Source organism: Capsicum annuum, chromosome 9, assembly GCF_002878395.1.
Source record: "Capsicum annuum cultivar UCD-10X-F1 chromosome 9, UCD10Xv1.1, whole genome shotgun sequence".
In the NCBI taxonomy this organism is placed as follows: domain Eukaryota; kingdom Viridiplantae; phylum Streptophyta; class Magnoliopsida; order Solanales; family Solanaceae; genus Capsicum; species Capsicum annuum.
This window is the reverse complement of record NC_061119.1, coordinates 56,796,883-56,858,737: the sequence shown is the minus strand read 5'-3', so window position 1 is coordinate 56,858,737 and position 61,855 is coordinate 56,796,883. Positions and strand designations below refer to the sequence as shown.

The 61,855-nt window shown below is 33.5% G+C and overlaps 1 long non-coding RNA gene across 1 annotated transcript; it reads left to right on the top strand.

The window, feature by feature from the left end:
• Positions 1-24,882: 24,882 nt before the first annotated feature.
• Positions 24,883-48,726, top strand: LOC107842807. The gene is made up of 4 exons (XR_001666107.2): positions 24,883-25,104; positions 26,306-27,034; positions 28,184-28,234; positions 48,466-48,726. It is a non-coding gene; the product is annotated as an uncharacterized LOC107842807 (long non-coding RNA).
• The last annotated feature ends 13,129 nt before the right edge of the window (positions 48,727-61,855 follow it).

The window sequence follows — 61,855 nt, the reverse complement described above, 5'->3', positions numbered from 1 at the left end:
TTCCAATCATGGAAGTCATAAATTCCAACGAATGAAGTTTCTTGGACTCCAAGGGTGGAAGAAACCCTTGGATGAAAACTTTACATACCTTAGTTGGCAAATTCTTGAAGAATAATGGTGGAAACCTTGAGTCTTGGATCTTGAATGTGATGAACTAGAGTTTTTTCTTGATAAATTCTAGAGAGAATGAGTATATTTTTCCTCTTGGGGGCTTAATGATATATTTTAGTGGCTGATATAAGGTAGGAAAAGACCCATTTACCCCTCTGGACACGGGTTTAAAAAGGCTAAAAGTTGAACCATCGATACGCAGGCCGACACGCCACGTCATTGGCATCGATACGATAACCAACGCGCCACGTCGAGTCTGCATCAATTCACTTGAATTGATGCGATGGCCGTCGCGCCGCACCGAGATTGCATCAATACACTATTTTGGATTCCTACACATAGGTCAAACGAGGTCTGAAAAATCCAAAACTCATCCGAAAACACCTACTGACATTCCTGATCATGAATTAACCTAAAGATTGATATTTTAAGGTCATAGAGGTCGTGAAATAGCATTGCCAACTTACGAAGGCCAAAATAATAATAAGTCTGAATACTTAGCTAGAATTTTCTAAGTTTGGGACCCCTTAGTAAGATTTTAGGAACTAAGTTAAGCTTAGGATTTTTTGAGGTCTTACACCACCACATAGTTTTAGATCCAGTATTCATATGTCATCCTCAGTATAACTTTTACAGCATTTTCATCCCCACAAGAGAATGGCTTACAGTATTTATGTTTCTACTACCTCCTAGCTTACAAAATTATTTTCAGCTCATGATTTATAAATTCTTTATGATTTATAGTTTTCACGTATAGTCACGTTTCAAAATGTATATTTCAGCAAAAATCTTATATGCTCAATATTATAGCATGTTTGAAATATTTTTATGATTTAGTGCATGTGTCCATATACTCGGTACACTCCAACATACTGACCACATATATGCGTTTGTGGCTATATCCTTCATAATCTAGGTACCATGTGTAGCTTTCACACAAGGGCTAGACAGGTTGCAGCTTTCATCCAACTGGTGATGAGTTCTCCTATATTGGGAACTTCGGTTAGTTGTAGTTCATGTGCTGTGTTTTATTTTAATTATTCACATATATTGATTTATGGTAGTTGGAGGCATGCCCCAACTATCTATAGTCAGTATAGTAGAGGCTTCATAGATAGTCAGCCAGGGTCATGAAATGAAAATTTTAGTTCTCTCTTCAGTTTTATCATATTGTAAAATTTATCAGTTACCTACTTATTCAAAATTTAATATGATTATATTTTCTTCATAGCAAAACAAGCTATTTAATATATTCTAAATCAGTTGCTCAAGTATCATGCCAGTTTATAGATTAGCTTGGGATCATTTGTGGTTCCAAGTATCGTGTTACAACTAAGGGGTAGTCTCGAGTCATGAAAAACTTAGTATCAGAGTACAGAGTTCAAGTGTCCTAGGGTATCTATGAATCCATGTCTAGTAGAGTCTTGCGGAACGGTACGAAGACGTCTATACTTTTCTTCGAGAGGCTACAGGGTATTTAAGAAATATTTCCCTTCTTTCATATCTCAAATTATGATGTAGAAGTGTTCTCTAAGGAACTTATAAAGATACTTACGTTAATCCATTGTGCCAACTCTGCCTTATTTTGAGGCAACAAAATAGTGAAGCTTAAATCCCTACAAATAGAGTTTTCTCAGATAGTCCCCACAAACAGTTATGGGATTGCACGTAGGCTCGAAGATATCCCATCAGTGCTTTTAAGTTACAAAGTTTGAAAGATTTCATTCATGTTCATGAAAATTGTACACTAAGCCATAGTCAGATGTGCCCTCAGATCCCTTCTCAGAATCTTTTGATAACATATGACCTAGAGTTACAAGTATGAACCTAGAAGTTTAGCAGTTGTAAAGTGGGGATATTGTTAACTAAATTTAGTAGATTATGAATCCATGGGGCTAGTTGTATGAAAGGTGAACCAGTAGGCTTTAAATAGTCGATGCAAGAATTTAAGTATGTTGATTCAAAATTATATGTTGTTGATGGAGGGTATGTTCAAGTGTAATGGTAATTCTCTTGGTTTATGAAAAATATATGTTTAGAGATGTGATACTAGTAGGCTATGATGGAAGTAGTATGGTTTATTAAGGATTTGTGAATATCCATGTTATGTGCTAGAATCTAAGTTGAATCTTTGATGATTGGGCAAATAGAAAGAAGAGTTTGAAATTCTAGATGGTGTGAACTCATGGTATGGTAATACTCCTAAAAATTCTAAGTTAGTCAGTGTTTTAGTTATTATATGATGATTTTTAGGGCTATAGAAAGCTAAGAATTGTATATCGGAAGAGAGTACTAGTAGCGGATTTTACACTTTCAGGTGTACTCTTTTAGGGTGAATTTATTATTGATGGGCATTGTTAAATCTTAGACCGTAGAGTAAAATGGTTATAGTTCAGTTTAGAGCATTATCATTTCATGATTAGCGAGATTCGATTCCCCCATAAAATCACTATATGATCGAGTGCTTAAGTCACCTTGATATACGTTGGAGTGTTCGAGTCCTATATGTTCATATATATGAGATTATTCTCTGGTTCGTACGGCTACATACACTCGGGCTCGACTAGGGGGTGAGAGTTGGGGCCCATATAGCCCGTGGTACTATTATATGATGGTTAAGCTACACAATCTAAGCTAAATTTTTCAAAAGAATATTAAGCCTTGTTCCTTATCCCGGCATGTGATCTATATATTTATGTATATGCATTTGATTATATGTGTTGGCTTTTGACTGATTTTAAAACTATGGATCATACCATTATGTTATTCTTATCTCCTAGTTACATGCTAACGTTCACCCTGCTAACCGTCTTCAGACGTTGTATCCCTATGTGATGCAGAAATTGGTCATACTTCTACTCCTCCTGCTCAGTGACTAGGTGATCTGCAGATAACTTTTGAGTTATATTGAAGTGGTGATCTTCCATATTTTGGAGGACTCCATTTCATGCTGTGGATTTCTTTATGACCTTACTATTTCTTTGTTCTTGGATTTGGCTATGGTCGGGGACATGTCCCGGCTGGATATTATTTAGTTTTGATTAGAGGATTTATTGGACTACTGTGGACATGGGCGGTGTCGATATTGGTACTATTATTGGTATTGGTATTGACATTGATACCGGTATTGGTTGGTTTTAGTTATTGACTTATTATGATGTATTTGAATTGACAGTTTCTTATCTTGGGGTGTGGTGTGTTTGGGTTGGTTAGGTACAGGGGGTGATCCCCGGTCCACGAAGGACTTGAAATACCCGTCACGGACAGGCCCTGGTGCGGGTCATAAAAATTGCAAATCAAATAAGTTTTACGCTTACAAAGATGTATCCTTTCATATTACTTGATAAATGTTTCTACGTCAGTATGCTTAAATAAACGTAATATTTAGATCCTCATAATCTTTTATAATATTGTGCCAATATTGCATTAAAGATATCATTGATGATATATCATTTTGTATCGATTCACAATGTGGCATAACATTTAGAGATCTCAGCACTTCATTATTTTTAGGTATTAAACCTCTCAGAAAGTTTCATGAAGCGTTATCTCATAGACTCTTCAAGAGCATGTTGCCTTCTTATTATGCTCATTCTCTTCTTATCTTTATCAAGGATTATTTCATTTGGAACTGATTGGTCTATCACGCTTTACGTATGCATAGACTTTTTCCTTTGGGGACATATAATAGGAGAACTTGTAGCTTAAATATGAGATTAAATTTGAGTCAACAAATGCTTCCGGCATTTGACTTGAATTATCTTTTAAATAAGGATCTGATTATAATTTATAACATACTTCATAACTACTTATAATCTCCCCCTCATGTTAGGAAAAATAACATACATCCTCCATCTTCTCTGAGGAATTCATCTTTGTGTATCCTGGTATATTCATTAATCGTATACCGCATATCAAAACTATTAGTTGGACAATGTGTGGTTCCTAACTCAGAACCAACTTTGAGGGGGAATTAATCATAATTTATTGGTTTGATGCATATGAGTACTTTTTGTATAATATATCATATTTCACACCAAAATATGAAGGTTTTCTCTCATTTGTAATGGTTCAACTATTTATCGAAGGCATTCAATGCCAAACCAACATTATTAAGATAAATTGTCTTGATTACACAACATAAAAATAATGTTTTTAACTCAATTTTATCGAGAAAGAAACTTTATGAATGTCAAACTGAAGGTTGACGATAAATATACATGTGATTATCTTATTAATGCATCTTTTCAACATATCATATTATAGGTGAACAAACCTTTATTCGCCTTTAATACTTTCCAAAATTTAGGAAATTCAATCCCAACATTAGTTGGTCCAACCAACTTATCATGAGAACTTAGAAAATTATTGAAGAATCTTCTAATTCTTCGATATTTACTCAATATGCACATCTTTGAGATGTCACAATTGTTCATGTCAACTTATGAACTTTTATACTAGTAAACTTCGTGTTTACCATGACATGTGCTTTCTGATTCAGTAAATTTCTGATTTATTATTACATGTGTAAATTTCAGATCAACTACTTCAGAAGTAGATTTTAAAATAACTCCTCATTTATTCTTCCTCTTTCGGAGGTGATTGTGATACCATCACACAAGTGCACCTTTGTATTAATAGGCGTTACTAAATGTTATCAAACTCACCTTAGGGAATGGATTTGTACTTATAACAATCAAAATTTTCATTCCCCAAAAATAAAATATAATCACGCCTTAAGCATATCAAATTATGATAGCTTATAACCTCTTTTAAAATATTATTACTTCAGGCGAAAATTGAGGTATACATATAATGTAGAGAATTTTCTTTAACATATCTTTCAGAGTTACCTTACTTCAAATTAATTACTACTTCATGAGCTTTGAAGTACTATTAAATTGAACTTTTTGTCTTCTTTCAGACATATAATGCACTGTTATCACATTCACTCAAGGGAATGGAGCATATTTCATGTCTTTTCATCCAAAATACATTACTTTGTCTTAGCCATTATTATATCATCAATATGATATATTAAGATTCAAACTCAACGTCTTATCCATATAAAGGCGTCTTAGGCATAAATGATGGGACTTGAACCCAACATATTATCATCGATACATCAAGACTTTAACATGATGTTTTACCTTTTAAAAAGATTATTGCATTACTTAGAGATTTCTTCTTTCTCTAAGTATATTTATTTGTAATCGCAGTAATTTGATGAAATAGATCCACTTCCGGTGGTCAACTTTCCTTTACTATCTAAGTGAATAGACCCACTTTACTGAATAACAAGCAAAATTATTGCTTCAGCATACTAGCACTAAATCTTTCAAGTACTAATTAAAATACTAAATAAAGAATAAACAAAAGATTTACATTACTTAACTGTGATAGCCACCTCATTCACTTTTTCTCATAACTTATTTTACTTATTCAATATACATATATCATAAAGAATTGTAAGAACATATATTTAATTGCATTCACTTGATTTCTAGTAATGCATGAATCTCACCGTCGCCCTCCAGGGCATTTATATTTATGTGGACTTAATTTCGATAAAATATTAGAGGCTCGTACTGATAACATGTTATTGAATATAAATTAAAGAAGAAGAAGAGAGAGAAGAGAGAGTAAGTCTTTATTTCTCAATGAGGGATGAGAGAGATGATTTACAATGAAGAGAACTCCTCTATTTATAGGAAAAATTCCTCTCCAAAAGATAGGCATTCCATCTCTTGATAGATACTCACTAAATCTTGATAGATACTCAATATATCTAGATAGATATTCATCATCTCTTGATAGATACTCAATATGTCTTGATAGATATCCACGATATCTTGATAGACATTTACTAAGATGTAAATACATTTATAAAAAAAAATATAATTATCTGTGAAATTGATTTGGAGTTTGAAAGCCTCCAAAGGGATCAAAATGATAAAAAAAAATTACTAATATTTTGTGTTTACATCAAACTAATGCAACCAAATTCACAAGCCTATCCTAGCTATGTATTAATCTAAGCAACTTAAGGCACTAGCTAGTTTAGGCTGCATACCCCTCTGATATGGATCTCCTGGATGATGTGGCGTATAAGGACACCAATTGATCCTGATGTATGTTGAAGACATATGTGAATATAGTTGATAACTGTATAAATATGTCGATGAATCATTCACTTTCCTTGAAGATAATGTGGAACTCCAATCTCAGTAAAAGCTACAAAGAGCATAATATATATACGCATATTTTATTACTACAAAAATATAACTAAAACATCTTTTAATGATATTTATCTAAGGTCCTCCATTATCAAAGTTAGGTAAATCCGTTTCTTTTATTTATTTCCTTGAGTCATCTTCATTATTTTGTTTATGTATATAGGTAGGTAAACGATACAAGAGATATTACAATCAAACAAAGATAATTGTATCTATATTTGAAGCAGTGGCAGGACATGAGGCTACAAATATACATATTTTCCAGCCATAGCTTCAAAGTTATTCAAGGCCTTTCATATCATTCGATACTCACTAATTGTTCATCAATTTAAGATTGTATTTTTTTCTTTTGATTTAATTACTCATCACACACATTTGTTAATATTATATATGTCGGTTTAAGAAGTTTATCCTAATTGACATGGACACACGTGCAACACACGTATCCGATAATTAAGTAATAAAAAGGTTCACCCATTTTTCCAAAATATAAAAAGAAATTGAGAGCAACCCTCTCTTGTCAATTAGTCTATAAATCTTTGTTGCTTTCTATTCTCTATTTTTGATACTAAACAAAATGAGTATACTATTTTTTTTTATGTATTTTAATATTAGTTATAATGTTTAATTTTCCTTTAAGATGTGCAACACCTTAATACCTTTACTCTGATATGTTATGCATGTATGCTATTACATTTGGTGTTGGTAAGTGGCATATAACGCCTTATCTTCATATGAGTCACTCTCTTTTAAGGAAGGAATTAATGAGGCAATGACTGGTGCATTCACTTTATTTTTTGGTTAGTGGTGGCTAAACAAGGCCACCATTTTCCTTGAAATTCTTGTAACCTCCAATTCTTTATTCATTTACTTTCAACCTTTATGGCTTGTAACTCATATAATCTAAAGACAATTGATATTCTATATTTAATACTCCTCATTCATTCTTATTAATTGTATGGAAGACTTCCTCTCCTACAAATAGAGGTGGTTTTGTATATTTTTCTAAGTACAAGAATACATAGAGTTCACAAAAGTTTGTAAAAAGGGAGTTTATTAGTTGAAAGGAGGGAGTTTATTAGTTGTCCAAATTTATTTTTTTTGAGAAGGTTGTTGTATCTTGGAAGGAATAAATCAAGAAGATTATTTTTAGACCGGTGAAAACATTTGCTGCAGTGGACTTGAATATCCTTTAAGAGAGTGAGATATTTATGCCTCAACCAAGAAGAAGATTCTTGTATTTTTTTCATTTGCATTTTTTCAGTTGTAATTTTATTATAATTTAACCAATGTAATCGATGGAGTATATTAATATTAGCATGAGTTCAATTTAGATACTTCCAGTGATCCATTCATTTTTGTCTTTCACATCCCCTTAAAAGAAAATATTAATGTAAAAGATAGTTTGACAAATTAAATTATCCTTAGTATTCTCTGATCTCAATTTATTACCATTTCTCATTTCACCATATTACTTTATCTACATTTTATTACAGTAAAGTTGTAGATGGAAAACAACATTAATTCTATAATTTTCTAAATAACAAGTAAAATGGATTATAGGGAGTACCATTCTTACTGGTAGTCGTGCCTGAGATAAGAAAGTATCAAATTAAGCACTAAAAAGTTAAGATTGTGAACTTCACTATCCTTAACAGCCATACCGTAACACTTAAGTGTTTAATGTGAAGTAGATCTTTGAAAGGATTAAATACCTCTGCTTCGATGATCCATCCCTGAAGATGAGTATATTATATCATAGTAACTAAATTTCAGGGGGGTTTATTACTTTTTAAAACATAGGATCGATTTCGATGCCAGGCAGACTTGATATATCGTTAAACTTGAAAAACCTAAAAATTTGTCTTGATGATTTCTATTAGAGGCACTTTTCGTATGTTCTGTCTACTTTGAATTTATCCAAAGCTTTATGAAATTCATAGTTATCAAGGTAAGAAATATTGTGATTAATAAATGTGGTGGCGAAGCAACCTAGGCTCAAGCACCGTCTGTTAATTAAGCTAGTGACAACACTTGGTAATTCTGTGAAGTCATCTTGAAATTATTCATACAACACAACCGAGCGATGCCATGTAGAAGCCTTTCTAGATTTTGATTTTCAAGCTTTTTAACAATATTCTCTAGTGTTTTGATGTACTTCACTTCTTTTTCATCAATTGAGGACTCGTCAGCCTGCATATATATACAAAAAAAAAAGAGAAATGAATTCAATTTCTATATAATAACAGCTTAAAAGAAATTTTGTGTTTCATTGATATACTTGTTTCGGGAACGTGCATCGCACGTGTTTCATGCAATACTTTGAAACTTGAGTATTACAACCTAATAACTTTACAACTTTTGTCTATTGGTGCATAACTAATTTCGATAAAGGACATTAGAAATTTAAGAATTTTTAATAGAACATAATTTTCATAATTTGTAATCCATCAAAGGATGATGCAATCGATGGAGTTTCTCCTCTCTTAAGGTAAGAAATATTGTGATTAATAAATGCGGTGATGAAGAAACCAAGGCCCAAGCACCGTCTGTTAATTAATCTAGTGCCAACACTTGGTAATTCTGTGAAGTCATATTGGAATTATTCGTAGTAGACAACCTAGATATGCCATGTTGAATCCTTTATAGCTTTTGATTTTCAAGTTTTCTAACAATATTTTCTAGTATTTTGATGTAATTCACTGCTTTTTCAATAATTGAGGATCCTCAGCCAACATATATACAAAAAATAAGAAGAAATGAATTCAATTTCTATATGATAAAATTTTAAAAGAAATTACGTATTTTATTAATATACTTGTTCTGGGCACGTGCGTTGCACGTGTTTCGTGCAATACTTTGCAACTTGAGTATTACAACCTAATAACTTTGTAGCTTTTTGTTTATTGGTGCATAACTAATTCTGATACAGGACATTAGAAATTGAAGCATATTTAATTGAACATAATTTTCATAATTTGTAATACACCAAAGGATGATGCAGTAGATGGAGTTGCTCCTCCCTTAAGGTAAAAAAATATTGTGATTAATAAATATGGTGGTGAGGTAACCTAGGATCAAGCACCATTTGTTAATTAAGCTAGTGCCAACACTTGGTAATTCTGTGAAGTCATCTTGGAATTATTCCTAGTAGATAACCTAGTTGTTCTATATTTAAGCCTTTCTAGATTTTAATTTTCAAGCCTTTTAACAATATTTTCTAGTGTTTTGATGCTTTTATGTACTTTACTGCTTTTTCAACAATTGAGGTTCTCGTCATGTAACGATCCGAGACTACACCATAGTCGTTACACTGTGCTTACGATCCTGGTACCTGCTGTGAGCACTGAATAATATAATCATGAGTGCAGAAGAATAACTAAATTTCCATAAGGTTTTAAACCATGAAACGACTACTAAATTATGAATTTGGTAAAATACTGAAATCTGAATAGCTAACTGTAGTGTCTGAAAAGCCTCTAAACTGAATACTGTGAGTTAATGGGACAAGCCCCACCTAACTCTACTAACTACTGAGATAAAGACATGAAGTAATATAATCTATCCTCGAATAATGAGGACTCACCACTGCTACTGAACTGCTGATACTCGGAGGGACTAAGTACTATCCAGGAACTGAGCGTCAACACCTATGATATGATATATCATAGCGCGAAAGAAAGGTATGCGATCTGTACTTTGAATGTACTGGTATGCTAAATGAGGTAGGCTAATATGCATGGTCTCATGAATATGAATAATAATAATTAACTGGTTATACATGTAAAGCATGGAGTATTGAATAAAGAGCATGGAATTTGTAGATACCAAAAATGCATTAAGATATGTAAATACTGAGGATGCATGACCAAGCATATAACATAAACTGAGTAAAATCTGTAAACTGAAATACTAAAAAATACTGATATCTGTATGCTTTGGTCAAATAACACTAAGACTGAATAACTGATTTGGGACTGTAACTGAGACTATATCTGAGACTGTGGGAGACATCATCTAACTGACATTCCCCAATTTGAGCTAATCAGGGCCCAACTTGTAACCCCAGTTGGAAGGGTGTTAATACTATGCCACGGGTACTAACAATGACTGTGTGGATCCACTAAATTGATATAATGTCTAAAGGACTAAGGGTGTCAAGCCTGAACTGACGAGTGACCCCTGCGAGATAGTCAGCCCTAATTTGACGGGTGACTACTCATATCCTACACTGGCTATGTAGTTTTGGAGTATAGGGACTACTACTAGTGACTCTGCCTATCTGACGGGGAAGCCTCCATCCCTACACTCGCTTGTTGCTAAATCCTACTTCCAACTGAAAGACACTGAAATACTTGATTGTTCTGTGTTTAACTGACTGATATGTGACTATTCTGAAAATGCTCATAGGATAATCTAAAGTTATTTTGTAATGTACTGAGACTAGACTTAAATAAACAGTTATGGATTTCAGGTATTCAATACCCCTAGGACTCAAAACAATAATACTGAAATGACTCTAAAGCTTAGGGGACAAAGCATGAAGTTTTTTTCTTAAATCAATCACCCTTGTAGGCACTTTATCAAACACTTGTAGTTCATAGTTCAAAACAATCATAGTAATGTCCTAAAACAAATAAAAATAGCATTAATCTGACATAATAGAGTTAAATCGTGGTCTTGTTCATTAACTAACAACACTAAAACATGGAGGATTAAATATTAACAATAATTTCATGGTAACATAGTATAGAGTCATAGTTCATTGAGATTCATGGGTGAAATCACAATTTAAAACATAATAACTTGAAAAGATCACAATTTTATAATTTAAAAGGGTTGCTTGGACTCCATGAATGAAAGAGATCCATGGATGAACATATAACATTCCTGGGATGAAGAATTTAGAAGGATTGAAGGAGAGTTCTTGAGGTTTGACCTTGATTCTTGAAAGTTAGAGTTTTGCTACTTGAGATAATGTTCTTGATTTAGGGGAAAAAATTGATTTGAATAATGCCCAATTAGGTTATTAGGGACTTAATTTCGTATTTGGGGCTGACTGGGACAAGGAAAAAGTACTTAAAAGCCCTTGAAATTAAAACTCGGGATTGACTGAAAATCTTAATTTTCTGGGCTGGCGCGACGTGGCACTATCGCGCCGTGTCACTGGAATTGGTCAACTGAGAAACTGGTCTGTGGAGCGACGCGAGAAAATTGCGGTCCTTTACTGATTGGGACTTGAAAGTTCACCGCAACGCGGTGTATCGCGCTTTGACACTAGAAATGGACAAATGCCAAGTTGGCCTATGGCGCGATGCGCCAGGATTGCGGACCCTGGCTAAAATTTGCCAAATGGGAGATTGGCCTACTTCGTGACGCGCTAAAGGTTAAAATAATGGTGTTTAATGACTGAAACTTAAAATCACCATAACTTCTTTCTCAGTTATCATATTTAGGCAAATTTTATATCATTGGAAAGCTAACTGAATTTCCTACTCAATATAAGGCTCTAAACTGAAAAATAATGAGTGTTTTAAAAAACTTTATACATGAATACTCATGTATTGGGACTTAGATTATGCTAGGGAAATATGAGGTGTTACAATTTCTCTCCTTGGGATCATTCATCCTCAAATGAAACTAGTTAAGCTGAGTAAACTGATGGACTAAGCTTATGCATTGAACATGCATATCTGATGCATGGAATGCATGACTGAACTGATTCATGAATACACGACTAACAAGAACATGATATGCCACTGAAACTGAGCATGATAGAAAGAAATCTTAAGAAGATTAGTACCATATACTGAATCTAGATTCGTGGAAAAAAGATGAGGGTACTTAGTTCCCATATTTGCCTCTGTTTCCCAAGTGGCTCCCTCAACGGACTGATTCCGCCAAAGAACTTTCACTAGTGGAACTTCTTTGTTCCTTAATCTGCGAACTTGATGATCAAGAATATTGACTGGAACTTCCTCAAAGTTAGGATTATTCTTAATATCTACACATTCTAAGGGAACAACTACAGCTGGATCACCAACACATTTTTTCAACAATGAGACATGGAACACTGGGTGTACTGAGGCTAAATTTGAAGGCAACTCGAGCTTGTAAGCTATCTTTCCAAAATGACTGAGAATTCTGAAGGGATCGACATAACGGGGACTGAGTTTCCCTTTCTTGCCAAATCTCCTTACTCATTTCATGGGAGAGATTTTCAAGTACACAAAATCACCAAACTCAAACTCGAGATCCTTTCTCCTCACATCTACATACGATTTCTATCGGCACTGGACAACCCTAAATTTTTCTCTAATCAACTAAGCCTTCTCTAATGCATCGAACACTAAGTCAGGCCCTACTACATCGGCCTCACCTACTTCAAACCAACCAATTGGAGATCTATATCTCCTACCATAGAGAGCCTCAAACAAAGCCATACAGATACTAGAATGATAGTTGTTATTGTATGGGAATTCAATCAAAGGGAAACGGTCATCCCAGCTACACTTGAAATCAACAATACACGCTCTCAGCATACCCTCAAGAGTCTGAATGGTCCTTTCTACTTGACCAGCTATTTGAGGGTAAAAATTTGTATTAAGGTGGACTTGGATACCAAGATCCTTTTGGAATGCTTTTCAGAAATGAGAGGTAAACTGGGTACCTCTATCTAAGATGATAGATAATGGAACACCGTGCAACCTCACCAACTTTTTGAGATAGAGTTTGGCATGGTTCTCGGCTGGATAAGAGGTATGGACTGACTAGAAATGAGCTGATTTGGTAATCCTTCCTATGATAACCCAAATAGAATCATGCTGATGGCGGGTATGAGGAAAACCTATCAGAAAGTTCATGTTCACTTTGTTCCCTTTCTACATAGGAATACTGAACTCCTCCATGGACCCACTAGGTTTTTGGTGCTCAACCTTAACTTGCTGACATGTAGAGCACTTAGCTACAAACTCTACAATATCTCTCTTTATCCCACTCCACCAATAGACCTCCCGCGAATTGCGGTACATCTTAGTGGCCCCTGGATAAATAGAGTAACGCACACCATGCGCTTCTGTAAGAATTCATTGCCTCAAATTATCTACACCAGGCACACACAATCTACCCTGATAGCACAACATACCACCTCCCCCATGAGAGAAGACCTCCACTTTATGATCTCTGACTGATTCTTTCAGCTTAACTAGACTGGGATCTCTATCCTACTTTTTCTTTACCTTAAAAAATAGAGATGATTCGGTGCTACTCTGTACCCACATACTACCCTCTGCTGAATCAATTAAGCAAACACCTAGTCGGGCAAGCTGATGAACTTCTTGAGCTAACTTCTTCGTACCATCCTCAACATGAGCTACACTACCCATGGACAATCTACTGAGAGCATCTGCCACTACATTGGCCTTGCCCGAATGATATAGAATACTCATGTCATAATCTTTTAATAACTCTAATCACCTTCTCTGACATAAATTTAAAACTTTCTGAGAGAACATATACTGAAGGTTTTTGTGATTTGTGAAAACATCTACGTGCACCACATACAAGTAATGGCTCCACATATTTAAGGCAAACACTATAGCTTCTAGCTTAAGATTATGAGTCGGATAATTCTTCTCATGGGGTTTAAGCTGTCTGGAGGCATAGGCTACGACCTTACCTCTCTGCATGAGGACATAACCCAAACCTACTCTGGATGCATCACAGTACACAACAAAATTATCTGAACCATCTGGTAGAGTAAGAACTAGGGACGAGGTGAGTCGAGCCTTCAACTCCTGAAAACTCTTCTCGTAGAAATCTGACTACTGAAGATTAACTTTCTTTTGAGTTAATCTGGACATGGGGGATGCAATAAAAGAAAACCCTTCAATAAATTGATGGTAATAGCTAGCCAAACCCAAGAAACTTCTGATATCTGATGGAGAGATGGGTCTAGGCCAGTTTCTCACTGTCTCGATCTTTTGAAGATCAACTCTAATGCCATCACTAGAAATAATATGGCCAAGAAAAGCTACTAATCTTAGCCAGAATTCACACTTACTGAATTTAGTGAACAACTGTTGGGCTCTAAGAGTCTAAAGCACTACTCTGAGAAGGTCTGCATGCTCATTTTCATTACGGGAGTAAACAAAAATGTCATCAATGAAGACTATGACAAACATGTCAAAGTAATACTTGAAAACCCGGTTCATCAAGTCTATAAAGGCTGCTGGGGTATTTGTAAGACCAAAGGACATGACTAGAAATTCAAAGTGACCATACCGAGTTCGGAAAGCTATTTTTGGAATGTCACATTCCCTGACCCTAAGCTGATGATAGCCTAATCTGAGGTCTATCTTGGAAAAGTAGCTAGCACCCTAAAGTTGGTCAAACAAGTCATCGATTCTAGAAAGTGGATATTTATTCTTGACTGTGACCTTGTTCAGCTGACGATAGTCAATACACATTTGAGAGAACCATCTTTCTTACGCACGAATAGGACAGGTGCACCCGACGGGAAGATGTAGGGTCTGATGAATCCCTTATCTAAGAGATCCTTCAACTATTTTTTTAATTTTTTGAGTTCAGCTGGAGCCATTCTGTATGGCAGAATAGATATAGGCTGAGTGTCTGGGAGAAGGTCTATTCCGAAGTCGATTTCCTTTTCGGGAGGAACTCCGAGGAGATCTTCAGGGAATACATCTGAAAAGTCATTTACTACTGGAACTAACTCAAGAGTTAAAGTTTTTGAGTTAGAGTCTTTGACTCGAACAAGATGGTAAATACACCCCTTTGATATCATCTTTCTAGCTCTAAGGTACGAGATCAACTACCCCTACGAGCTGTAGTACTACCTCTCTATTCAAAGATTGGTTCATTCAGGAACTGAAAATGAACTATTCTGTTTCTACAATCAACCGAGGCATAGCATGAGTGGAGCCAATCCATGCCAAGAATAACGTCAAAATCTGTCATCTCTAACTCCATGAGATCAACTAAGGTAACTTTTTAAAATATTATGACCAGACAGTTCCTGTATACCTGTCTGGCTATAATAGAAACACCTACTAGGGTAGACACTGAAAAGAACTCTGATAGAGTTTCAGGACTGACTCCAAAGTTGACTGCTATAGATGGATTTACAAAAGAAAGAGAAGCTCCAAGGTTTAGTAAAGCATAAATATGTAAGTGAAAGACCTGCAACGTACCAGTAAAGACGTCAGGAGAAATTTTTTGATCTTGGAGGAATTAAAGGGCATATAATATGTTCGAACGCTGACCACTAATAGCACTGGAAGTGGCACCTTGCTGATTCGGGCGGCTAGATGGAACTGACGACTGATAGGACTGGCCCTATTGGCGCACATCCATTCCTTTCTGAGCATCTACCCGACACTTCTAAATTTGATGGCTTGGCTTTCCACACTCAAATAACACATCACTACCTACTCTACACTCACCCTGATTGTGTCTAACATATTTCTAACATAAAGGATCCGTACGAGCACTGCTAACACTGACCTGGGACTTAGAGCCTTGTGCCCTATCCCTATTTTCATTTCTAAATTTGGGTACTGGGGCACTAGCTGAAGAGGGTGCTGGGGCTGAAGACCTCTGATAAAACTGAGGACGGATACCACCTTCTGACTTTAGCTGACTAAAATTAAAACTACCCGTCCTAGCCCTCTTTTTTCTTAATCTTCTACTCCTCTATCTGTTAAGCATGAACCATCAGCCTAGACAAGTCCATCTCACTAATCGACATTGTGGTCTTGCACTCCTTGACCACACTATCAGATATGACAGACATAAACTTACTCATCTTGGACCTGTTACTAGCTACCACATAAGGAGCAACCTAGCTAACTGAGTAAACTTACGAGAATACTCCCTTACATTCATGTTGTCTTACCTCAAATTAATGAACTCTAATTCCTTGGCCTCTTTCAACGCCAATGGAAAGAATATGTCTAAGAAAGTTATGGCAAACTCTTCCCATTCTATAGGCCCTGCATCTACACCCCTATCAACCTTCCACTTAGGGATGGCAATGGTGCGGTGCCGGTATGGTGCAGGTTTTTACTAAACTCACAAGTTTTAAAACCGCACCACACCGCACTGTATGACATTTAAACCTGCATAAACCCGCCCCACATTCATACCCACAGATAACCGCACCGCACCGCCCCATGGTTTTATTTTTTCTTTTTTTTTTGAAAAATTTGTAACTTTATTGAAAATAATAATATTTTCAAATCTACAACTAGAAAATAATAACTAATTTCTATTATATCACTTTTCGCTAACAAATTGTCAAAAAGTATAACGTGTACAAGTAATGATCAAATATCATATTTTTATTCAAATGAATAGAGATGTTAAAAAAGCTACTGTAAAATTATTTATTTGTAGTGTTATGCATGTAGTTTTAAGTATCATAAATTTAAGTAAAGAACACATATAATTTTAGGTATATTCACGAGAACAATATGAATTTTTAGCTTTTTTGTTATTTTAAACCCGTATATACCCGCAACGCGCACCGCACCATTTTAAAAAAATTACTTTAACCCGCACCCACACCGCATCGCATAACTTAAAACCCGTACCGCATAGCTTAAAACCCGCACCGCACCACACTCGCACCGCCTTATTGCCATTCCTACTTCCATTGCTTAAACCAAGTATGGGCTACATCCTGCAATAATATGCAGCCAACTTGTCACTCTGAATAAATATCACCCCCATAGCATCCTTTACGTTCTGAACTATATCTAAGAATTCCTGGGGATCCTCTTCAGACTTGGATCCCATAAAGAAGAAGGATTCATCCTAGTGAAATCCCAAATTCTGGATGCAGCAGTATTGGCCACAAGGTTGGCTGGAACCGTAGCTGGCCATTCATTTTATGCTACTACGGAGTTTGATAAGTAGTGAACGCAACCCTGAATTCTGCATGAGAGACGTGCTCGTCTAGAGGATCTGCCTGGATGGGCCGAGGGGTTGGCTGAGTTCCTATTTTTCTTCTGTTCTTCTTGGGAGGCATGTTCTATAAATGGAAGAAACAAATGGATTAGACTGAGAGTTTAACTTGAGCTCATGCCCAATCGTACGATATTAATACTGAAAGAAGGGAAACTTTTCCTAAATGCCTTGTAGCCTCTCGTCCATAAGTGTGGCATGCTGTATACCCATGCACAAGACTCTACTTAACGCGGCTTTCAGATTTCCCAGGACACTTTAAAATCTTAGGCTCTGATACCAAGTTTGTAACGACCTGAGACTACCTCTTAGTCATTATATAGTGCTTACGATTTTGAGGGACAACAAGCTAACCCATAAGCTGGTACCTGCTGTGAGCACTGAGTAATATAATCATTAATACGGAAGAATAACTAAATTGCCATAAGGTTTTAAATCATGAAACGACTGCTAAATTATGAATCTGGCAAAATGCTAAATCTGAATAATTTGAATATCTAACTGTAGTGTCTAAACAGCCTCTAAACTGAATACTGTGACTTGATGGGACAGGCCCCAACTAACTCTGCTAACTACTGAGATAAAAACATGAAGTAATATAATTCGTCCTCAGATGGTGAGAACTTACCACTGCTACTGAATTATTGATGATCGGAGGGACTAAGTACGATCTGAGAACTGAGCGTCAGCACCTATGATATGATACATCATAGCACAAAAGAAAGGTATGCGATTAGTACTTTGAATGTACTGGTATGCTAAATGAGGTAGGCTAATATATATGGTCTCATGAATAAAAATAATAATAATTAACTAGGTATGCATATAAAGCATGGAGTACCGAATAAAGAGCATGGAATCTATAAATACTGAAAATGTATAAAGATCTGTAAATACTGAGGATGCATGACCAAGCATATAACATAAACTGAGTAAAATCTGTAAACTGAAATGATAAAAAATACTGATATCAGTATGTTTTTGTCAAACAACACTAAGACTGAATAACTGAGCTGGGACTGTAACTGAGACTATATCTGAGACTGTGGGAGGTATCATTTAACCGATATTCCCTAATTTGATCTAATTGGGGTCCAACTTGTAACCCCAATAGGAAGGGTGTTAATACCGTGCCACGGGTACTAACAATGGATGTGTGGATCCACTAAACTGATATAATGTCCAAAGGACTAAGGGTGTCAAACATGAACTGACGAGTGACCCCTGTGAGATAGTCAAGCCTAATCTAATGGGTGATTACTCATATCCTACACTGGCTACGTAGTTCTGGAGTATAGGGGCTGCTACTAACGACTCTGCCTATTTGACGGTGAAGCCGCCATCCCTATACTCGCTCGGTGCTAAATGCTACTCCCAACTGAAAGACACTGAAATACTAAACTGTTTTGAGTTTAACTGACTGATATGTGACTATTCTGAAAATGCTCATAGTATAATCCGAAGTTATTTTGTAATGTACTGAGACTAGACTTAAATAAACAGTTATGGATTTCAGGTACTCAATACCCCAAGGACTCAAAACAACAATACTGAAATGACACTAAAGCTTAGAGGACAAAGCATGAAGGTTTTTTTTTAAATCAATCACTCTTGTAGGCATTTTATCAAACACTTATAGTTCATGGTTCAAAACAATCATAGGAATGTCCTAAAACAAATAAAAATAGTATGAATCCGACATAATAGAGTTAAGTTGTGGTCTTGTTCATTAAATAACAACATCAAAATACGGAGGATTAAATATTAACAATAATTTCATGTTAACATAGTATAGAATCATAGTTCATGGAGGTTCATGGGTGAAATCACAATTTAAAACATAATAACTTGAAAAGATCATAATTTTATAATTTAATAGGGTTGCTTGGACTACATGGATGAAAGGGATCTATAAATGAACATCTAACATACCTGGGATGAAGAATTTAGAAGGATTGATGGAGAGTTCTTAAGGTTTGACCTTGATTCTTGAAGGTTTAAGGTTTTGATACTTGAGAGAATGTTCTTGATTTTGGAGAAAAATTGATTAGAATAATGCTCAATTAGGTTATATGAACTTAATTTCATGTTTGGAGCTGACTGGGACAAGGGAAAAGTACTTAAAAGACCTTGAAATTAAAACTCTGAACTGACTGAAAATCTCAATTTTTTAGGCTGGCGCGATGCGGCGCTATCGCATCATGTCACTGGAATCGAACAACTGGGAAACTGGTATGTGGCGCGATGTGGGAAAATCGTGTTCCTTTACTGATTGGTACCTGGAAGTTCACCGCAATGCGGTGGTATCGCACTTTGGCATTGGAAATGGATAAATGTCAAGTTGGTCTATGGCGTGACGCGCCAGGATCACGGACCCTCACTGGAATTTACCAAATGGGAGATTGGCCTGCTCCTCAACGCGCTAAAGGTTAAAATAACGGTGTTTAACGATTAAAACTTAAAATCGCCATAACTTCTTACCCGGTTATCGAATTTAGGCGAATTTTATATCGTTGGAAAGCTAACTAGATTTTCTACTCAATGGAAGGCTCTAAACTGAAAAATAATAAGTCTTTCAAAATTTTACACATGAATACTCATGTATTGGGACATAAATTATTCTAGGAAAATACAAGGTGTTACACGTCAGCCTTGATATATATACAAATAAAAGAAGAAATGAATTCAATTTCTATATAATAACGGGTTAAAATAAATTTTTGTATTTTATTAATATACTTGTTCTGGGCACGTACATTGCACGTGTTTGGTGCAATACCTTGCAACTTGAGTATTACAACCTAATAACTTTGCAACTTTTGTCTATTGGTGCATAACTAATTCCGATAAAGGACATTAGAAATTGACGCATATTTAATTGAACATAATTTTCATAATTTATAATCCATAAAAAATGATGTAGTGGATGGATTTGCTTCTCTCTTAAATTGAGGTATCAAGTTCAAGCTCTGCATATGAAAAAAATTCTTAGTTGTTCCATTGAATAAGCTCTATGGGGCGCAAATTTGAATTAATGAGGCTCCGTACGGATATCAAATACTGAATAAGAAACAACAAAAATATGTGATCTCTTTCTCAAAATCCCCAGAATTGCTGGAAGAATAAAAGGACATACATTTACTCTATCATGGCACAAATTAAATTGGATGATGAAATTAAAAGTGAAAGAATGTTGGAACCTTCTTTTCTCCTACTTATATAATACAAGAATTTTCTTTCTTTATTAATTAGGAACAACAAATATATACGTATGCATATATATATATATATATATATATATATATATATATATATATAATATTTTTTTTTATATATATAATATATTAAAAGTGTGAAGACACTTAGAAAAGTGATTTGAACTTTTTGCCTTTCATTAAAAATTTATATAATAGATAAAATTGTCTTTTCACTTATTTCCTACAATTATTATATTTATAATATTATCTAGACTCCTAATATATAAGATTAATTAATTTTTTCATGTTGATTGTTTCTCTCAAAACGGTTGTTTTCTCATATTTGCAAGATTCCTTGTTTTTTGGCAAATTCAAAGTTATGGTAATACTATAATACAATTAGTACAAAAAATATATCTATACAATACAATCTATTTTCGATGAAATTTAGTAGTATCCTGATATATATAATGATTGTTTCTCTCAAAACGGTTGTTTTATCTTATTTGTAAGAGTTCCATATTTTTGGCAAATTCAAAAATATGGTAATACTATAATATAATTAGTACAAATAATATATATGCAATACAATTTATTTTTGGCAAATTTTTTTTCTCATTTTTGGTGAAATTTAGTAGTATCCTAATATAATACAAATAATATATAAGTACTACAAATATATAGGAGTCTTAAATCAATTTTTTTGATCTATGAATACACTTTTATAAATAAATAAAAAAATTGTTTCTGAAAGGCGAAAATTCAGAAACTTCCCCAACAATCTTGATTGTAAATTATTTAATATTATGAGGTTTTAACGTTTTCTTCTTATTTTGATTTTGATTTTAGTAGGCTTCGAAAACGAAAACCAATAAACTCTCTACCAAAAACTTCAACAACAATCTCGATGTTATTGAGATACTTTCTTTTCATTTGTTGTTTATTATTGATTTAGTTTGAGTTTTGATGATTAATTACTTCTTTGTTGTGAATTTATAGGAAACTCTAAATCTTCTAAGTGAAAATCTAGTAATATGTATCTCTGCGGAAGCTATGTTAGTTTTTTTTCTAATATATATAAGTAAAGGATACTAATTTATCTTCTTATGTGGATATTATTCTCTCTCTCTCTTTTTTTTTTTTTACTATTACTATTACTATATATTCTATTCTACTTATAAGTAAGTGAAGGTTGGGGTACTACGAAGGGCATTACCATAATTTCATAACTAACACAATGACAATTTAAGAATAAGGCTTTGTATTTCCACGTGTTATACTCTTAGCTATAAATTGTATCTCCCTTGGTATTTACGTGAATAAGACAAAGGGTATTTACGTAAATAAGATTTTGTACTTCCACGTGTTATATTATTAGTCATAAATTATATTCCTTCCGTCTCATTTTCTATTATATAGAAGAGATGATTTCGACCACCTCTTATCCAATTACCAAAATATTTCTTTACTCCAACTTAATTACATACCATATCTCAATATATAATAATTTTATTATTTCATCATAATGGTTTAAATATTTAATATATTCTATTAATTTATATTAATTAACTATAACTATATATTGAAAGTAATTATTTTTTTATTTAATTGGCTATCATGTTCAAAACTAATTTGTTACCACAAATCACAATAATTAATAACTTAAAATATTTAAAATATATATATAAATTTTATTGACTCTCATTATTTTAGAAATGTCACATAAATTGAGATAAAAGAAAAAGTACTGCAAATCATAGTAATTAACAACTTAAAATATTTAAAAGATATATAAAATTTTAGTTGACTCTCAAAATTGTATCGAAGCCACATAAATTGGGACACAAGGAGTAAATATATTATTTGATAATTACGTAAAAATTATTATAAATTACAATAATTAATAAGTTAAAATACTTTTTTTAAAAATAGATAAAAGTTCTATTCAACTCTCAAAATTTTATCAGTGCAGTATAAATCATGACAAAATAAAAAATTATTTTCGACCACCTCTTATGCAATTACCAAAAAAAAAACCCTCTACTCCCACTTAATTACATACCATACCCCAATATATATTAATTCCATTGTTTCATCATAATGGTTTAAATATTTAATATATTCTATTAATTTATATTAATTAACTATAACTACATATTGGAAGTAAATTTTTTTTATTTATTTAATTGGCTATTACGTTCAAAACTAATTTGTTACCACAAATCACAATAATTAATAACTTAAAATATTTAAAAGACATATATAAATTTTATTGACTCTCATTATTTTAGCAATATAATGCAACATAAATTGAGATAAAAGACAAAAGTATTGCAAATCATAATAATTAACAACTTAAAATATTTAAAAGATATATAAATTTTTAGTTGACTCTCAAAATTGTATCGAAGCCACATAAATTGGGACACAAGGAGTAAATATATTATTTGATAATTACGTAAAAATTATTATAAATCACAATAATTAACAAGTTAAAATACTTTTTTAAAAATAGATAAAAGTTCTATTTAACTCTCAAAATTTTATCGGTGCAACATAAATCATGACAAATAAAAAATTATCTTAATTAATTTTAAATAAATATTTAAAATAAATCAATTTTATTATTTTAATTGACTTTTATATAGAAAATTAATATTTTTATTTATTCATTTATTTTAGTAAATTTAAATTTTAAAATTATTTTTTCCTTATATAGAAATACTAATATTTAAACTTAACTTTAAATTTTTAAAGTACAAAATTAATAAAATAAATTTCTAACGAATATTTTCTTAGAATTTCTGTTGGGTCAATATGTATCAAGTTAAAAAGAAATAAAGAAAAATATATAGTAAAATTTTATTATTGTGAAAGATAAATATAATGCACTATCCAATAATGTTTAATAATATTATATTTGGCATATGCAAATATAGCATCCCGTATTTAATTAATATACTATTTCGGTGAATTATCAATGATTACTATTGGATATCATAAAATTATATTAATTTTTATAGTAATAACATAATCAATCGCTCTTAATTAATTATTATGTGTCATCTAAGTATTAAGAAAATAAATAATATTTAATGAAAAAAATAGACATAAAATGCGAAATTAACTCTGAACATTTTAAATTAAATTTTCGTCTTTCGAATGATAATTTTACTATATCACTCCTTATTCTAAGTCATTTATGTATCAAAAAAATAAGAATAACAAAATGATATGTCAACATAAAATATTTGATTAACTATTAAAATTATATTAGTGCCACATAAATTGGGACGGTACAGAAGAAGATATAAAGCAACATATATTATTTGAAAATGAAATAAAAAGTACTGTAAATAAAAATAATAGATAAAAAAAATTGATTGATTTCTTCTTCAGCTGCTTCAATCGTGATTTTAATGTACAGTGATGTTTAAAGAGGGTAAAATGGCATAATGAGATTTAAAGAGGATAAAATATATATAGTAAAGTGTGAGAAGAATAAAACATAAATAAATTTTATTACTATATTTTAAGGAAATTAAAGAAAAGAAGTATAAATGTTATTTGCAATAGATTTTTACCAACTAATTTAAATATAAATAAAACAAATTTAAGTACAAAAAACATGTATTTATCACAATTTGTTACCAAACACTTCGCACTTTCTTAACATTAGCAAATTTTCTATTAAATATGTGTAGCTATCTTTCTCAACTTTTTATAACTCCTCAATATTAATTAACATTTCTCTGTTTTAAAAATAAAATAAAGAAAAGAAAATCTCAACTCTTCCTTCTCTATTAAAAAACAACACTCTTTTCTTGCGTTAAAATTAATAATTAAACAAACAATGCGAATCTAAGATATGTATTCTCTTTATCGGATAAGTTAACATGATTCTTAATCTTTGTGATATTGAAAATCAATAATCTACTGGATATTTGATTTAAGCTATTTCATCAAATTTATGCCTCTTTTTTCTTTATATTTCTGATCATAAAATTCAACAAGAAGGTTAGAAAAAAGTTTCAATTGTGATTTTTTCAGCTCAATCATACTAATGAAAATATTCTACTACTCAAACTTTATACTCCAAGATAAATCGTAAAACTTAAAACTTGCGATCCACATGTTTTACTGTTGGGCCCGTGCGGCAAGGCCTTGCACTTCTAGTTTTATGTATGTTCAAGAAATAAGAAAAAATTTGGTTATGTTTATCAAATTATTTTTTTATCAAAAAATGTGCTACTATTTTTTTTAATTAAGTAGAATTAATAAAAGTAAAAGTAAAATTATTTTTAAATAGTTATGAAAGGAAAGATATATTCATTTTAGACGGATTAAAAAGGAAATCATATGCATAAGATAAAATGGGACTGAGGAGTATCTCCCTTTTTCCTTAGCTGTTCACTTTTCCCATTTCAGTAGTTACGCTTCCACAGCTTCTCTGCAAATATCTTCACACCCAAAAACTCCAAAATCAAAATCTCTTCTCACCTCCATCTCACTAGAAATTTTACCTGGATTTTGAAAAAACAGAAAAACGAGTGTGATGTTAATCTTTCAGCCGCCTGGTACACTGTTCTTCATTTTTTATTTTATAAATAAATATGTTCCGGCTGATTTTTTTTTTTGAAGTGTAAATATACATGTATCTCCGTTCTAAGCTGAGTTCAGTGGTTATATTTTTGAAATATGCATGTATCTCGGTGTTTCTCTTCATTCAATTAATTTGTAATAGAACTTCAGTTATCTTTCACTGTTTGTTGCATATTTTTTCATGTTCATCTGCTCATGGATTTGAATCTACGTCAGTATTACCACTGAATACTTAGTAAAATGCTAAATTACTAAGTTTAAAAAATAAAATTTTGATTATTCTGGAACTGCTAAGCTTGGCCCCTTATTCACTATTTTAGTATTACATGTTTTCTTTGGTTCAATTTGTTATGCTTTTCTTGAGCCGAAGGTCTGTCAAAAATAGTTTCTATATCCTCATAGCGTAGAAATAGCGTCTGTGTACACGCGACCCTCCCATGTATATCCCATTTCTAGGATTACACCGAGTATATTGTAGCTAATGAGAGGCAAGAAGTTCTGTTGGATTGAAGGACCTGTGTTTGTTGCCATTAAAATTGAATTAACCAGCCAGAAATTTCTTAATTCAGTCAGTTATAGAATAGGTCAATTCTTTCCAGAATTTTCCGCACTGTATTAAAATTTGTGCAGCTTATGACCTTTGTTATTCCTCGTTATTTACAGTGTTTGAGTTGGTTATTTGAGTTGGTTATTGTTATTACTCCTCTTTTGAATGCTATGCTTTATTTTCCTTCTTACTTTCGATGTTTTCTTACTTATGTATCATTAGTCGAGGGTCTTCAAAAACAACTTCCCTACTTCCTCGTGGTAGGGGTAATATCTGCATATTGTGCCTTGATATAGACTGTTGCTCCTGATTAAAGTAGCGAAGAGAAAACATAGAGTGATGAGGAGTTCTTTGGGGTTACTCCTTAGTGTTGTTGGACTTGACTTTTAAATAATTTTTAGATATTTTTGAACTTAGCTTTTAATTAGTCAAAAATCTTTAAGAGTATTTACGCATTTTGAATGTTTTTGGATTCATTGTTAAGTGTTTTGGATGTTGCTGTCTTGATTGTTTAAGTATTGTTGATTTGAATTGCTTAAATGATTTGTTGATGTAGTGTGTTATATGATTATTGTAATAATATGTGTTGCATGAGGATGTATATACTGAATTGTATTTTTATTTGGCAGGTGGGATGTAGAAAATGCAGATTTCTGCATCAAAAAAAATGCAAAAAAGCAATGGATAGGGTCCCTTTTGTCCGTCGCTTTTTTGAAATACATTTTCAGAAATGGGTCGCTTTGCAGCGCTTTTTAAATCAAGAACTTTTTTTTAAAAGAAAAACGATGATGATCGTCGCTTTTTTATTCATTATGAAGAACAAAAAGTGACGATCAATGTTGCTTTTTCAATCATTATGAAGAACAAAAGGCGACAACCAACGTCGCTTTTTCTAAAAAAATATTTTATTTTTCTTAAATTACGACGGACAGTGTCAATTTTTCTGAAAAAAAATTATTTTTCCTTCAATAAAATGACGATGTCCGTCACTTTTTGTTCATCATTTGTTCTTCACACGAAGAATAAAAAATGAAGCACGTTGCTTTTTTAAAAAAAACAAAAAAAAAATTCTTAAAAGCGACGTGGTCCGTCGTAATAAAAACGATACAAGCCATTGTTTTCAAAAAAACGACCCTTTTTGCGACGCAAAATAAAGCGACACTTTTCCATCGCTTCTGGCCAAAAAAGGGATATTGGCCATCGCTTTTGACAGTCACTTTTTAGCATTTTTTTTAGTAGTGATGTGTGTGTCCATACAGCGGACCGTCAAGATACTTCCTTGAGCTGTGTGGTTCTCTCACAAGACAGCTGCTTAGCTTAGTGGGTGGCGCCTGACATTTCTAACACTTTGTTTGCAGGTTCGAACCTCTATGATGGCACAACGTTTTTTGATTCTCTATTTGCAGTTTTTTCTTTTTTTCTTTCCCTTTAGTAATAATTGTGAATAAGTTGCTGACTTACTGTGGGACCCACAACACCAAACAATTTAAATGCACACTACTTTTTGCTTTTTATCCCTTATTTTTAAGTAATTCTTTCTTTCTATTGAAAAATCCAAAAAAAAAAACCACTTTATGATTATTTTTAAAGTTGGAGTTAAAGGGTAAATTTGTTTTTTAAAACTAGTGTTGTGTACGTGCTTTGCATATGTATATAATGTTAATTAACAATAAATATATATCAAAAGAACAAATTGTTGAACGTTACATTATTAAGTAAAAAATTTAAAAGATCAAAATTAAATTTAAAAATGTACATGAAGAAGAACATGATAGTTCACCATACATTTTCTATATCTCTTTTAATTATTATAGACGTAAGTTATGGACTTGTGAAATATATTGAAATATACTTTAATCTTAAGTTTTAAATATGCTATATGAAAATTTGTAAATAGAGTATTTAAAAAAGGAAAAAGATATTATTTTTCAAAATAAATTTAAAATAAAAAATAAAACAAACAGCTGAGATTCGTGTATCTCTCTCATATGCTAAAAAAAAGTAAGATATTTGTTGCTAGGGTATGTATGTATATCAGAAGATATTTTTTTTCAGGCCACTGATTGAGCCAACAAGTACTCTTTCTTTTAAGAGCTTTTTAGGTTCCATGCCTTCAGAGGCGGATTCAGATTCAAATTGCTGGTGCTCCGTTACCCCTTAAACTCAATGCAGAATAGGTATAATTATGTTTAAAAAATATATAAAAAATGATATAAGATGAAAAAAATCTTTGAAATCAAAAATATAATTGGGTGCTTAGGTTTTAATGCGGAATCTTAAAACTTTAGGTGTCCAAATATATGTTCCAACCTCCCGAGCATCCACAATGCCTAAATTTTAGGTCCTTCATTGCATACATTACAGAGTTTTAAAATAGTACTCCTCTTTTTAATTGAGACTAACTAAATCAATGTGTATGTTTTTTTAATTGAGACTAACTAAATGAATGTGTATGTTTTTTTAATTGAGACTAACTAAATGAATGTTTGTGTTTTGTTTGTTTATAGGATGGGAAGGGTAAGGCCAAACATGAAGTGGCTGGAGAGCTATAATACCCGGTAAGTCACTTATTCAAATAGCGTGTTTATAAAAGTATGCTTCAAATGCCATATAATTTACAAATATTAAACAAAATAATGCAAGCACTTTGCAAAAAAATTTCAAGAATATAATTAAAGACTTGCAATGGGCCAGTACATTCACTATTACATCTATTTCTATTTTTTCACATATTATGTCTTTGATATTTTTATCAAGTTCATTTAACAAAGAAACAGCTCTTGATCATAATATAAGTTACTATCACTTTATTTTATTACACTTCAATTTCTTGGCAACCTTAGAATTGAGCAATTAAGTCTCAAGTCGCTCTTGGTAGAGAGGGCTTAACCTCTAATATGAGACTTTAATGTGAACTCGAATTCAGTGAAGCTCCAATGCAGATAATGAACACTTCAAACTGTAATGCAAATAAATAAATAATAAAAAAAGAAGGTATACATACAGATTTATATTAAAATAAAAAAAGATAACCATTCATGTCCACAAAAAAATCATCTTTTCGGCAAGTCATAAGAAGGCATTATGCATCATAGAGATAACAGCAAGAACAATTTAGACTTGAGATACCTAACTAATAGGGAATTGTTTAGTTCCCCATTAAAGAATATATTGAAGATGAAACTCATGCTTGTAACCAGTCACCTGCAAATTGAAACATAATGTTACTCGATGACAAAGCCAATTATGTTCATACTAATACAAGATAATGCCAACAATACGTACCGTAGAAGGATTACTATCAGAAAATGCTTCAAGACATATGTTGTAAGCATCATCACAATAGGTCCTGTGGAAAGGGTAGAATATACCATTAACTCGTAGAGATAGTGACACTATTTTTGAAAGACCCTCGGCTTAAGTAGCAAATCAAAGTATAAAGAAGAAGAAAACATAATAAAACAACTATTAAGGAAACCAGTGTGAAGCCTTAAAAAAAGAATAAAAAATAATAACAAAATAGTATAGTAATCGAAACACAACAAACAACATATGATTATAAATATAAAAGGCAAGAATTAAAAAAATACGGCTAATATAATGACAAATATCAATACGCCTAAACCCTCGAAAGAAAAGTAAACATAGGGTTAGTTCAATGTCTCATAGAAAGCGAACTTATTTGTTTCCATTAGACAAACAAAGTTAGATGATATAGCTGCTGGAATAAACGTAATTTACCACTTGAAAGTAATTTTATGTATATTTATTATATCCATGATTTAGTGAAGCGAGAAAGCACAACCATGGCTTACCCGCCAGTACACTCATGTTTAACTCCAAATTTTAATTAAGGTAATTATTTATGTTGTCAAATAAAAAATAGTTTGAGTTAGTTTATACTATTTCAATGTCGTTATTTGACACAGAGAATCTCGGACAAAGACTACTTATATACAACTCTAATTGTGGACTTAATAAATATGCACCATAAATTTAACATTAAACCTAGACAAATTCCAAAACAAAAGTGACTTCTTACTTATATTTTAGGACTCCTAATTTTAGAAAAAGTACCAAATCTTTTAAAATTCTGAACCCATATATTTTAGGAGTCAAACTATTATAAATATAATCAATAATAATTGGAGAAAAATACTAAAAAGACGATATTGTCTATTACAGAGAGTTTTAATGAAGAGCAAAAAGTTTAAATCACTTTTTTAAGGGATTCACACTTTTAATATATTATAGATATAAATATGATTCATAACCTCATCTTCAGAAAATTTTTGGCAAAATTATTCAATTTGACTAATTTATCCAAAATATATAATTAAATATTACTTCAAAAAAGTAATATTTTAAAATAATATAACTACATAATATGATATATTGGATCTCATATACGAGTTATTACATACTATTACAAATATATTTTGACTTTATTTGAAAATTTTGAAGTTGAAGTTAAATTTTGTTATAATTTTTACAATAATAAAATTAGTTCTTTGAATGTACTTTACCTAAAGAACATGAATGTAATTTAAGAATCATCGTTATAACTATCAAAAAATACCGTAAATTTTGAAAAAGAAAAATAGACAAAAAGTGAAAGAAATGAGAATAAGATTTTAAACATTTTTAAAATTTCAAATTCAAATAATATTCAAAAAGAAATTAATATTATACTTTTGAAAAAATATTTTTGCTGTCTGATTTTATATTGGCACGGGCATTTTGCAACTAGTATATATATATATATTGTTACTAAAAAAATATAATTAAAAAACATCATTTAATAATCCTAATATTTATTTTCTATGGTTCTCCATTATCACAGGTAGTTATATCCCTTTCTTTTATTTTATTTTTTTGTGTCATCTTAATTTTTTTTATGCATATAGGTGGATAAATGATACAAGAATTATTACGTGTAAACAAAGATAATTATATCTATATTTGAAGTATATCTAGTACAACATAAGAATAGAATAAAAAACCCAACAACAATACTGCAACAAATAATCAAAATTGGTAGAAACAAGTTGCTTTGCATGATTTTTCAATTAAAGATATCATCTAACTTATGCAGTCAATCTAACTAATCAACAACAGACAAACATTTCCTTTAACAGTGTAACGAGCCTCAATTTTTTTCTAGTTTTGTCTATTTTCAGTTCTCCAGCTATTATCGAAATTAATTTTTCGTAAGTTACATGTTCACTGATCACGGTTCCATCACTCTTATAGCCCACATAGTTGATTTCATTAACCCAAATGATTAAAACGATACTCATTTAGGAAGTCACTCCTTAATCTTCTTGAGGAGAAATTAAGTTAGGAAAAATTTGAGGTATTACAATATCTTCCCCTTGGAAACATTCATCCACGAATGTCGCTAGTTAAGCTAAGAGCACGGAGGAAATTGAGTACGTAATGCTGGAAGAACTCGCTAAACTAACTCTATGTCTTTCTAAACTCTTGCATACTTTAGAGAATGTATGAACTTAATAAGGGTAGATGCATACCTGAAACTTTAGACTAGAAGAGCTGAATTAAGAAAGAATATTACCTTCGAGTTGATCTGAACTTACGGAAAAGAGGTGCACGTACTTGGCTCGCATGTCTGCTTCTGACTCCCAAGTAGCGCCCTCAACTGACTAGTTCTGCCACAAAACTTTGACCAAGGGAACTTATTTGTTCCTCAGTCCACGGATCTGAAAATCTAGAATCTCAACAAGAATCTCTTCAAATGAAGGACTGTTCTGAATATCAGCACTCTCTGAAGGATATACTACAACGGAATCACCGATATGTTTTTTAAGCATGGAGATATGAAAAATAGGATGAACGACTGGCAACTCTGCGGGCAACTCAACTTTATAGACTACTTTACCAACATGGCTCAAGACTCTATATGGGCCAACATAACGGGGGCTAAGCTTCCCCCTTTCTACCAAACCTCTTTACCCCTTTCATGGGTGAAATCTTCAAGTACATCAAATCACCCACCTCAAAATCAAGATCCCTTCTCTTCACATCAGCGTACGACTTTTGACGACTCTGAGCTGTTTTCAACCTTTCTCTAATCAACTTCACCTTATCCATAGCCTCAAATACTTCATCAGGTCCAACCAAAGTAGCTTTACCTACTTCAAACCAACCTATAGGTGATCTACATCTCCTACTATACAAGTCCTCAAATGGTGCCATCTCGATGCTAGCATGTAACTATTATTTATGCAAACTCGATCAGTGGTGAATGCTCATCCCAGCTACCTTTGAAATCTAGAGTACACGCCCTCAACATATCTTTCAAAGTTTGGATGGTCCTCTCAGCCTGACCATCAGTCTGCGGATGAAATGCGAAACTCAAATGATCAGTAAACACATACTGCAGGCTCTTATGATCAGTAAACACATCAACATGAACACCATAAAGATAGTGTCTCTAGATTTTCAAAGCGAAGACCACAACAGCTAACTCAAGATCATGGGTTGGGTAGTTTTTCTCATGCGACTTTAACTGTCTAGAGGCATAGGCTATAACCTTACCTCTTTGCATTAACCCAAACCAACTCTAAAGGCATCACAATACACCACAAAATCATCTGTACCATTAGGCAAAGTCAGCATAGGGGCTGAAGTATGTCGAGTCTTCAACTCCTGAAAACTCTTCTCATAGGAATCTAACCATTGGAACTTAACTTTCTTTTGGGTCAACCGAGTCATGGGAGACATAATAGAGGAGAAACCTTCAACAAAGAGGCGGTAGTAGCCCGCTAGACCCAAGAAAATTCTAATATCAGACGGACAGATAGGTCTAGGCTAATTTTTTACAACTTCTATATTTTAGGGATCAAATCAAATACCTTCGACTGAAACAACATGACCCAGAAAGGCTACAGACCTTCGCCAAAATTCACACTTACTGAATTTAGCAAACAACTGGTGACCTCTAAGAGTTTGCAAGATAATTCTAAGGTGATCTGCATGATCATGCTCACTACAGGAGTAGACAAGGATGTCATCTATGAACACTCTAACAAATATATCAAGATATTGCTTGAACACTCAATTTGTTAGGTCCATAAAAGCTGCTGGGGCATTGATTAGCCCGAAAGACATGACTAGAAACTTAAAGTGGCCATAGTGGGTTAAGAAAGCTGTCTTTGAAATATCATATTCCCTCACTTTACGTTGATGATAGCCGGATCTAAGGTCTATCTTGGAGAAATAACTTGCACCTTGCAACTGATCAAACAAGTTATCAATTCTCGAAAGAGAATACTTATTTTTGACTATGATCTTGTTAAGCTGGCGATAGTCAACGCACATACGCAAAGAACTATCTTTCTTCCGCATGAATAGAACAGGTGCGTCCCAAGGAGAAATACTAGGCCTTATGAAACTTTTGTCTAAAAGATCTTTGAGTTGCTCTTTTAACTCCTTAAGCTCAGCAGGTGCCATATGGTATGGCGAATAGAAATGGGACGAGTGTCGAGAAGAAGGTCAATCTCAAAGTCCATCTCTCTATCCGAAGGTACCCTTGGGAGATCTTCCAAAAAAATATCTAGAAGTTCATTAACAATATCGACTGACTGAATAGTTGGAGCCTCAAACTTAGTGTCTTTGACACTAACTAAGTGATAGATGCAACTCTTAGTTATTAGCTTTTTGGCTTTGAGATAGGAGATAAAATGACTCTTGGGAGATACCGAACTCCCAGACCACTCAAAAACTGGCTCATCAGGGAACTAAAACTTGACCACATAGGTACGACAGTCTATAGATGCATAACAAGAATGAAACCAATCCATACCCAGAATAAGGTCAAAATCCACCATGTCTAACTCTATCAAATCAGCAAGTATGACTCTATGAAGAACAGTAACAGGACAATCTCTATATATTTGTTTAGCAACAATTGACTCCCTTAATGGTGTGGAGACTAGGAAAGGCTCAGGAATCTTTTCGGGACTCATTTTGAAATTCACAGCCACAAGTGGGGTCACAAAGGAGAGACTTGGCCTGGGGTCCAACAACATATAAACATCAAAACAAAAGACGCGGAGCATACCAGTAACAACATCGGGAGAGTCCTCCTTTTTTTATGGGATGGTAAGGCATAAAATCTATTTTGGCGCTGACCGCCAGCAGTGTTAGATGAAGCGCCCTGCACAGGGGCAGGACGAGGGATAAGAGCTGGTGTACTAGTAGTCTGTGCTTGAGGTTGGGCATCTCTGGTCCCTTGCGTAGCATGCAGACAATATGTAAGTCTGTGGCCCTACTTGCCATAACCAAAATAACCTCTTAAATCTACGAAACACTCATTGGGATGATCGCTACCACACTTAGCATAAGAAGAATAACGAGGGCTGGTACAAATACTGTTCTGTGACTTAGACATAAAAGACCTTCTCCCTTGCTCCTGCCTGCCTTTAGGTGTGGGAGCACTAACTGATGAAGCTACTAGAATAGATAAACATCTCTGAAACTGAGGGCGTTTCCCTTCATGGAACCTGGGATAACTATACTCATACTGCTCAGATCTAGCCCTCTTATTACCCCTCACTCTATCTCTCTCCCTTATCTTATCCACCTCTATCTGCTGTGCATGCGTCATCAACCTAGATAGATCCATATCCTTATGTAGCATCACAGTCCTACATTCTTTCAGTACCAAACTAGAAACACCTATCACGAACTTGCTCATACTAGCTCGGGTGTCAGAAATCAAATCAGGAGCATACTTGGCCAACTGGTTGAACTTCAAGAAGTACTCCTTAACAGTCATGGAGCCTTGCCTCAAGTTCATAAACTCCTCAATCTTTACTTCTCTCATCTCAAGCAGAAAGAACTTGTCTAAGAATGCATCTTAGAACACATGCCAAGTCATAGGAGCAACATACTCACCTCTACCCTTCCTTCATAATACAACCCAGTCATAAGCTATGTCCTTCAACTTGTAAGATGTCAACTCAACACGTTCTTCCTCAGAAACATGCATCACCTGCATAATATTTCTCACTTCCCTAAGGTACAACTGTGGGTCCTCACTTGCCTTGGACCCATAAAATACTGGTGGATTCATCCACATGAAATCATGGATCCTAGAAGTAGCTACATCACCTCCCTATGATTTGCAACTACGACCTGGTTATTGGCCCAAACATTAGCGGTGACTACTTGGGCTAACACCTGAAAGACCGCCCGAAACTCAGCATGAGACATAGTCTTATTCAAAGGATCAACAGGTGGGGGTTGCTCATCATCGTTTCTGCGAGCATTCACTCTTCGGAGAGGCATTTTCTAAAATAAGAGAGCATAAATTATTAGATGAGAGGGACAACTGCAAGCACGATGAAATCTGAAAGAAAGAAACAACTTTTTCCTAAAATGTCTTGTAGCCTCTTGCTTATAGATATGGCGCGCTACATACTGATGATCAAGACTCTACTCAATGCGTCTTGACAAACTCCCTAGGACTCCATTAAAAGCTTAGGCTATGATACCATGTTTGTAACGACCCAAAATCACCCTTCGGGACGTCACACAGTGCTTAGGGCTACAAGTAGCCCCAATCTAACCCTTTAAACCTATCACTTCTCATAATAACTCATTCAAGAAGGAATATACAAAACACTGGCACTATCATATAAAAATGAAAGGAAACACAAATATAATACTTGGTCCAAACAACTATAATACTAGAAATCTCAACATAACCACAATTTGATAACTAGTCTGACAAAGCCTTTACTACTCCATGAACTAGAGAGCTATTCGGACAAATCCCTAACTGACTCAAATTGCACTAAAAGTAATAACATAACCAATCAAATACTGAAGTATTTGAAGATAGTCCCTCGAACCATGAGGACTCACCACTAGAGAAATGTAGACAAAGGTACTCGGGAATTACTAATGAGACTGGGACTGAGCACCTGAACCTATATTATAAGACAATGTAGCATATAGACGTATATGTGGATCATTACTTGGGAATGTACTGAGTATATGGGGTGTATACATTTACATAAAACAATATCAATACGCTTTAATCAAATCATGCATGCAAATAGGAATGACTCACATGGCTTGAATAAGTCTAAAATGTAAAGCTTATAAATCATGTAAAATGAAGCATGTAACACAAATCTCGCGAGTCATTATACTTTGGCTTTAAAATCTATACTCTTCTCTTATTGTCATTACTCATAGGCTGAAGGAAACTTTAAACAATACTTTCAACTCATGCATATATCTCATGGGGAGTAAAACTTATTTAATGCTCAAGTACTTATAACTCTTTTGAACTCAAACACTTGGAACTCGAAATCATATGACTTTGGTTTAAAAACTGATGATCAACTCTTATTAGTAGAGAAGACTACTTCCTTGTTTGGAAAATACTCAAAAGCAATTCGTTCACTTTAGAAAATATCTCATCTCCAAGCTTTAGGAAAAGTATTCTATCTCAATGGAAAATACTTTAGTTTAGGGATGTCCTCCTAAGGAAGAAACCTCATATTTGGGAGAGGCGCCATACTCTTGCCAAGGAGTATAACCTCAACTCAGTGAGCCCTTATCTCGGCCTCGGGCCCAATCATCTCGGCCTTAGGCCCAAAATCTCAAACCTACGGTGGCATATAGTTCTGGGGTAAGAAACCATAGTAACTTAACCAACTCGATGCTAAATACTACTTCCTTTAATTTATCTCGCTCATCTCATGAAAATCCACTTTCAAAATAATCTCATGGTTCATAAGAACCCAACAATCAAATCTGTAATCTCATGTAGTGAAGTCTCAGAATACTCAAATCATGGGTGCTTATAGCACAGGAGTTTATAAAATTGCAAGTCTCAAATAGGGCTTAATGACCCATAATTCAATCTCAAGTTAAAACTTATCAAAATGCATATTAGATAGCATATAGGTTCATAAATCATATAGAAATCTGGAATTTACAGTAATTTAGCTCATAATCTCAACATACTCATATACTTCAATATCTCAAATATTTCAACTATTAACTTCTCAAGGATTAAATTACGGGGTATAGACCCAGCTGCAATTTCTCAAGAAAACATGTAAAAATTATGTCATTAGACTGTCAATTCATAGGAAATATCAAAAGCTTGCAACCAATAACAATGGATGAAAAGCCCCCAATTCAATTTCATATAAATCTCATAAATTGCATAAAATTGTAGTTTAAATAAGCCTTTGGGCACAAGGGTGAAAGGATTAGCCTTGTTCAAAACCCCACATACCTTGAATTAGAAGCTTTGGATTAACTCTCGCTTTTAGGACTCTATTTGTACTCTTGAATGAGGGTTATTGAAGCCCTTGACTTGGGAACCTTGAATCTTGACTCAATTTAGAAAATCTATGATTGATTCTTGAGATTCTTGGAAGTGGTTTTAGATACTTAAAGTTTTTATTGAGAGAAAACTTGAGAAAAACTTCATAGAATGCTTGTAAATGAATTTAATGTGATGTTTGTACAGTTTAAGAGGCTTGGAAAAAGTCCAAAGTGCCTTTTTTAACTTTTGTATGAATCCAGAAAAATTAAACTGGGAACCTGATTTTATGGGCCACCACGATGCGCCACTATCGCGGTGGCTCACTGGAAATTGACAAATAGGAATCTACGAGTCATTGTGACTTAGAGCCACCGTATTGTCCCACTGGTTGGGACCTGGAACTTCAGCGCGATGTGTCACAATCATGCTAGGCCACTGGAAATTGACTATTGGGAAATTGGGGTCCTTTGCGATGCGTCGCTATTGCAGAGTTTCACTTGAAATTGAAAATTGTCAAATAGACCCTCTTCGCGATGCGCCAAGCACTAAAATGATGCTGTTTTACGACTAGGACTTAAATTATCCATCATTTCTTGTCCGGGTATCAGATTTGGGCAAATCCTATATCGACGAAAAACTTATCAAATTTCCCATGTAATAAAAATTCAAAATTAGGGAAATTATATATGGTTAAAATGATACTCACTTAGGAAGTCACTCCTTAATCTTCTCTAGGAGAAATTAAGCTTAGAAAAAATTTAGGGTATTATAGGTACAGACTCGGGCCATTACAAACTTAGTATCAGAGCCTAAGGTTTAACAGAGTCTTAGGGAGTGTGAAAGCTGCATCAAGTTGAGTCTTGTACATGGGTATGTAGCGTGCCACACTTATGGATAGGAGGCTATGAGATGTTTTAGGAAAAGTTTCCCTTCTTTCTGTTTCATGTCATGCGAGTGAGCATGAGCTCAAGTTACACTCTCAGTCTAATCCATTTCTTTCTTTCATTTATAGAACATGCCTCCCAAATGGATAAACAAAATAAGGAATGGGAATTAGTCTGTTCCTCAGCCCGTTCAGGCAGATCCCCTGAATGAGCATGTCTCTCATGCAGAATTTAGATCTGCATTCACTACTCTAGCCAATCCAGTCATAGCTTAGAATGAATAGCTAGCTCCTATTATGGCCAAACCAGTGGACAATACTACTACCACCATAATTCAAGACTTCACCTGAATGAATCCTCCTTCCTTTATGGTATCTAATTCAGAAGTGAACCCACAAGTGTTCCTCGATCAGGTTCAGAAAGTCACAGATATCATGGGAGTGACCTCTAGTGAGAGTTTTGAGTTGGCTGCATATCAGTTGCAGGATGTAGCCCATACTTGGTTTTAGCAGTGAAAGGTAGATAAGGGCACAGATGCAAGGCCCGTAGAGTGGGAAGAGTTTGCTACTGCTTTTCTGGATAGATTCTTTCCCTTAAAGTTGAGAAAGGCCAAAGTGTTAGAATTTATAAATCTCAGGTAGTCCCAGGTAGGGAAACATGAGCGTGAAAGAGTATTCCCTTAAGTTTACTCAAATATCCAGATATGCTCCTCATGTGGTAGCGGACAATACGTCCAGGATGAGTAAGTTTGTATCTGGGGTGTCAGAGAGTACGGTTAATGAGTGCAGAACCACAATGTTAATTAAGGAGATGGACATATCTAGACTAATAATCCATGCTTAATAGATTAAAGAGCAGAAGGCTAAAGTAAAAGAGAGGGAAAATAAAAAAGCTAGAACAGGTAGTTTTAATTTCAATCATCCTAAGTTAGATGGTGGTAACCATTCCCATTTTCTCCCAAAGTTCTCAGTCCTAGCTCTATCCTTATCCAGTGTACCGATGACCCAGGATAGCATAAGAAATGGTCGTACTAATCCATTTTATGGAGAGTGTGGTAAAAACTATCAGGAAGAATGTAGGGCTGGCAGTAATGATTGTTATAGATGTGGGAAACTGGGTCATCGGCTCAGGGAGTGTCGAGTAGATACTCAGAGAGGTAGGGATATGCGCCATTAGGGTCAGTCTCATCAATTACCAATTTAGTCCAGTCGCCCAAATTAGTAGGGCTCCCCTTCCAGTGCCACCCGTGGACAATGTCTAAATAGATTTTATGCACTTCAGTCCTGATAGGATCAGGAAAGTCCTTCTGATGTGGTCACTGGTAAGTTAAAATTCTCCCACTTATATGTTCATTCCTTATTAGATCCATGAGCTTCTCTATCTTTTGCAATTTCTTACATAACAGTCCATTCTAAAGTCAAACCCTGAAATAGTAGTAGGGTTATTTAATGACCCACGGACTTAGAATAATAACTTTAAGCTAAGGAGAAGATGGTAGTATAGTACATGGTATAAAACCATGCATGCTTATAGTTCCTAGTATAAGGAGTTCCAGTTCACTCTGTAGTACGAATCAGGTTCCATATGTTCAAAAATTCTAAACTCAGGTCATGCAGTTCATGATGTACGTATTCATGTTTCTCAGTATGCTCAGTTCCCATGACTCATGTTACACTCTTAATGGTCCGTGAAGTTCAGTTTGTGTTATGTGTTTCTCAGGCCTCAGCATTATGTCGAAGTCATTCAGTTATGCTTCAGTTAGATGGTGGCTCAAACATTATCATAGTCTTCCTTAAACCTACTCAGTCCCATATTCAGTACCATTACAAACTTATTATCAGTTACCATCTCATATCATTCTCATGTCATTCATGTGTTTCATGAATCAGTTTTAGCCATGTAATCGTAAATAAAATATGCATGTTCAGTATGTAAGTTAAGTCTATCAGACCAGTCACGTAATCATGCTTCAGTTGTATATGTCTAGTTCAGTATGTAAACCCAGTATGACAGTATTCTTTCAACTTAACTAGCCATATTCGAGGACGAATGTTCCCAAGGGGGGATATTGCAATACCCTGCAATTTCCCAACTCAGTTTAGTCTTCAACACATGAGAATCCTTAAATAGAATTTTTGTTCTAGGAAGAATTTCCCATATTTAGACCCACCACCTTGTAGGAAATTTAGTTAGCTTTCCTACGGTATAAATTTACCTAAATTCGATAACTGGGTAAGAATTTATGGCTATTTGAAGTTTCAGTTGTAAAATATCATCATTTCAGTTAGTAGCGCATCACGCCATAGGTCAAAATGACAATTGTCAATTTCTAGTATGGCTTCGTAATCTCACCACATCACGAAAGGCCTCCAATTCCCAATTGTCCAAATCCAGTAAGGGTCCGTGATTATGTCGTGTCACGCCGTCAGCCCTGTTCGCAACTATCAGTTTCCAGAGACACAGCGCAATAGCATCGTGTCATGCCAGGGCCCCAAATTGGAAATTTTGATGAAAAATTAATGTTTCGTCCAAGGTTAAATTAGTGTTTTCCCATGAATTTTATCCACCCAGATGTGAGATTTAATCCCTAAATATGCATTTAGGTCATTATTAACTCATTTTTCCCTAATTTATGACAATCTCTCTCAAAGATAGAAAACCCTAGCCTCTAAGTTTCAAGAGCAATCTCAAAAATCCCTTCGAGAGTCTTCAAGAATATCAAGAATTAAGATTCCCAGGTATGTTAAATGTTCATCCATGGATCCTTACCTTCCATGGAGCCCAAGAATCCTTTTTCCCAATACAAGATTTATAATTTATGATTTTCATGTTTGAATTAAATTGAATTCATGTTCATGGTGTTGTTTGAGTTTTAATTCATGATTTAGATTACAAGTTCCAAGGATTGATTCTAGTATGTGTGGAATTATATGATAAGTATGATAAACCCTTCAATTTGCAAGTTGATTGTTGTAACCATGTTAACTGTAAGTGTTTATGATTTAATGAACCAAGTATGCTTCTCATGTGTTTGATAAATTGTCTATGAGAATGAAATAATGCCATTATAGCATGCTAACATGTATTCCCCATCCATGTACAAGTTAAGGAATTACAAATGTTTGTTGAAATGTCTCTATGAATGAATTATAAGCAAGTGAACATTTTTATGTTATTTAAGATGATGCTTTGCTTTACCTTTCATGCTATCGAGTCTTGGGGGTATTTAATACCCGACAATCTAGCTATTTATATAGAGCCTTAGTAATTTCAGAATAAATTCTTTAGTATCACAAATAGCAGAACTCAGTCAGTTACTGAACCCAGCTAACTCAGTCTAGTCTAGTCCAGTCTAATCAATCAGTGTCATTCAGTTAGAAGCAAGAACTAGCACCGAGCGAGTGTAGAGGTGAAGACTTCTCCCATCTGAAAGGTAGAGTCGTTAGTAGCAGTCTCATACTACAGAACTACATAGCGAGCATTGGATGTGAGGAGTTACCCATTAGATTAAGGCTTGGCTACCTCCCAGGGTTCTCCCGTCAGATTAGGCTTGAATCCCTGTTTAGGGCCACCCATTAGATAGGCTTGACCACAATAGTGTCTTTACCTATGGCACGGTACTGGCACCCTTACAACTGGGGTTACAGGTTGGACCCACTCAGTTTACTTAGGAGGCATGTCGGTTAATTGAGAATTCCCACGATTTCAGTTTCAGTCTTAGTCTTCAGAATAGAACTCAGTTTAATTGTACAGAATTAGGACTATCAGATACAGTCACTCAGTCATCAGTAATTGAGATTATTAGTAAACTCAAGTTATCAGTATATTCAGTTATCAGATTTAGTTCCAATATACTCAATTACAGTATGCACAGTATGTTCAATAGTTACATATCCTCCATGTATGCTAATCCAACAATTGCATATCATTCAGTCAGTTAGTGTTCATTCATATAAACCTATGCATTCAACTTTACCTCAGTGAGCATACCAGTACATTCCCATGTACTAATGGCATACTCGTTTCTTGTGCTATGATGTCTTATATCATAAGTTTGGATGCTCAGGTTCCTGACCACACATAGCTAGTTCCAATTATCAGTAACAGTTATAGTAGTGAGTTCTCTTACTCTGAGGATGCTAGATTACTTCAGTATATTCAGTAGTTTATTATTTCAGTAGTCGGAGTTAGTTGGGGTTTTATCTGATCAACTCCATATTCAGACAGTTAGAGGCTTTTCAGACTAGAATGTTTTAGACAATTGTTCAGTATTTTAGTATTTTATTCAGTTTTGATAGTAGTATTTTAAACCTTATGGCATTTCAATCCATCTTTCGCATTATTACAACACTTTTATTTCGTGTTCACAGTAGGTAACAATCATGGGTTAGCTTATGGTCCTTTGGGGCCATAAGCACCGTGTAGCGTTCAGGGTACAGACTCGGGGCATTACAATATGTCAACAAGAAACTTTACCACGTTAACTTCAATGGAGCATATATAAGTTGGGCATACATTAGTTGAATAGGCATAGACATATGCGCACTAACTTATTCTCAGTAACAAGATGAAAGCAAAGAAACAATAGCAAGGATTAAGGATAAAGAAAAAAGAGGAAAAAAAAAATGCAGCCTTCAAGATTTAAAATTGTCAAGAAACTGAACTTTGCATCATAGTGAAGACAAACACAAGCTAATTAAAAGGGGATGGACAATATAAATTTATTTTTTAAAAGCCTCTTTTATCCAGTTGCTACTTTGAGAAAACTTAACACACACCCCATGTGCCAATATAGGTAATATTGGATTACTATAAATTTCATTAATTTATTACTCTTCATGTTCGTCAAAACATCCAAGAAAAAATGTATGATTATGCAAATCATTGAGAGAGTTATCTTTATAACTAATTCATCTGTCACTAATTAATTTATCTGTAAATTGTGATATTTAGACTATATATGCATTGTCCCATATCTATGAACCAAAAGAACATATGCAACCTTCAAAAATTAAATTTTAATGCACCTTGCTTAGCGTTTCGAAAGCAAGAGAATTTTGAGAATGAATTCTAATTTGAAAACACACAAGAACGGAAGAAAAAATAAGAATAATAGAAAATAAGAAATAGCTTACTCATCTTCAAAATCTATAAATTAACAACCACCTAATACAATAACAACTCAAAAGATATGCATATTCAACACCATTAGTCATAGTATTTGTTTAAACTATACACGAACGATTTTGAAAAATAAGTTATAACTCTCAATCCCTAAACACCACTATTTCAGAGAAAGTCACAAAAGATTAACCTGTTCCACAACTAATAGTTTGAAACTTCACTGTGATGTCAAAATATGGGATGAAAATTCCAAAAAAAAAAAGATAAAACTCTCACCTATTTTGGAGAAGGAACTAGGATGAACGAGACTCAAGCGATCGGAATTCCACCAAAATTTATGTTGTTTCTATCAGAGTTTTAATTTCAACCCGCCAAAATTCAGCTTCCCGTCGGAATTGAATTTTCGATGGAATTTCTTCTTGAATTCTTTGGTCACATGGGATTGGAGGAATGATCCTCCCGAATCCCTAATTTTTCCCCAAGAATCCTTTCTTTCACTCTTGTTCTTCAATGGATATTTATAAGAGATTTTGGTCTGATTGGAGAGGGAAAAAATAGAAGGGTGAAATCTGGTTGTGAGGTAGATTTTTGTACGAAATTTGGAATCCAAACATTGGAGGGTTTGGTGAGCTGGCGTTAGTCATTGTATATGTTGCTGTGAATGTTGTTGTTGATTTTTGTTTTTGATATTTGTCTGTAGGTGTTTTATATTGTATTGGAGAAGAAGGTATTATAGGGGGTGGGTCAGGTTTTTGTGGAGTTAGGCTAATTGTTGTTTGTTGAAAGGTTACTGATGTTGTTTTGTTGAAGCTGAAGGGAGAAAAAGAGGGGTGGGCTCAGGTCGGTTGAAGTGTTGTTGGGCTGGGGCGAAATAGGCCAGCTGGTCTGGTGTCATTTATTAAAGAGGGGAGTTTGGTTGGGTAGCAGTAGTATCATCAATTTCTTATTTTCAATCAATCTTCAGAAAAGTAAAGTATTTGTACTTTAATCAAATTTTCACTCTGAATAAATTCTAAATCATTTTCTTTAACTGATAATTATATAATCATGTGTAATTAAATACTAAATATATTAATTTCACCTAAATTCAAAAGGCAGGGTCAATGTTTATTCCAAAATAGCTTAAAATAAATATTTTAAAACTATTTAAAATTGAGAAATTCAAAAACTAATTTGGAATATGGAGGGAAAAAAATCAAGTGTCAACATTAGCAATGATTGTTTGCTTTTTAGACTTCCAACAAATAACACTACCACCCAAAGTAAAAACATAACCAGTAGTGGATAAAGAATCACCTGATAAAGTTTTTCAATCCGCATCACAAAAGCCTTCAAGTACAGCAGGATATTTTTTATAGAACAAACAACAATTTTTCATTCCAATTAAATATGTCATTACTTTCATTATAGCATGTCAATGTTCATCACCTGGCTTGCTAGTAAACCTGCCAAGTACTCCTACTGCGTATGCAATATCAGGCCTAGTGCAACAGTCACATATCTCAAACTTCCAGTTATGTTTGCATATTCCTTTTAATTTATAACATTATTTCCACTTTCAACAGGAAATAAGTGAACACTAGAATCAAATGGAGTTACAACATGCTTGTAATCAAGGAAATTATAATTTTTCAATATTTTCTCAACATAATGTGATTGGTCAAGGAAAATTCCATCACATGTTCTAGTTATCTTTATTCCTAGAATAAAATTTGCCTCTCCAAGATCTTTCATATCAAAATGGCTTCTAAGAATATTTTTAGTTTCACCAATAACATTCATGTTAGAGCCAAAGATCAATAAATCATCAACATATAGGCAAATAATAATATGCAAATTATTCCAACACTTATGTATATGCACTTATCACACTCGTTTGTTTTAAATCCATTATCAATCATGCAGGAATCAAACTTTTCATGCCATTGCTTTGGTGCCTGTTTCAAGCCATATAGGGATTTATTAAGTTTACACGTTTTGCTTTCTTGGCCAGCCTCAACAAAACACTTGGTTTGTTCCATATAAATTTCCTCATTTAGGTCTCCATTTTAAAAAATAGTTTTTACATCTATTTGATGAATTTGTAAATAAAAAATTTCAACAATAGCAACTAAAACTCTAATGGATGTTATTCTAGTTACCGGAGAAAAAGTATAAAAAAATTCTAGGCCTTCTAGTTGTTTAAAACTTTTAGCCAGTAGCTTAGCTTTGTATTTATCAACAGATCCATCCGGTTTTAACTTTTTACATAAGACCCATTTATATCCAATTATTTTACAACCCAATGGTAAATCAACTAGCTTCCAAGTCTTATTGGAAATTAGTGATTCCATTTCATCATTTATAGTCTCTTTTCAAAAATAGCATCATGTGAAGACAAAGCTTCTTTTAAAGTTATAGGGTTATCTCCAATGTTAAAATATAATAATCAGGACCAAAATCTTTTTCAATTCTTGCTCATTTACTTCTTCTTAACTCAAAATCACCATTTTCTTTATTTTTTAAAGTAGAACTAGAAGAACTAAGTAGTGACAAAATATTTTCTTTAGTCCTATGACCCCCACTATTTTTAGAATCAAAAGGGAATTTATTTTTATGAAAAATAGCATCACCTGATTCTATTATCACACTATCTTCAAGATTAAAAAATCTATAGGCTGTACTATTAGAAGCATAACCAAGAAAAGAACAAGTAGTAACTTTTGTACCCAACTTAGAGATTTTAGGATCCATTAACCTTACATAGGCTAAGCAACCCCAAACTCTTAGATATCCCAAATTTGGCTTATGTCCTTTCCACAACTCAAAAGGTGTTAGTTTAGTCTTTTTATGAGGCACACGATTCAACACATAATAAGCAGTCAAAAGAGCTTCACCCCAAAAACTTAAAGGTGCACAAGACTCAATTAACATGACATTAGTTAACTCAACCAAAGTTCTATTCTTCCTTCCCGCTACACCATTAGATGTAGGAGAATAAGGAGGAGAAGTTTCATGAATTATACCCAATGATCTAACAAAAGAATTGAACTCATGTGTCTCGTGTTCACGGCCTCTATCACTTTTTATTCTTTTATTTTTCTATTAAACTAATTTTCAACTTCATGGAGAAAAGTTTTAAAATTCTCAAATGCATCACTTTTATTTTTCATTAAGTAAACATATGTAATCTTAGAAAAATCAATAGTGAAAGTGATAAAATATCTATTTCCTCCCCGAGTTAAAATTCCACCAAGTTCACAAATATCAGTATGAACTAATTCAGTTTTTCTTTCAACTTGAAAATTAGGCCTTTTTGTGATTTTTTGCTCTACGACAAGCCTCACATTTTTCAAAGTTCTTTTTGGTCACTGAAATTAATCCTAAACTACTCATGATTCCCATATAACAATCATTTATATGACTGTGATATCCCGTACTTTTCCTAGCTTAATTTTGTTCCTAGAATATCAAGAAATATTTTTTGAAAATGAATACCTTTTATTTCATGCAAAATTTTTCAGATTTAGACCCCTTATTGTGTGGGAAATTGAACAATCTTTCCATCGATACCAAATTCACCTAAATTCGATACTCGGTTGAGAAGTTATGGCAATTTTTGTAAAGCAGTGTGCCACCTGGGCACTCACCGCATCACGAAGATGGTTAAAATCCCAATCGTCAAAATCCAGCAGACCTCCGCGATTGTCACGTGTAGTGGAGAAGTCCAATTTCCAAGATGTCACATTCCAGTAGACCAACACGATCTTACCGCATCGCGTTGGTGGCCAAAATGACATTCCAATAGAGTACCACGATGGTGGTACGTCGCGGAGAACTTCCAGTTCCCATTCATCATTTTCTAGTGAGCCACCGCGATAGTGGCGCATCGCAGTGGCCTATAAAATGGGAATTTAATTTCAAGTCTGATTTAAAGTTCAAAAGGGGTATATTGGTCAATTCCCAAGCCCCCAATCCATAAGATTAAACCCATTCTAAGCCTATTTACTCATTATTCATCAATTCTCTCTCAAACAAAAATCCTAGAGTTCAAAGCTTCTTCTCCAAGAAATAAAAATCCATCATTATTTCTCCAAGAAAGCTCTAAATTGAGGATTCCCAAGATAAGATAATCAAGAATCCATCTCCAAGAACTCAAATAGGAATAAAAAATTCAAGTTTCTTCATCTAATCATCAATCAAGGTATATTGGGTTTATGAACAAAGATCCTCTTTCATCCTTGTACCCAAAATTAGTTTTCAATTATAAATTTACATGATTTTATATAAAATTACATGAGTTTTGAATTAGGGTTTATACCCATTATTGCTAGTTACAAGATTATGAGATTTCAAGTGTTCATAAAGTTAAATTGCATGTCTATTTCCATATTTTCATGCCTATTGTAGTAAATTCCAAATTTTGAGTTTAAATATCATTGATTTCATTATATAGCATGATTATTATGATGTTTTGGCATGAATTTGAAGCATGAGTTATTAAGCCCAAGCTGTGTTGATATTTCAAGAAAGATGATGCTTTCAGCATCTTCTGAACATATAATTTACAGATTTTCAATATAATTTTGATCTTTTGATCCTAAGATAAGTTTTGGAATCCACATTATAGATTTATTATAGATTACAGAATTCAAATCAGCTTTAATTACAGAATAACTCAGATAAATGCATAATTTGTTTTGGAATAACCCTTATGCTAATTTTAAAGTGGATTTCCAATAAGAATAAACGTAGCAGATCAAAGGGAGTAGTATTTAGCATCGAGTAGGAAGTGTGGGATTAGAGTACCCAATATTCTATAGAACTACGTAGTCAACGTAGGTACAACTTATGAGATTATTCCCATTCCAATATGGGTTATAGTTATAGATGTGATTACTTAGCTCAGGTTATATTCCTTGGCAAGCGTATGACACCTCTCCCCATTATGAGATTTTTCCCATAGTGGAACATGATGTTGGACTCCATGTTAGCTCACATGGTTTATGTCAGTTAGAAGAACCTCTATGCTAGTAAAAATGAATAAACAGTTTTTGAGTATTTCCCTAATAGAAAGGAATAACAAAAAAACTTTTAGAAAACTAAGTGTAAAGGCTCACAACTTTATTCAGATATGCTTTATAGAAATATATTAGCTACAGATTTTAGCTTTCAGATTTCAAAAATAAACGTTTGACCTTTCTACACTTAGACAGTATGATTTAAAGAAAGAATACAAGTAAAACTTTTAGAACTAAATGCTATGACTCACTAGATTTATAAAGTGTGATTCGCTATTCATGATTACAGATTTTAGTATTTTAGATATTCCAGCTTATATGAGTTATTTACATTTAGCATGCATTGTTTACGAATTATGATGATGATGTAATGTTTTACTTATGTATTTTACCCCCATATGCTCAGTACATCCTCAAAGTACTGATCCACACATACGTCTATGTGCTACATTATCTCATAAATGTAGGTACAGGTGCTCAGTATCAGCAACGTAAGTAGTTTGAGAATCTCCATCTACATCCGACAGTTGGTGAGTCTTCATAGTTCAAGGACTTAATCATTCAAGATTTTGCAGCTTATCAGTTTATATGATTCAGTATTCTTTTCAGACAGTTCGAGTTAGCTGGGGGTCTGTCCCAGTGACTCTCTAGTTGTTAGTAGTAGAGGCTTGTCAGACTGCTAGATTTGATTTAGACTTATAATATGTGATTTTTAGAGATTATATTCAGATTATTCTCAGTTATCTCAGCTAATTTTAGCATTTAATATGAATTTTATGTCTATATTTCCATTATTATGAGATTTAGGCTTAGTCGAAGGCAGACGGGTTAGCTTAAGGCTACTCATAGGCTTGAGCATCATGTGATGTCTTGAGATCAGATTTTGGGGTGTCATTAACTTGGTATCAGAGTCTAAGGTTTATAAGAGTCCTAGGGAGTCAGACAAGTCGCGTTACATAGAGTCTTGATCATGGGTGTGAAGCGCACCACATTTATGAGCAAGAGACTATGGGATGTTCTTAGGAAATCATCGCTTTCTTTCATGATCTATCATACTTATAGTGTCTGTATCTTCTTTTAACTCGTGCTCTTACGTGACAGTTGAATATGCCTCCTCATTAAGCTAACGCCCACAGATATGATAGCCAGCCACCTCAGTCCGTCAGTTCTTTGAATGAGAACGTATCCCATGCTGAGTTTTAGGCTTCCTTTAAGGCATTGGCCCAGGCAGTGAATGCCAATATTTAGGGCAACCGTTAGGCTGCAGTCCCACTTCAGCAGAATATTGATTTAGCAACAGCCAAAATTAGGGATTTCATAAGAATGAATCCGCCAGAGTTCTTTGGGTCGAAGGCAGGTGAGGACCTACAACTTTATTTAGATAACATGAAAAATATCACCCAGATTATGTATGTTTCTGAGGAGTAGAGTGTAGAGTTGGAATCCTATAGGTTGAAGGATGTAGCTTATGATTGGATAGTTATGTGGAGAAATGGTAGAGGTAAGAATGTTGTTCCTATGAGTTGGTAGGTATTTTAGGATACTTTTCTAGATAGGTTCTTCCCATATGAGATGAGGAAAGCTAAGATATAAGAGTTTGTGAACCTGAGGCAGGACTCGTTGACAGTGAATGAGTAGTGCCTTAAGTTTAATTAGTTGTCTAAGTATGCCCCCGACATGATGATTGATCCTAGAGAAAGAATGAGTAAGTTTGTTACTGGAGTATCTAGTTTTGTAGTCAAGGAGTGTAAGACTACCAAGCTTAGTGGAGATATGAATCTTGCAAGATTGGTGATTTATGCTAAGCAGATTGAGGCAGAAAAGTTGAAGGGAAGAGAGAAGGAAAGTAAGAAGGCTAGAATAGGACAGTTTGAGTATGGTCAGACTGGGTCTCAAGAAGGAAATTATTCACAGTTTGAGAATTATTCATCTATGCCAGCACCATCTTCAGCTAGTGCTCCCGCTCCTAGAGCTAGACAAAAGTAGTAGGGTAAGTTTTCTATGTCCATATCTTAGAATAGTGTAAGTGGAAGACCTCGTTATCCTCCATGTGCTAAGTGTGGTAGGAATTACCATGGTGAGTGCTTGGATAGATAGAAGGGTTGTTTTGGTTACAGTAAGTTGGTTCATAGAATTAGAGAGTGCCTGCATGATAAGCAGGGAAACAGATATGTTCATCCCCAAACTCAGGCTACTAGAAGCATGGTGATTCAGAGCCCAAAAAAAGTCCCATCTTTTTCTAATAGGAAAAAGTGTCACGTAAATATCAACTCTTCAACTCCTTGTATGCATCTACTTTTCTTTGACCAGACATTACGTTCCTACAAATTATTAAAAAGTGTGCGCATCAGCTAGCCAGCGCAAGTTCCTGTTAAGTGTATGAACTTCACTCTTTGTACAAATTTTGTATTTATGTCAAGATGGTAAAAACAGACCATAAAGTTATCTTCTATCTTTACCTACTTGACTTGACATGTTCTTAACTATGCTAAAAATACCTTAAAAACGCACACATTTGCTCAAGTCTTCTCTCAACAAAACATAGCCAAAATCTGTATTCAAGATAAATTCACAAGGAAGTAGCATATCTTTAAATAAACAAGTTCTTTTTTCTTTTGAGAAGTAAAATGATATGTGGGGGCGAAGGATAAGTTATCTTTGAACTTCTGTTTATATTAACCAGAATAGGTCAGTAAAAAGAGAAGGAAAATAAATTACTTGTCTCAGTCACTTGTTTTTCTCTTTGGCTACACTTAACAGGAAGCTTCCTTAAGATTATCACAGTTTTTTCTCCTTGTACTACTAAAGATCATGTACTTCAGTATGCACAGTTTATTTTACTAATCTCTGCAATTGATGCTATCTAAATTTTTACACTTACACATCGTAGATTCTAAACCTAATAAAATGATAATGAACTTTAGCTTAAATAAATTAAAGATGAAGATAGTGTACATGATCCAAACCCACTGCGTCATCAGCCTTACCTTTAACATTAATAATTCAAGCATCTCTTTTCAGATAAAAGCATGTCATATCACATTTTTCTCCTTCCTTCTAGTTTACTACTCTAGACTTGAGATTTTTCAAATCACTAAATCAAAGCTACAGAATAATTTTTAAGCAAACTGTATCCCATATGAACATTCACATAAAATTAAGAGATTTTTTGTATTGATTATGTGCCGAATGATCACACATAATACCTCATTAAGGGATATACTAACACTTAAAAAATATCTTTATTTTTATGTGAATAATTCGTTGTTGGAAATAATGTATTTTGTGAATCTTCACGATCTGATAGATAATATTATCAAAATAGAGCATTATAAGATATTTTATTATTCATGAAAAGACCTCAGAAAACTACTTGCAGACACACTCATAGAATCAAGTATCGTTATATAATTCAAAGTAAGAGATTTCAACATGCAACATACAAAATATGGTTAGAGTAAATAGTTAAAATGGACATCTGATGGAAAACTAAAAATCACTTGACACAGGATAAAACACATATCAACAATGTATTAAAGAACCTTTTTTTGTTCCATAAAATAATTTTTTCAAACGACAGCACTAGGAAATATTGTATGCTAAGCATCTAGCTTAATCAATCAGAAATTGCTTTTAGAAATATGAAAATCATGTCACACTTTAGGAACTGTAAAATGAACTAACTCGACATGAGATCATGAAATAGGTGACCACTATCTATTCTTTAATCATCCTCTATGAATTATCCCAAAAGTTAAAGGTTAAAAACTCTCCATCTATATTCATTTAATCAAATTACATTAAGACGACATATTCAATTTGCAAACATTACTAAAGTTATTTTTTTACCAATTCAATTTAAGGAGTTCAACAATGCAAGCAAAAGCTAGAATACTATAACATAAATCCTCAATTTTCACCAATATATTTTTGAATTTATACTTTGCCACAACAGAACAAACAAACTACAACCAAAATTACTCAGTCTCAGAAAAATTGAGGGCAGATATATGAATCCCCAATCCTATATCAAAGGTCATTCCATATTATTATTGTACTAAACAATGTATAACAAATCAAAAAAGTGAAAATACAAAAGAATTGGATAAAAGACAAACTAATTTTCTTTTATTATTGTATTCACATTACTATGTAAAGCAACAAACATATGACAGGGAGAGGTTCAAAGGTCATTTTACATCTACATGTATCTGACTACAAGTTATGCTTTTTGACTTAAAATTTAAAGCTCACAAAAGGAAAAAAACATTAAGATTCAAAATTTCAAAATCCAACTTTGTCTTAAAGTATCAACTTTTAAAACAGAATTTCACCAGATAAGAGATCTCATCAATAAATGGTAAAAATAGGAAAAAAACCCAATTCATAAAACTCATGAAACATGCATATTAATTAAACAATCAGAATCTCATAACTAATTGCAAAATTAGGAAACCTCCAATTCATAAAACTCAAACACATGGATGAAATCAACATGTACGTGAATCTAAAAAAGAAAAATCTCACAACTAAAACCCCAAAATCTTTCAAAAGGGTAATAGAAAAATTAAGCTTTGTCTTTAAAATTCAATCTTTTGACATAGAATTTTACCAAATGATGGACCTCCCGCCCAACCCATAACAAAGAGATTTTGACAATTAATAACAAAAATTAGAAAAACCCAATCATAAAACTCCTAAAACAACATATACATGAATAAACCAACAGAATCCCATAGGCCATAGTAGTGACATTACCTGGGAATGAACAACTACAATTGTTGCTTTTGAAATAGCTAGGGATTAAAGATCATTAAAGAGGGAAGAAGAAAGAAAAAGTTCAGAAGAGAACTGAAAGTTGGATTTTGATCCAATTTATTTTCTCTGTGAAGTGCGTACATGTGGTTTTCTAGGGGAGTATGTACAAGTGTTGGTAATAAAAAAGAAAAAAACAAGTACCAATGCCAAATGTAATGTACAAATCAGATAATTTTTTGTGCAATCTATTAATGCTCTGTTAGTCGTTTTTCTTGTTGCCTTATATAATAGAGAATACGCGTGCTCACATTGACATTGTACAAGATAAAAAATTGGCCTCAATCATTACTAACAAAGCCTGCACAACATGACAAGGCATTAGAGAACTAGTGAATCTAATGTAGCATTTAGACCATGGATAGATCATCTTTACTATGGACAGTTTCACAATGTAAAAATAGTATTCCTTTCATTCGCTTTTACTTGTAACACTTTAACTTGACACATTCATTAAGTAAAACAATTAATAACATGACTATTTTACCATAGTAACACTATTAAATGATGTTTACATTATGTCTTGAAATTAATTTGGAGAAAAAATAATTACTGGTAAGGGTAAGATAGGAAAAAAGTTGTCTTTTCTTGATGTATTAAAAATGATAAGTAAAAGTAGAAATTCACTTAGGAAATTAGTGACAAGTAAAAGCAAATGGAGGGAGTATTTATTTAGTTTGGACCTCTTAATGCACACATAAATTAAATAAAATTGGCCTTTATCATCTCCAATTGGTCTAAATCAATGAAACACTAACTATTAGTAAGACTAGGCTAAATTCGTAAAAGTAGAAGATTAATAGACAAATAATAAGTGGCAACAATGAGTCTTTTCTTGAAAAAATTAGTCGACGAAAATTAGTTATACGCATATTGAGGGTGTTTGGACATTTTGATGTTTCTAATCATTGCCAACAACTACTTTCACATAGTGGTCATTGATAAATGAATACTTTAGAATATATAAAAAATTATGGTTAGGATTAAAACATTTTAATAGAGACATGAGATACTATTGAAATTTAAGAAAGGGTGGGGGTGAATTAAAAACTTTTTCTGAGTCGACTGATCAGTCTTGATAGTCAACTCACCTATAGATTAGTGTACTAAATAAAATAGAATAAGACTGAAAGTGTAAATAAATAAGTAAAAAAATAGAGATTTATCCTAGTTCAGATCACCGGTGTGGTGCCTACTCCAGTCCTTTTGGGTTACAAGGCCTTCTTTAGATCTTTCAATGAGAGAATGGGATTACAAAAGGGTTGTACAATTTCTGAATCTTATTTTGTTATTCAGATCTTGTGACATATCCTAAACTGGTATAACTAAGTAGACTCGATCTTTCTCTTTTTGTAACTATTGTAAATTGAAAATTACAAAGTTTTATGAAGACTGAAGAATGAGACATACTAAGAGTTTTATGTGAAATTGCATGTTTGTCTTCGGTCTTCAATATTCTTTTTATATCCTTTATCTGATCTAGCTTCTTTTATTCAAAAGAAAAACCTAAGGTAATTCTTCTCAATTAAGGATTTGAATTGATTTCATGATTGAGTATTCACATCATATGTTCATACGTATGATATGATCTTTTTTATCGGATATAGACTCATAGCCATATGGGTGCATATCAATATGTCCATGTAGAGGGTGTGATCTTTCCATCCTTGATTTCTTATGAAATCTGCTTTCTATGTTTGTTCTAAGATTTTCTTTAGTACTGTTAACCTCCTTATAGTTAGGGATAGAATGAGATATTCTTGTGATGCTATTTCAAATTAGCTCTGACTTTCTTGTAGTTAAGGATCTTATGAGATGGTCTTCCAAGTTTAGCTCCGAAGATGATCCTTCTTGCCTTGATTACATCTTTGATGTATCCTTCATATTTTTCTTTATTAGTTTGTCATTATTAAAATATATTATGCCAATATAGAAGGCTAACAATCTTTTCTTTTTTGATAATGACAAATAATAAACATCACTTGACTTTCCTGTGTTTGTAGTTGACTGGCTCTCCCTTTCTTGCTGGCTCCTTTGTGTCATTATTAGTTGACTTACCTATGTTTGTAGTCAGATGGCTCCTCTTTACATGAAGACCTATATGATGTTTGGACTTCTCCCCCTTTTAAAAAAATAAAAAAGAATAGAGCATGCATAAATAAACACATACAACAAGCAAAATAGGTTATACATACCAGACAACTAGTTAATGTTTATGCAAGAAAAAAGGGGAATGGAGAGGTATGAAAAGTGTATGCCAGAGCAAGTTGAAAAATATCAAGTACAAGCCAAAAGTAGGAAGGCGACAAAACCCCCTTTGAATAGGCAGGCAAGAAATCAACGTTTAGCCAAAAAGTAGGTAAGGGTATTGTGCATATTGTAACAGAAGAATTTATAGGAATTTTCAAAATTTTTGGATAAACTAGAGTAGTAATTCTAGAATGATATGGCAAGCTTATTGTTAGAGGATTTGGCTTCAAATATGATGGAGTCCACTTTAGAAAATAGCCTATTGAAGAGCTTGACACCCTCCTGCTTCAATCCTTCAATTGTTAAGCAAACATTTCCCATATCAGTACTGATTTTATTACTCAGCTACAGAATCCAGCTAGTTGGCTTCTGGAGAATCAACAATTCTTTCTTGATCAACTTGAGTCGATTCTTGATTTCCTCAATTTCCTTTATCACAGGGATTATAAGATTATAAATATTTTTTCTTACCTTGGGTAGATTAGTCTTTGCTTTCCAGATTCCTTTTTTCACCATTCAGTATAGAGTAGGACATATCCCATGCTAGAAAAAGTTTTAGAATCATATGTGGCAGAGACTTCGACTGTAGGATACTCAGAGAGATCAATGAAGTAGTGGAAAAGGATTATTGTTATCAATAGTCCATAGGGTAAGCTAGTAGAGGTATGGGCATCTGCAACACTTTTAAAAATATACTCGTAGAACCATACAAACCAATAAATTTTGTATTTATTAACCATGCAATACAACACAAACACACCTCAATAAGTCACATTACAGAGAGAAACTTTCCTTGGATTTGTGCGGTGACGATAATGTGAGCCTAAATTCTGTACTTAAAGAAAAGTGACAACAGACCAAAATTTGATAAGCGAACTTTCAAATCAGAAAAACCTTCTTACCTTCATCAATTCTAAACTTAACGTTATCAGTCCATGTACCATTCCCAAAGGGAATAATCCCAGAGAACTTAGTGTCCAAAAATTTCTCAAATAAAAAGTCATTAGAATGATTTTGGTCCCAAGCATAAGAGTTTCCAACTCACTATTTTCTTGAGAAAGGTAAAGATTTGCATATAACACGCTCACAGAGTCCTCAAAACCTTCCATACCATATATACGACGAACAAGATACAAGTTTCGGGATCTAAAAAAATAACTTATATTACTGTGAGATTCCTTTAACTGAGAAAGATTCATAATTAATCTAGGCACAACTGAGCAATTTTTGAAGATGAAAAATTTTTCCCGCCGCCAAATAATCCAAAATTTATGCATGTCCTCTGGTGAAAAATAGTCCAGAGGAGAGAGATGAGTTTTCTTAAAGGAAGAATTAAGGACAAAGGCTAAACATTTTTTTTAATTGATAGTCAATTGTAAGAAATGATAAAAGGCTTCTTAGAGGCCCCGAAGATAAAAACTAGGTCATGATTGTTGGAATGGCAATCCAAAGGATTTTTTGTAAGATTTGCCATAGATCTTGTTCGGGTGATGGAGGAATAAGAAAGAGGAGTTTGAAGAGAGTATAAAAAAAGGAGAAGGAAGGTAAAATGGTGTAATATGAAAGGAGGTGAAGTGAACAAAGGTGACTTATAATTAACGGGTTGCAATCGTCTGGAAAAGCAAAAGGGTAAAGTAAAAGTAATTAAGGGGAGAGGGAAAATGGAGGAGGGCAGAGCATGATGAAAGAGTGGATAAAAGGTAAAATGATGAGTTAGAGGGGTAAATATTATGGACAAAAATTTTGTAAAATTTTTTTTCCAAAAGAAAGGACAGTACAATCAATTTCATTAATGCATGTAATATCGAGTTTTTTTTCTTAAAAATAGAATCTTTCTTCTAACAAGTGTTTTAGCAAAAAAATCAGAAAGATGATTTTTAGAGTCAACAAATTTTAAAGAAAAGTCTCCATTTTCTACACGAACTTGAATAAAATGATGCTTGATCTATATATGCTTAGCGCTAGAATGATGCACTGTAAATTTCAACAAAACAATTGCACTAGTATTATCACACATAATAGGTATGGATTTGAAAGATAAAACAAATTCAAGTAATTCATCCATAATCTATAGAATATGAGTACCATAATTTTCAATGGCTATGTATTCAACTTCGGTAGTTGATAGAGCGACAAAAGTTTGTTTCTTGCTATGCCATGAGTCTAAGGCATCACCAAGAATCTGGCAGGTTCCACTAATACTCTTTTAATCATTTTTGTCACCTACAAAATCAACATTTGAATAGCCAACTAAATCAAAATTAGAAAATTAAGGGTACCATAGCCCAATATCTTAGTCCCAATAAGATAACGAATGATTTTTTTGACGACAGTCAGATGGGACTCCTTGAGAGCCGACTGAAAGTTGAACATTATAGACACTAAATATAATGTCTGGTTGGCTAGTGATCCAATCTTCCCTCTGTATGTTTTTTTATCGACGTTTTTTCCAAATATGTCTGAATCAAGATTTGTTGAGGGACTCATTGGAGTTCCGAACACCTTCTCTTCTATTCCAAATTTTTTGATGAACTCCTTTCTGTATTTAGATTGACTTATAAAGGTACCTTTTGGAGTTTGCTTGATTTGTAATCCCAAGAAGAATGTGAGTTACCACACGAGACTCATTTCAAATTCTCCCTTCATAAGATTCGCAAATTCTTACACAGAGAAGTATTAGGACTACCAAAAATAATGTCATCAACATAAATTTGTTCAATGAGTAAAATGGAGTCTAATTTTTGAGTAAAAAGAGTAGTATATATTTACCTATTTGAAATTATTATTTAGCAAAAAAGTACTCAACCTCTCATACCAAGCCTTTTTAGAGCTTGTTTGAGACCACAGAGTTCTTTTAAGAGTTTGAAAATGTGATTAGGATAAGAGGGGTTTCTAAAATTGAGAGGTTATTTGATGAAGACCTCTTTATGAATAATACCATTAGGAAAGAACTTTTAGCATCCATTTGATATAACATAAATGGTTTGAATACAATAAATGATAATAGAATTTAAATCATTCCAACCTTGCTGCAAGAGAAAATGTTTCATCTTTGTCAATACCTTCATGCTGGTAATAGCCTTGAGCTTTTAACTTGGCCTTATTTTGGATGACCTTACCTTTTTTATTTAATTTGTTTCTATAGACCCATTTGGTTCCGACAACTGAGCAATTCTTTGGTTTTCCAACTAGATTCCAAACTTGATTAAATTCAAACTGATCTAGTTCTTTCTTTATCACCTCAATCCAAGATTTGTCTTTGAGGGCCTCATTAACCTTCTTAGGTTCAACTTGAGACAAAAGGGCTACTAATGCTTATTTTCTTAGCGAGGTCTTGTCTATATCTGATTATTTGGATTTCCATTGAAAAAATTATTTGGAAAGCTTGCACTATGTATCCATTCCTTTGGAATATTTATTTTTTATATTGCAGTAACAAGAACTGACTCTGGTTGAGCCATAGCCGACTCAGAGGTCATTGGCCAGGAGTTATGTCTGTCCCAATTCTTGATTGAGGATTATTTACCTATTCTTCATCAAAACTCAAGCTCACAGAAGTGGGTTTAGATTCATAAAATACAATCTAAATAGATTCTTGACACAAAGAGTCCATTTATTATAGGATCCATAGGCATAACTAGTGGGAGAATAACTAAGAAAAATATCTTCATCACTTCATGGTTCAAACTTCCCTAAGCTATTCTCACCATTGTTTTGGATGAAGAATTTGCATCCAAAAGATGGAAATTACTGATATTAGGCTTCTTTCCTCTCCATAGTTATAAGGTGTCCTTTTAAAGATTGGTCTGATGAGACATCTATTAAGAATGTGATAAGCCATGCTTACTGTCTCTGCCCAGGTTTTGTTTTGGAAGCATGGTTGAGAGATCTGTTCTTTCATTACACCACACTATTTTGTTTAGGAGATCGAAGAGATGAGACGTTATGAGAATAACCATTTTGAGTGCAATACTCCTCAAATGATTTATTTATGAATTCTTTTCCATAATCTTTATGAGCATAAGTGATGAAATATCTTTGCTTCTCTTTGTAATATTCTACAAAAGTTCTCAACATTAGTGAATGCTTTATGCTTGTGAGCAAGAAACATTATCCAAGTAAAACAAGGATAATCAACAATAATGACAAATACATATCTTTTTTCACCAATATTTGTAGTCTTGGTGGGGCCAAATAGATCCATGTGGTTTGTTTGAAGGGGCTTGGTTGTACTGAAAATATCTTTGACTTTAAACAATGTTTGAGTCTATTTACCAAGTTGACAAGCATCACAGATGTGATATTTTTCAAACTTTAGTTTTGGTAGACCATTCACCGATTCAAGTCTAGAAAGTTTTTTGACGTCATGAATGCTTGCATGCCCGAGCTTTCTATGCCACAACCATGTGTCATTGGTTTGTATAGTAAGATATGTCACTGTATAAAAATCAAGATTATTTAGAAAAATATTACCAACATGGTCATCGATAAGAGAGATATTTTTTTTGTCCTTAATGGAACAACTCTCAACTCCGAAGAATACTCTGAATCCTACATCACATAGTTGGCTAATACTCAGAAAGTTTTGTTTCAGTCCATTGATAAGATATACTGATGATTTCGTAGAAGGAGCTGAGCTTCACAGAGTTGACTCCGATGACTTTACCTTTGGTACTATCCCTAAATTTGACCGATCCTCCTTCAATTTTCTTAGATAATAATATTTTTCTTTCTTTCTAATGATGTGTCTAGAACATCTACTATTATGACCCACATTCCTTTTCTGTAGCTCCTATGGATAAATTTTTGCAAAATAAGAAAATTAATTTTGTTTAGGTAACCAAGTGGTCTTGGATCGTTATGGATTAGAAGTGATTCCTTTGGGTCTCCAAACCCACATTCCTTTAATTGTCTGCTTGTAGTTATATGATTTATGCCTTTTTTTTACCACAAGTGTAGTCGACTGGTCCATGAAAAGAAAATAAAGTTTTAGTAGAGTTGAAAAAGTCCGATAAAGAGCTTGATTTAGCTTTAAGAAAATTTGATTTCATAGAACTGTGACTTGGTGATTTTCTAATGCCATTTAGCTGCATTTTCACAGCATCAAGTTCTTCTTAATGTAAGTCAATTTCAATTTGACTTGCTTCAAGTTCAATTTTTCAATTCCTTCATTCTTCTTCAAACATTTATTTTAATTAATCTTGCCAATTTTTCTTTTGTTGAGCAGTTTTGTTGTACTCATCAATGACCTTCTGAAGCTTATCAGTGATCATATTAAGATTGACTGAAAGAGGTTGGAATTATGATAGTTAAAAGGTCTTACCTTACTAGATTCACCCATTTCCATGAAGCACATATTTTCTATTTTTACATTGTCTTCAGTCTCATCTTCATTACTTCAGGATCCAAAGTTTTTTTTCTTCTTCGATGATCTTCTCTTTAATTTTAGACAATTTTGTTTGATATGACCTGGTTTTCTGTAATGATAGAAGCAATCATCATTTCTTGTGAATTCATTGTTCTTGTAGCTTTGAGGTCTCTGCTGCCTTTGTCTTAAAATTTGCCTTACTCTATGAGTTATAAGAGACATTCCTTCATTGTTGTATTAATCTATGTTTTTTTCTTCCCCGGGTGTTACAACATTGAAGGCCACATGTTCTCTTCTGTTCCTTGTTGTACCTATTTATGTCATTTTGTTTGTAGGCAATAAGGTTACCTCTTAGTTCGTCATAGGTCATGTTGTGAAGATCCTCATCTTTTAGAATGGAAGCTTTGCTTTCCCATGATTTTAGGAGACTCCTTACAAGCTTTTTGACCTAAAGATTATTTGAGTAGATCATCCAGAGGATTTTAGTTCACAAATAATTTTGCTGAATCATGCAAACATTGACTCCATGCCTTTATTTTCTTCTATTTTAAAAAGCTCATATTCATCGACTAGAGAGCTTATCCTTGCCTCATTTACTTTAGTAGTACCTTTGTAGGTAACTTCTAGTTTGTTCCATAATTTTTTTTCCATTTCACAGGTTGATATCTTGTCATACTCTACTCTTCCAACTACACAATAAAGTAGGATTATAGATCTTGAGTCAGTTTCAATTACCTCTTGTTGTTCCTTGGTGATTTCAAAGTTTTTGAAGTTGTCCAAGTCAAGAATTCTTAATTCCTTTCCTTCTATTTGTTCTTGTATTTAAGCCCTGGTATTGGTTTTACTCCCTTCTTGATGACCACCCAGTCTTGAAAGTCATTCGACTGTACGAAGATTTTGAGTTTGTTCTTCAAATGTGAGTAGTGTTGCCCATTGGAGTATGGTGGTTTTGTTGATGAGTGTCTATCTTGAAGGAGTGCTCATATAATCTGATAGTTTGCTATTTGATCTTTACTCACATGTGATTAAGCAACACTTTAGTGAGACTGTCTTTAATACCAATTGAAATTCAAGAGGGGGGAGGGGGGGTTGAATTGAAAACTTTTTCTAAGTCGACTGATTAGTCTTGATAGTCAACACACCTGCATATTAGTATACTAAATAAAACAGAATAATACTTAATGCATAAATAAATAAGTAAAAATACAGAGATTTATCCTGGTTTGAATCACTGGTATGGTGCCTACTCTAATACTCTTGGATTACAAGGGCTTTCTTTAGAGCTTTCAATGCGAGAATGGGATTATAGAGGGGTTGTACAATTTATGAATCTTGTTTTGTTATTCAGATCTTGTGACACAGCCTCAACTAGTATAACCAAGTTGACTTGATCTTTCTCTTACTATTGTAAATTGTAAATTATA